Raw genomic sequence first — 72,089 nt, 5'->3', positions numbered from 1 at the left:
GAAAGTGATTTAACACTGGGTTATGAGGGTGGTTGTTTAATGCTTTGTATAAATGGTTTTTTTTTTTTTTTTTTTTTTGTCGCTGTCTCCCGTGTTTGCGAGGTAGCACAAGGAAATAAATGTTTTGTCATTGTTATATTTGCTGGGGATTGGGGACCTGTTAGGGTAAGTTGTTAAAGTGGAAAGCAGGGGTAAGAGTTTTGTCTCTACTTAGGGGATGGTGGTTGGTTATGGGGTGATTGTGATGGAAGGACTTTGATACTGTTGCATGGAATTAAGTTTTGAGCATGCTGAAGTGAGATTTTATTTAAAGAATTTTTGTTTTGTTGTGCAGGTGCTGAAATGAATGTTTGTAATGGCTAGGATGCTGATGATTGTCTTGAATTCCTTGTTTTGTGTGGTTTGCAGATTTTCTTCTTTAAAATGGATGGATGACTAGGCAAACAAGGGTTAGTTTAGGGTGGAAGGGATGAATTGTAATCCCTGTCCAACCTCAAGCTAGTAAGTGTCCTTATGGTGCTTAGTTTGTTTGTGGGCTTTGTGTTAATGTGTATGGTGTGAGGAGTAAGTGCCATGTTTATGTTGTATGTGATACCCATTCTGGTTGGAATGCAACCATTCAGTTATGGGACAGTGCAGTTAGATTCTTGTCTTCTGGGGCTAAGAGGGCATCGATGGACTTCATTGGGGATGCACACCGTCTGTTTTTAGTGAGTCAGTGTTCTAACTGCTTGATCCCATTTGCATGTTAAAAAGTAGTGTATAACTAGTGGATTTAAGCACTTTACATATTTCATCTGAATCACTCAGTTTAGTATTCATCAGCAGATAGCTTTTATCTTTGACTGTCCTTTTGACATGGAGCATTGGTGACAGGTTAGATGCTGTGATGAACCTTAGGTCTCCTTCACATACAGATTCCTATAGCTTATTTCTCTTTGTAAGACCTTCTCTTTCACTGCCATCCATCCTCATAACCTTGCAGCCAGATGAATTAATATCCATGTTATTTGTAAGACGAAGTTTATTGTATCTTGTATTTTTTATGTTTGATGTTTGTTACCCTTGCTACATGTTTATTTTTGTCAGCCATGAATCTTCAACCAGATCTCTGTAGTAGTTTACCTCTGTCCTTTAGGCTTTTCTTATTAACATTCTCAGATTTGACTTTCACACCAGTTTCCAGCACATGCTGTTGCTTATCAGTACATTCAGTGGCACATGTTTTGATTTGATGTAAAGATATATTGTAATATTTCATGTTTGTGAATGTTTTATCCTTTCTCCAGAGGATACATATTTTGGCGAAGTCCAATTGAGTGGGGTCAGAAAATATATGTTTGGGCTCAGTCCACCAGTCGCATCAGCAGTGTTTGTACCCTTTATGAGATCAACCAGGGTGATGATACTGTTAACCAAGGTAAATAGTTTCTGTTCTTTTTATAGAACATTTAAGTTAAAAACATAATATTTCTAACAAAGCTAAGATACTTGCCAATATGTTTGTTGTTGATTTTTTATATCTTATAGATTGAAGATATGCACTTTGTAATCAGATGAGTGAATTGGATAGTAATGCTGTATACATAACAATGCAAAAAAAATATAAACAGATAGAGAACAGTTCTTTTGATTCTGTGAATATCTAGGAAATTTACTTATGTAGTAACAAATGTGTACATTGGAAGGCTCATTCTAGGAGGATTGTTTCTATTTAAGTGAGTTAACCAGCATGAGCAACAAGATTGAATTTTGACTAATTAGCTGGAAAGTCAAGTGCATCCTATAGGTGACACTTCCGTCATTCAGAGTATCTCTTGTATGATTTATGTAAAGACAGATGTTATATATGTCTTTCAGGTATATTTGAAAAAAGAAAATTGTTTGACAACTAGGTTCCTTGTTAGAAATAGTTGTAACATCCTTATATTTTAGTAATAATGAGAATTAAGTGTTATGCCACCGTAAAAAGTTTATATATCTTTACAGAATTCCATGGTTTGGATGATGACGTCCTTCTTAAAGCCTTGAAGACATTAGAAGTGGCTGGCAAAGCTGAGCTGATGGATTTTGGAGACAACAAGGGAGTAAAATTTCTTTGAGGCTATGTTCGTATTACCAGATATTGAGCCTCACCACAACATTTTTACTCATTGCAGTAAGAGCTTTGTAATCTTTCTTTTTTAGTATTTGACATAATCATATTTACTTATTAATATTAGTGTACCCTAGTTTACAAGAGAATGTAAATAACTTATATTTTCTTCAGAGACAAAGCCTCCTTGATCATCCATATATTAATGATAATTGTATTCATATTTGCTTTTTAGAGGTAGTCCATGCCTTGCTGAAAAAAATAAAAGGAAATGATAAAAGTCATCAGTTTACAGCGTTTTGTCTTAGATTCAGCTGGAACACTTTAAATGTAGAAACAGTGAAATGCATTTTATTCATTCATTCAATCACAGTTGCCCCAGGACCTCTTTCTTGAAAGGGTCTTGGTGTTACATTAAGAGCTCCTGCACCTCAAAGACCAGGTACCTCCAGTAGCAGGAAAATGATGAACTCCTCTGGAGTGAGTTTTGTGATGAGACTGTACTTTTTTGTCAACAGTCGATAACACAGCCCTGCCGAATATGACTTTTCTTCATAGGATAACTACAGACAGGTGGAATCTATTAATGCTAATGTAGTTTTACTCTAAAATGTAGGTTTTCCATATGTGTATATCTTATGAGCCATTTCATGCATCTTAGAGCAGTATGACATGCACAGTTTTCTTAAAGACTATAGTACCAGTCTGTTCTGTATTTTATATCGTAGATTTAGTAGTCCCCATTGCATATGGAAGTTGTTGCCCACAGTAGGTTCTGATAAAATGAAGCAGAAAGGAAAATTAAAGAGGAAAGATTAGGAGAAAGAGATGGAGAATGAGGTTGTAGTAATGACATCTTATAAGAGAGAGTTCCTCTGCATATAACTTTTTTAAAAAAGGTTTGAGGAGAATATATGACAGTGATATGTTGACTGGTATTATTGATTTGGCAAAGGAAATATTTTTTTGTGGATTTAACACACTTTATTGATAAATAGAGAGAATTCTGCAGGAATGGATGTGTTTTTGATGCAACCATTGTAGGCAGAGTCCTAGAAAATAACATTACAATATGTATTGTACCTTAATTTTGCCATAAAGCAGTCATTTGAGATGGACAGTGAAAGTACTGGTAGATAGGAACATTTAGACAGGAGACTTATGTAGAAACAGTAGGTGGAAGTAGAGGGTAGGAGCATTAGGTAATAGTCAGTAGGAACACTAAATAGGAGCATTAAGCAGCAGTTGGTAGGAACACTATATAGGTAAGAGCCTTTGCAAACACTGTGTTAGAGTTGCCCTCTGGCATCGGCCTGTTAAGGGTACAGGGTGATCCACTAAAGGGGAAGAATGGGCACTGGATTTCATTAGTTATGGAGACACTATTGCCATGGTCATCCCCTTGAGGGAGTTCTGGTTGAGGACAGGCATCAGAAATATAGATAGTATAATGTACTGAAACCAGAACCTATCATCCTCAGCCAAGTCCGACAGATTATTTCATGGTTTTCCCATGTACACTTCTTTGTGCTAGTTGAGACCATTGAAAATACGTTTACCCATCAATCATATCAATCTGTGCCATTTCATCTCATGCATTTCTATCACCTACTCATGGATGTTCACACCTCAGTTCTCCAAAGGCCCCTTCACTCCATCCTTCTATCTCCCTTTTGGTCTCCCCTCACTTCTCTTCTGAGTTTTTTCTTTGCAAATGCTTTCAGTATGAGTAAGGTATTTCAGCACCTTGGTCATCTCTTTCAATGAGTGTGTGCACACTACCACACCTCTCAAACCAAAATTCCTTACATGATCAACATACCTCACACCACATATCCTGAGACATTTCATTTTCATGTCCTCTCCATTTGTATTGCATACAGAGCTCAAGACTCTGCCTGCAAGTGGTAACAGAGCAAATGATAAGTTACCCTCTTAGAGAGTGTCATTGTTAGCAAAAGCAAGGAACTGTAGCCCCATAGAGGACTTTTTAGCTCCAAAGTAACCCTTCATAATCCGATTTCTTGTGGAGCACAGGTTATAAGCTGTCGCCACCCAATAAAAGGGTTGTTTTTATATATTTAAACTGGATAAGTGTGGATATATCATGCACTGAGGTGTGTAATATTATTTTTTTCTTTCCCATACATGGTTAGTTAAGTAAAATAAACTTTTACAGTTATGCATAGATAAGATTCCTGGGCCATATATGATAAAATCTGTTTGCGTTTTAGGTTTCAGTAGTTTTTTGTCTTCATGAATGTTATACAGTAAACTTCAATATTGGGATACTTAGAACACTAACAATTTGATAATGCAGTATAAGGAATACTAAAACCAAAACTTCAGTTGAAAATATTTTTCTTAAAGATGGGATGTGATTCTAATATATAGCACCTTACAGATCATGTGTTCCCTGTAACAATATATATATATATATATTTATTGCAACAGTTTCAATCAAATTTAACTTGCAAACACTTAAAGAATAGCTCAGTATTACAAAAATAAAATGGTTTATAATGTGATTAAAACTTAAAAATAAACTTTTTATTTGTTAATCTAAGCATGCACTGTATGATGTAAGCCAATCTAACTCATAATAATAAGTGGGTGCTTGGAATGATAAATGTAAACACTAAACTTTCTGCAAATTTCAAATAGATACCGACATAATATTTCTATATGTTAAGAAAGGTTCACTTGATAGTTTGAGCTAAATATGTCCATCATAAGACTTGCATCATGCTATTCTCCTTGTAAGATAAACTTTCATGTGATCCCTCTCTATTTTCCAAAAGGCGGCGTTTGCACAAGCTGAGGGTATCGTTGGACTCCATATTTTCCTGAGAAAAAAATAATAGCTTTATTTAAATACAACTGAATTTTAACATTTCTGCAAATCACATCTACTGGAATAAATTGAGGTTTTATAATTCAGGTAGAATAGTGAAAACCCATAATTCACATGATCAAGCAATGATAAAGTTTTAGAATTTCAAATTTTAGAAACCGAGGGGGCCCTAGACTGTGATTTGAACAAACTGTCATCTTGACCAAGTGTTTTGTTTTTCATACTTGTCATTTTCCATGCAACAAGGTACTGCCAGGAACAGATGAAAGAATGATTTCATATGTTCACATCCACTCTGTAGCTGCCATGTATAATCACCTGTGAGTTAAGGGAAGTGAGTTTTACACATAAATACCACAGCCTAAGCTAGGTTCTGAAATGTACTGAAACCCAAGCCCTTCTTTCACAACCAAGCCCCAACAGCATATCATCCCCTGTATACCGCATCACTCGAAACCATACACACCTCACACTTCTACATATTCAGGCCTGGATCACTTTAAGTTTCTTTCACTCCATCCCTCCACCTCCTCCTTGGTTCCCCCTTCGCCTAGTTCTTTCTATTTGTCGTGTATATCCTCGATGTCAGCCTCTCCTCACTCCTCTCCATATGTCCAAACCATTTCATAACACCCTCTTCAGTTCTCTCATACATTCGTACAAACTCAAATTTCTCTTACCTTATCACTTCTCGAATATTTAATTCCCAACCCATTCGCCCTCATACACTTTCTATCTACAGCCCACAACCTGCATCCATACAACACTAATGGGACCATTATACCATCAAACATATCAGTCTTTGCTCTTAACAGATAGTAACCTCATTTCAGACACTCATCAATGTGCCTAGGACCTTTTGACCCTTCCCAGAAACTATGACTTCAGCACCCATGGTTTGATGCACTGCCATATCCACTTCCAGGTTCTCTCCATTCAAACTCACACTCCAACATACATTATCCCTGGCATTTATAACTATACATGGAAATATATAATAGTGTTAAGAGAAAATGTGAATAAAAGCAAGGTTATTAGGTTTAGCAAGATGGGATGTGAGTTTGAATGGAGACAAATGAGGGTAAGTGAAATGTTTTAGATATGTGTGAGTGGACACGACAGCAAATGGGACCATGAAAGTGGTAAGCGAGTTGTAGGGTAGGTGAGGAGGCAAAGGTTTTGTGAGCACTGAAGAATGTGAGGAATGAGTGGTCGTTTTCAAGCAGGGTGAAGATGGGTATGTTTGAATGTATATTCTAACAGTGTTATATGGATGCAAGGCATGGGCTTTAGATGAAGAAGTGTGGAGGAGGGTGGATGTGTTGAAAATTAAATGTTTGAGGACAATATGTAAGAGTAAGACAGATGTGTGATTATAAAAAGAGTGCGATTGAGAGAGATGAGTGTGAGCTGAAATGGTCTGGACATATGAAGAGAATGAGTAAGGAGAGGTTGACAAAGAGGATGTATGTGTCAGAAGTGGAGGGAACAAAGGAGATGGGGAGACCAAATTGGAGATGGAAGGATGGAGTGAAAAAGATTTTAAGTGATCAGGGCATTAGCGTGCAGGAAGGTGAACAGTGTGCACGAGGTAAGAGTGCATTGGAACAATGTGGTATGTAGGGGTTGATGTAATATGAAGTGGCTTTGGAAACCATGAAAAGGTCTGTGGGGCCTGTTGTAGATAAGGAGCTGTGGTTTTGGTGCATTACACAAGACACCTACAGAATGGTTGTGACCAAATGTAGCCTTTCTTCATCTGTTCCTGCCACTACCTCACAAACACAGGACAAAGCAATTAAGTATTAAGATGAATATATACATACTACTATATACATAACATTTAATGAAATTTATCAATTGGAAACATGCTCCAGTGTCAGTAATCTTGAATGCAATGGATGATGGATTCTGAGAGTTTATGGATTTTAGAATTAAGTAATTTCAATATTCTACCTGTCCTACCTGTCTTAGTATTATGTACATCTGAAATGAGATAGAGAATAAGAGGTTATAATAAAAATCAACTATGAAAATATAAAGTTTGGATGTTTAAAACTGGAAATCAAACAATATTTTGATGTGGCAAGACAGTGCTGGAATACAATGAGTAAAGGGAGGATAAAAAGTTTTGGGAATTAGTTTTTATGATGTAAACCAGTATCTCAACTTGTAAGGGGGTTCCACTCCTGGACAATCTGCTGCTAATCAAGCAATTGAAACCCATGTTATTGGGGGAGTTCATGTTCTTGAACAAGATCATTTCTAACCCTTTATGCCACACTCTGTCATTACATACTTTTGATATTTCTGTTGATCTATCTGTATCTCTGATGCCTGTTCCCACCTGGAACTCCCTCAAGGGGGTAGCCATGGCAATAGTCTCCCCATAACTAGTGAACTCCAGTGCTGCTTCTTAGCCTTTAGTGCCTCACCCTTAACAGGCCACTGGCAGAGGGCAACTCTAGAACAGAGTCTGCAGAGGCTCATACCTAATATTCCAACTGACTACTACTACCATATGTTTATATTTGATGAAAATGTATGGAGAAGGTCCTGAAAAAAGTAGTAATGAGACCTTGAGCTGCTGGAGTTGTATGGGCTAGTGGTGGTGGGAAAAAGAAATGAGAGGTGTATAGATGGTACCTGCAGGGGAGGATTTTATGACTGGAAGATGCACAAGAGAAAGCTGTAGGTCAAGAGAAAGGTAAGTGAATGCTTGAAGTAATAAGATGCTTGTCTGTTAACTGTATCCAGTTTAAGTGTATAGGAGTGTTAGCATGATAAAGCATCTGACTGGGGAGGAGAAATGTGGTTTCAGGAAAGACAGGATGTGTGGACTGGGAGTTTACTCTGAAGACTACAAGTGTGAAATACTTGAGAGTAAATTTCTGGGCATGGGGAAACTTAAGATCAGGTTGGAAGTGGCCTTGTGGAAAGTGCCATGAATATTTGGTGTACACAAAGTAATTACAAGCAAAATTTTAACTAAGAAATTAAGGGATGTGTGAAATTATGGAGGAAGGTGAATAATTCCCGGGGAAGGTGCATCTGTGTCAAGGATGTGCAGTATCACTTTGATTCTCTTAATTTTTTCATAGACATAGTAGTGCGAGAAGTGTAAGGGTGCTTGTGTGAGGGCAGGTCTCTGGTATGCTGGGGTGAAGCCATGGAAAGCAAATTCACATGCTGTTTGCAGATGACTAGGCCCTGGAGGCAGACTCCACAGAGAAACACCAAAAACTGGTGACAGAGCCTAGAAGAGCATGAAAGGATAAAAGCAAGATGAAATTTCATGGAAAGTAAAATAATGAAGTGCAACAAAGAATGAGACAGGATGGTTTGAGTATAACTTTAAATCGGAAGGACCTGAAGGAAATGGAGAGCTATAGTTATCTAGGAGTAAAAGTGGCAATAAATGGAACCACGGGGGCTGACATGAGTTATAAGATGGAAGATGGGGTGAGGTCTTGGATGCACTAAGGAGTGCAAGGAAGGATAGGCAAGTATCTTTTAGGTCAAATATGGTATGTTTAAAGGTGTAGTCTACTACCAAAGCTCTGTTGTTTGCGAGGAGGAGGTGGTTTATTTCCCAGCTGCACAGAAAATGAGTGATGGCTCATATGTTTGCTACAGTGAAAGGATTAGTCCTATAGTGCTAATACCCATGTATCTTATATTATCATCCACAATAAGTTCTTTTAAGTTATGCCCTCCATCACTTCAAAATTTCAACATGTCACAAGCAGTCTTCCAAAGCCTGTCTCAAAACCGTATCTTTCCACAAAGACCTCCCTTTTACACCTATATACCTCCCTTCTATGAAACTTTCATTTTCCTTTCTTTTTCTTTTCTTTTACAATTTTATCGACAACTTTATTGTACACTTTTTGCCCTCAATTCTCATACATAACCATCTCCCAAAAGATTCAGCTTCTACACTCTCCTATCTACTTCCTCATTTGCATTACATCTTGCTGTGCCCCTTTCCACAATGTATCCTTACTGTGCCACACGCCTTTGTGCAAGTCTTATTCATGGCTTTACATCATCTTAACCTTTGTGCTGTTTTCATGAAATTCTGGCTTTTCATTAAACTTCTTAATATTAAGTTTTACACTTTTATTTCTCAACTTATCTACTTTTATCCTCTTTGCATTATCATCAAGACTTACAGTACTTGACTACATAAGATACAAGAGAAAAAGGCACAGTATTATGTTGAAATCTACGGAAGAGGATGAGGCACCCATTTATGAATACATGAAAATACACATCTGGAAAAAAGAAAGAAACAGATACTGTAGCACTTTACCTGGATTGCTTTGAGCGGTAAATCATGTGATTGTTTCTGTGGGGTACCAAGGAAGTAGCATTTTCGACAAGCAGCTATGTATTTATCACAACCACCAATCACCTCAACCTGCAACACATGAGGGAATCTATTTTAAACTGTTACACCATAAGTAGCTGTTCAGTGAGGTACCATTAACTCAGATGAAGGAAAGGCCTCATTTTCTCGCATCCATTCTCTAGTTGTCATGTGTAATCCATTGAAACCACAGCCCCCTATCCACAACCAGGTCCCATGACCTTTCTGCGGTTTTTCCTGGCTGCTTCATTTGCCTCGATTAAATCCCCGACATTAAATAGGCTCATATAAATCATATTGCTCCAATTCACTCTCCTGCATGTTCAGGCCCTAAGCACTCAGAATATTACTCACTCAGTCCTTCCATCTCCAATTTGGATTCCCCCTTTCTACTTCTGACACATACATCCTCTTTGTCAATCTCTCCTCAGTCATTCTCTTCATAAGGACATATTCATTTGAGCACACCTTCTTCAACTTTTCCCACCATAATCTTCTATTACCACACCTCTCTCTCACCATATCATTACTTACTTGATCCACCCTTGTCACTCATAAACATATGCGATAATCATTATGATCTCCAATAGGGTTCACTAGTTTGTTGCCCAAGCATAAAAACTGGCTATACAATTAATATTTCTGAAACCTTCATCACATTTCACTTTCCTATCACCATATATTTGTAACAACTTCCAAAAATGTCTCTATCAGTTCTATTATATGCTTTCTTCTGATCCATAAATGCTACATTTAAATCATTCTGTCACTAAGCACTCTCTCACAAATTCTTCAAAGCAAATATATCGTCCACACATCCTCTACCACTCCTGAAATCACATTCTTCCTCCCCACTATGATGCTCTGTGCATGCCTCCGCCCTCTTAGTCATAATTCTCTCATGTAAGTTGCCAGGTAAACTTCAACAAATTTATACCTATGTAGTTTGATCTTTCACATTTGTGCCCCTTGCCATAACACAATAACACTAAACAGGCATTCCACCATTACTCTGGCCCCTCATAATAATCCATACATACATTGAAAATCCTAACAAAGCCATCAACAGACACAGTCACTTCTACTCTTACAAAATTCAACTACAGTACCATCCATTACTGCAGCCTTGTCACAGTACACCTTACAAAAGGCTTTCTTTTCACCACCTCTTTTTTTTACTTCAAACAACCCATATCTGCCACCCTATCATCAAGCACATTCAATAGTCCTTAAAAATACTCCATCACTTTACCTCATTTCTGCCTATTGTCACTCCCTCATTTGCTCCCTACACCAATGTTCCCTTTTGTTGTCTTTTTTCTCACAGTATCAACCTTCTTCAAAAACATTTTTTCATTTTCCCCGAAGGTTGTTAAAATTCACCAACTCTCCCTCTCATCTGCCTTCTTTTTCAACCACTGCACCTTCCTTTTGACCTCTGGTTGCTTTCTCTTGTATGTTCTCCAACCATTTGCAATCATTTCCAGCAAATAACACCCATACACCTCTCTTTTCTCTTTCAGTGGAATCTTAACTTTGTCATCTCACCACCCTTTCTCACCTGTCCAACTTACACCATTAACATCTCTTGCACATGTCAGCTTTGCCTCCCTAATTATGTCATTTCTCTTCCACTCTCCTAGTTTAATTTATTCTCATCTTTTGCCATTCTACCTACACTCGATCTCTCCTGGTATCTCTTCACGTAAGACACTTTTCCAAGCTCAGTAAAGTATGACTGCCCTCTTTCCACCCATACCATTTCCTAAAGCCTCTACATACTTTCACCCATGCTTCAGCTGGAGATAACAACAGCAGAGGCCACTTCTGATCATGAGCCATTTAGTTCTACACATAACTTTATCAATATATGGGATAATATGGCTGTAAAAGATTTCCTTTCATTACCAGAGTATATTAATCAAAACTGCCAATTATAATGCAAGGAAAACCTTACTAAATATAGATATCTAAAGCTTTGAGAGAGTTACCAGTAATTATGACCAACTCACAGCAGTTTCTGAAGATATGCGCTTGGTGTATGAAGCCTCTTCATAGCAACTCATACACACAGCAGTTAACTTCACAACAGACTCTGCAAGAGGGACCAACTGCAGAATATTACCAAAAGCTAATCTCTGGTAAGTTCCATCCAGTGCAGCTACAATTACAATCTTCCCAAGGTTAGCCATTTCTTCTGCAAACTCAACAGTATCTGGGAACTAAAAAAATAAAACCAGCTAAGACTTACAACTAATGGCACTCTGTAAGGGAAAACACAATTATAAAAAAATAACTTTAAAACCTTTCCCAAATTCCTCAGCTAAGTACCAATAAACTATTACACAAAAAGTCATCTATACATGTTATATATCTTTACATATATCTTTACACAAACTGAATTGAGTGCAAACTGTTTCTCACTTTCTGAAGGTCCAGTATGCTGAAGTAAATAAAGACTCCAATACTATGTAACACATTTTTTTTCACTTTAAACATGAAAGATAATTCACACTTCACTTGTACTGCACAGGAAACTCCATCACACATGGGAAAAAAAATGCATCCTTATACAAATTACCTGTAGCACTATTCAATCAAATCACTGATTACACTGCTTCATCTTTAAAGCAAGTTTATTCTTGTACCTTTAAATACAATTCCACAGACCTTCTTCACAAATATATCATCTCCCATAGGATCTTCTGAGGTTGCTGTCCACAACCTACTCCTACCATGTCATATATATATGTGGCAGCCTCTGTTTATATGAATTCTGCCAGCGCCACACGACCTCAACTTAACCTTGTAGTATCAATTCAGTATCTCTCACTTGACATTTAAACTTACTTTAAAATTCAGTTTTGGGGTCCTCCTTTAACCCTTTACTTTTCCTCTTTGCCTTTTCATCTGCCTCTAGAATAACATGCTAACTCTCAGATAAGTATCACATGGCATGATAAGTTTCAACTTAGCTCTCTCACAGCTTTTATGTCATGCACACACCAATTGCTTTTTTTCCTACCTAAACACAAAAACTATCTGAGATAAGTATGTATCTGAAACACTCCTACATCATGATGGGTATATTTCATGTACTGGTGGCCCACCAATGTTTTCAGTTAGGAACCTGAAACTATCTCCCCCGTGCTGTACTTCCAAAGCATCAACTAAAATCACACCTGAGTTGTCGAATATCCTAAGTCATGCATACTTGCAATAAAAATTTTTTTCAAACCGTTTATCTTGTATCCTTATTTCATACACATCCAAACAAGTGACCTAATCCCTCTAAACTGTGTCCTACATATGCCTTCAATACCTGTATTATCCTTCATTAAGATATGTACAACCTTCATCCACTTTTATACCTCCTTCTTCCTCTTTTAATCAATTTAGCTTTATGAATCAACATATAAAGCAACTGAGGTATATTGCTTACATCCAAGGCCACATGTAACTTTTTTCAAATTAATTTTGCTGATATTGAACCTTGCTCCTGTTCTGATAAGCAAACTGAGGGACATATTGATGCAAACTAAAAATTAATGGGTAAGTATATATGTACCAGCCCAGTATTAACAGACCAGGAAAAGATTATCATCCAATGACACATGGCAACAGCACGAATGGATCATGAAAAAGTTATCATACAATGAATACACTGTATAATGTGTAGAGAATTAAGAGGTTCAGCTTGATAAAGTATGCAATCAGGTGCAATAACTACAACTTAATATAGATTAAGGCCAAGCCCTATAGAACTGTGCTTTCACTCCAAAATAATGCCTGACTTGTTGCATCAATTTCACATACCCTTTCACCTTCTTTTATCTATTCAGCAGATTCATCAAAACCTGAAGACTTTTTGGTATTTTTCTACATCTATTACAAACATCTTGTACATGATGTCTGCATTCAAACAGCCTTTCCAAAATAATCTGGTTTATGACCAACTCCAGAAGAAAGACTGTTTATCACAATCCTTCACAAATTTCATTTCCCTTTTTATGTTCTAGACCCAAAATCTATTGCTCTATTAGCATTAGTAACGAGATTACTACGCTCACCTCTGTAATGTTAAACAAAGCCAACTCCTTTAGATGCATATGCTGACAGTACTGCTGATGCCAAAAGTATTAAAGCAGACTCCCCTAATTTGCAAAGGTGCCCAAAACTTGAAAGAAAGCATCCTTGCCCTTTGCTAGCTGGTGGGATTAAGAGGGTATCCCAATTTTGGACAAACGTTAATACCCACATGCACTTGATCCATCCCATGTAAATAAGAATGGTGTTACTAAAAATTAGACAAACCCTAAATTAGTAAATGTCTCTACTGCACTGTGTTTATTCAATATACAGATTATACAATATTTCAAGAAAAAATTCAGCTTTATGTGATGGTGTGTATGCTAGCTGGATGTCAAAAGAATACTGGGTAGAAAGATATGTTAGTGATAGCCTGCATGCATTTATATCCATACTTCAGCAAAAACTACTTACAAACTGTCCTTCATCTATTCCAATGACACTATATTTCTTGGCTGTTTCTTTTACTTCTTTCAAAGTTGTAGTAGCTACTGCAGGTAAAACTTGTTGATCATGAGTAGCAATACCATTCTTGTCATACCTGAAAAAGTTTGTTTTGAAATTTAAAAACTTAATTCTCTTCGAAGAAGTGTACTGCAAACAATTATCTCTGTATGTGTAAAAGTACATATTACAGTAATATACTACACCATTAAACTATAGTAAATCTGTGCAAAACAATATATTTATATGCAGAGAAAATGTCAAGTAAATACTATAAAGAAAAAATACACAGGTTATAAGCAACACTCATGTTCTTCTGATGCCCAGTGTCAGAGAAAGTTTGGGAACAAATGCACTATCCCATTACCTAACCATAAAAGCAAAAGTAAACAGACCATTTCATGCTGCCAAAATACAATACAACTAGCTACCAAAACTAGTGTACAGATACTTTGCAATACCTGAATATAGAGATTAAGCATAAAATAATAATCTCAAAAGAAATTAATGGCACTGCATCTCATATATAGCCTTGTCATATATTAACACAAAGTATACATTTACAATGAAAACGAGCATAATAGGTCTTTATTTTTTTTGTTACACTGAGCACTATCGATTTCAAAACGATTCCTGAATACTGTGAGCTTCCTCTACATGAAGTGTTCATGGAAAAATGTAACATCATTCGGGAAGAAAATCATCATTGTTTCAGCTTAATTTTTTCCTCCTAACACAACCTAAGTTTTCTTACACAATACAGGAAGTACATAACTCCAAAACACATGCATTCATATGGAAAGTTATACAGTACTGCACTTTATTAGATAAATACAACATTATCCATGAGGACTGAAAAAATAATAGTGTGTCACATAAGGTGACTAGTGGGCTGAAAATCTTTCCCTTGCACATCATTATAAAAAAGGAACACAGGAAGTAATCAAGTTATATTTCCTCTTAAGCAGTCATCTGTTCCTGGTGCTACTTTGCAATTCAGAAAATGAAAATAAAAAAAAAATAGACATGCATCTTCCTGAAAGTTCTTTTTAAGAAAACCACTGGTTTACACATTTTTACAAAACCTCCACCTCATCCAAGCGTAAAGTACCATACACTATTAATTGTGTGAATAAAAAGGATGCCCAGACTTACCTAATGTCATTTGCATACTTAATAGTAAGACACTTGTGAGTAGAAATTTGGTATCGTTTAAGCCGCCTCATCAGCTCGGTTGTTTTTCCAGAAAACATGGGTCCAAAGATAATCTGAAAAGTACCACAAACTCTTCTTTAAAATCTTTTACATAATGCTTGCTATCCAACATTATAAGAACTACAATAAAAAATTGGGTACATAATAAAGGTCTTTGAGAGGGTTAGGTTAGAAACTTATAAAAAGCTTAATATGTTAAGGAATGAAAAAGCAAAACTTGACAAGAAGTTAAATGAGAATCAATAAAATGGAACATCTGATCGTGATGATATATACTCATGGAAAGCATTAATCTACATTACCAGTGAGATAAGTTAGTAACATGACAGCAACAGCAAGATGGAACTGAGATTTCAGGAAAATGGCAACTGTACTTGTTAGCCTTAATAAGAGCTTATGATTAAAACGATATTCTAGTCAAATAGGAACCAAAAAGTATGTAAAGTCTGACACATTGCCATACATTGAAATGCAAGGGGGTAAACAAAATAGCAGAGCTACTACAGCAACTGTCAATGAGATCCTCGAGTAATCATGTAGCAATTATGGCTACAAGATTACTTCAAAATCATATTGGCTGGAATAATGGTTTCTCTACAAATAGCTAATAAAAAAAAGAATGCTGTAAACTTACACTATTATATATTCCTCACTTGCAGTAGTTTGGTGCAGATAGAACAATCTAGTGTGGCATAATTTTTCCAAAGAGCATCTCTACTATATGCCAGTGGCCCCTTTTCTCAGCTTCCTGAGCAGGTGTGTTGTCTGATAAATTTGAGATATCCTTCATTGCCTTCCAATCCAGCAGCAACTTCACACCTTGGTCAAATCCCTTCACACTACAGTGATGAAGGGCAGTGTTGCCACACACATCCTGTAGGTCCACTTGAGCACCATGAGTCACTAAGGACTCCATCAAATCAAAATTACAACTCTGGGCAGCTATGTGGAGGGGAGTCATGTTCTTGCTGCAGGTCTGAACATCAGGGTCCGCTCCTTGGTCTAACAATACTCTAGTAAGCTGAAGGTGGCCGTGTGTAACAGCAACATGCAGAGCAGTGAAGCCATCTCCATTGCAAGCATTGATGGAGGTTGTATTATAGGAGTCTGATGATTCTTGGTTACAGTGCATATGTGGAGCACATTTAGAGCACTGGCAGAGTGGGTGGCACAAAGTTCTGGGTGGTGACACTTCATTGTCAGTATTCCTGGTTCTATCCTCAATGCCAAGGTAAAAGCATGCTAGCTTAATATCACCAACTCTAACAGCTTTGAGCATTTTCTCTATTAGCTTCATGTGAACAGCATTTTTCCGGTAAAGAATATTCTTTGGCCTGCAGACTTCTGTATTTTCAGCACATTTTTCAAAGTCTAATGATTTTCGTTTCGGAGAATTTGAGCTATCTGTATATACTCTTAAAAAGCCATGAAGCTCCTCATCTTCCCTCATCTTTGCATCTAAAATCATTCTAGCAATATGACGATTGTGTGCACAATCTAAAGCGGTTAGCTTCCGATTATTATAAACAGTCAGGCTTGATCCCAAAGCAAGTAGTCTGTCCAACAGCAACTCAACAATAGCAGAGTAACCCCACCTACTAGCGATGTGGAGCGGAGTGTCAAGAACATTATTCTGGGCACTGATTGCAATTTCACAGCCAACAGACTCAGCATAAAAAAGTAATGCCTTAACACACGCAACATGTCCATTCAATGAGCTTAAGTGCAATGGTGTATTTGTATCACCATCACATTTATTTATATCGGCACCAGCATGAAGCAACAATAAAACAGCATTCTGATGTCCACGCTGTGCGGCATAGTGGAGTGGTGTAGCACCTCTGAAATCTGTTGCAAGCAAATCTGAACCACGTCCTATCAACATGTCAACGACTGTTGGACGTCCAAATATGCATGCAACATGTAAACCAGTATATCCTCTTTCCTCTCTTGTATGAACTGTAGGCATTACATCTTCCTTGGGTTTTAAAACCAACCTTTCACATCGATCACACGAACAAAGCGGATGACATAGCTGGGCATCTGCCTCTACAAGACTTGGTTCACTTTCCACTTTTTTCTCAAAGGGCTTGTATTTACCATCCAAAATATCTTTGACATCTTCCACTTTGCCAAGGCGAATACACTCAAAGTATCTTGCCACAGGGTCAACCCCACTACATGTGAGTGCTTCTTCCATGCTCTTTAAAACAGGACTTGTCGTATTGATACCCCCAGGATGCACCACACAATCTGCTTCAGGTGAGGTAGAACCAAAAAGTGACCCAGAACTAATATGTTCTACTGCTGCTTCAAGAGATGATATGTTAAAACTCTGTTCGCCACTATCACAACAAGATGCTGAAAATCGGAAATGCTTAAGAAATGATATGTTAGCAAACCAATTTGGTAAATTTGCTTTTAAAACTAAAAACAATAATATAGGTAAAAGTTCATCTGAAGATATCACAGTGCCACACGATGTGACTAAAGATATGGCTCTCTTAAGGCACCCCAGCTTACCAAGTGGTGTACTGTAGCCTTCAATATTGGCAAGCTCAAACTTAGCTTTTGTAAGGCTACACGAGAGTCTTGGATCAATATCTAGATCTCTCACTTGCAAGTCTGAGAGGTTCTTTATTACTCTGTTTAGCCTTGCATCCTCCTCAGCTTTACAGGCAGCAATACCTTTCATTAACTTTTTATATATGCCATGTAACACGTAGGTCTCAACAGCCAGTTTTACACCCTCAAGAAGATACAGATCCTTCTTTGTCTTCTGTCCCAGCCGTGGATCTGACAGTGTCACTTGTACAGCTTCAGAGAACAATTCACTCCCAAGGTCACGTAGTCTCTGTAAAGTCTCTTCTTCCAACAAAAGATTCTTTCTAAGAAATTGCTGAATGATAATATCAAGACGTTCTAAAGCTTTTTCGCCACCAGCTTCAGTCCAGAGAAGGTCAATACAGTCCCGTAATGAGTAAAGCTTTACAAGACCTGTGCAGCTTGAGGGAGCAAAAGCATGGGAAGCATAAAGTGGATCCTCCAGACACATTACCTTATATTTTCTCATATCATCATCATAAAACGTCTCGTCAAACAAAATGTGCACAGACAGAGGGTTGGATACATTATTCTCCAACACCAACACATTTTCATTCAACACCACACTCCTGTCAGTCAACGTCCTGAAATGTGTGTCCGGTAATTCTTCACTGGGGACTAATATATGCCCAAGGATATCATCCTGGGCCAGGGCATACTTTGGTAACGCCCCAGTCCGAGGGACACAAATTATCCAGCCAGACACCACGGCTCTGTCAAACACCTCCACGTAATCCTTCTGCAGCACCTGGAAGAAGCTGTTCTCGTTGAGATCCTCGTCGTACCTCTCCATCTTAAGCCTCGTTCGGCCACTAGCACATCTGACAACCGGATAAACCGGTATACAAAAGACACCCGAGCCTCGGAGAAGTAATATGAGCGGCCGTGAATCCTCGTGATCAGCTGCGGACTCCAGCCCACACTACTCCCGAACGAACCCAAACAAGTCATGGCCTGGCCGCCATCGTACACACATGACCATTGTCATCTTAATTATTGTTATACCTGATAACGATTGTATAACATTAAAGGTGACAGTATATATATATATATATATATATATATATATATATATATATATATATATATATATATATATATATATATATATAAGTAATTTTCGTCATCATTTATACATAAAATACATAATGCAATAGGGGTTACTACACATATATATATAAAAGTGAATTATCATTTAGGATGACCTATACTTAACATGACAGTAAAAACAACCAGATTAATCAATTTAAACGAAGAGAACAACGAAGGGCTATATAATGTTTCTCTGTTTTTTTGGTTAAGATGTAATTCATCCCACTAAAAGTCATTCCTAAAGTACAAACACATCAATACTTTTCCCTAATCTTACTTTACACGTCAACAAATTGTGCATAAACCTTTGAGCAGTTTATATCACCTAATTATCATAAGGTCAACAGCCAATTTCAGTTACATACAACATAAGGAGTATTTCAAAAGAAAAAAAAAATCATCAGGACTTATATAATGAAAAGACCAATTAAGTTATCGAACATTTGCCAACACAATCAAGCATCCCATTTCAGCAAAGACGACTTCTCGTTTTCCCTTCCCATTTATCTTTCATCTTCCCGTATGACAGTTGCAGATAGACCCCAAGATTATAAAATGCAATGCTTCATATAGAACTATTATCAACAGAGCAATAAAACCTTATAAATCCATCACTATCACGAATTATAATTACTCCCACGTGACCATCACTCTTTAAAATAGGTGATCTAATTTTTGGCATATATAATGAAGGCTTGAGTATAAGCATGAACACATATATCAACTATCATTATAAATTTATAGAATGGCTTATGAGGTTATTTTTCGAAATGTCTTCACTTCCGTTCCGTTGAAAGCTTTAGTTTTTGTTCGTCCTTATGGAACAATTTCGCGAAATATCAGGGGGATAAATTGTTCTACATTGAACGTCAACGTGATTTTTACCACTGATATGGACAACTTTCAAAACATTTCCTGTCATGAAATCTGAATACAGGTTAATGGACAAAATTTGGGAAATCACAGTTTAACTACTCCGACATAAAGAGTAGTTACGTGAGTTGACATAACGTGTTAATAATAAGTGTCAGATTTGAAAATTCATATATTTTGAAAAGGTCAACCCGAGTTCATCTGATCAACTCGGCTCATCAGCTGCAACATAAAACAACCCAATCTACTTCTTTTCTTGAGCTTGAAATGAGTTACTGCTTACCTGTATCTGTCCTTTGTGGCCAATGATGGGACGCGGAATGGACGTTAACTCAGCCATGGTTGGTTATGGACTGCGAAATTCGGGAGGTAATAGAGGCCAAGTTGGTGGACGACTCCCAAGATTCAACTTGTTCAAATGTGAAGACACGAGCGTGATAAAACCTTGAGAGTTGCCAAATAGTATACATGTTTATTGCCGTTATACCATCATCATTGTACAAGCCTTCAAATTAATGTTCATATTATGCTATGCTGGTCAGAAATAAAGCTTTTATTTTTTATGGTACTTGGACATTAGTGCTCTTTGCTTGTGGTGAGGGTAAAGAATATATTCTATTCAGAACCTGTGGTTAGGCACTACTGGACATGGCATACCACGCTTGGAACAGACTTTTGGCGCCAATAGTTTTAACTCTCATTTTCCACTTTGTGTCCATTACTCTCAATCATCTATTCACGCGTTATCTGCGTCACTGTAAATGTAAATTCGGTCCAGTGCAATATCATATTTTATCTAACGAAATATCTAATCAATACAATCGACTATCATTCGATCCGAGTAAGATTATATATGAGGTTATATGCATAAAAGAATAATCCAAAGTTCTGCCGATATATCTATACGAAATGCATCGGTGACAAAATAAAAGACAAAACAAAATTTAATGTTGCCTAATGCATGGGAGAGAAAAGGTCGAATAACGAGTACAGTATCTGGGGGTGAAAAATGATTAGACTTTTGATGTGACATTGAGCCACAGTATTCAACAGAATCTTAGCATTGGACCCAGAGATAACTGGGCCACTGGCAAACATATAGACCGACAACATAGGCTAACTAAAGGGTTTCCCTTAAGAAAGACCGAATCAACCACAATACTTGTGAAAAGCAGAGGTATTACAAATAACATGCCAAAACATGATTTCAGATTACACTCATATATCTATTTATTCATACTCTAAGCCAATGCCCTTATACATGATTTTAGATATGTACCGGCTTAACAATTGATGTTACGAATTAGATAACTGTAACACTTTCACAGAAATTAAACCATGAAAACTTACATGTAGAAAATTAACTACACATAAGTATATGTTTTTTCTTTTTATCCGGAGCTGACCCTGGATACCATGCGACAGCATATTTCCATGGGGTCCTATATACATTTGGGAGGATGAAACTCCTTCTTATTTCGAGCCCTGAAACTATATCAAAATTGTCTTCAGGTTCATGGAGACAGGTGAATACGACCCAGGCTGAACTATGCCTCATCAGTCTTGCCTCCCCACCAGAGGAACTGTTTGAGGTGTTGAGGAATGCACAGATTGTGCCTTGAAGTGAGTATTGCGAGTGGTGAAGGAAAACCCTCAACTTTCGTACACAAGGGGAGGAAATATGGTAATCAACTACAAATTCCTTAAAAAGAACCAGTTTTTTCAAGGTAAAATGGACTCCAGGATGCTTAATCATAGAGGGGGAAATAAGGCAAGCATGAAAAATGCCAGAAGTGTCAATGAGAGAATTTTCTCAATAATCAGTTGGTGAAGACAAGCCAGGCAGTGATGAAGGAAAAGTGAATGATGCAGGGAGATTCAACAAGACATGCAACATAAATATTGCATAAACTACGGCCCCATGATTATATACCATTAGACAATATAGAGAAATAACAGCGTTTTCTATTTTCGTTTTTCTACGGGAAAGCAAATTATGACATATTGATTAATTTGTATTGTACAGCTAATGGAGCTTCATTCATTGTACGTTCTTTGCTGTTATACAACAATCTATTATATCATATAGGCTGTTTGCATAATCATTTTACTACAGTCATACAGTATATAATATGTAGACCAGCTAAAATAATACCTACGTTTTTGGGAAACGATACAATGGAGCTTATGAACGCTGGGGGAAATGTTCGCCACAAATGTATCATATGAACCTACGTTGCCATAGCAACGCGAGGACGCTTCCAATGACTTGTTTACATTCTAAAATGCCACTCTAGTACTACTGCTAGCTGTACAGACTGCGGCTGTATTACCTTATCAGCGATCGGGAGACTAGTAACTGTATTATCTTAATATTCGATGGTGACTTTCTTTACTCTTGATATCGTCTGAAAGACAATATTCAAGAGTATCGTATTGTTTTACATACATACATTAAGCCCCAATTAGTGTATATTGATAGGGCACTTTATAATGCAACTACATATCTAAAATTTGTTTTGCTTACTTTTGGTTTTCTTCATCAACGGGGGGAAGGGGGCTTTATCCTCTTGAGGCTTTATTGTGCATATTTTCATTGTAGTACTATAAATTTCACGACAGCTGCTGACTTCATTAGTCATAACTAGTATCCCTGAGAATACTTAAGAGTTCTTCAGAGGTTATCAAGGGAACTCCATACTCTGGTGTAACCAGGCAATTTAAACCCTTACTCTGAGGGAATATTTTTGTTTTAGACTATGTGTTAGCAAAGTATTGCTTTTCTAGCATTTGACAAGGAAGCTTTACCTTGAGGTGAGGTGTGGCAGACAATCGGTTTGGAAACAAACGATAAACTTTGGGCATGTAGATGATCATCTTTCTTCTGTTAAGAAATTTGTCTCTTACCTCCACCTCCATGTTATTATGCTCTCATTAACTTGTGGTATAGTTTACTTTGGAGTGAAAAGTGAGTTTTGAAGAATGAAAAACTGTTTCTCTTTGGGTAACATCACATGAACAATTTTCTGTTATTACTCTCTGCTGTATCTTCCCATCTTTTGAAAAACTTTTCTCTTTACTCATTTGTATTTACTGTCAAGGAAACAATAGAGTGTACAGTCTCATCAAAGAACTTCTCACTCCAAAGGAGTTCAACATCTTCCTTCTGCTGGAAGAAGTGCAGCGTTGGAGCTATAGGAGCTCTTGGAAAAGGGTCCTGGAGTAACACCAGAACCCTTTCAAGAAAGGGATCCTGGGGTAGTTATAAATAAGTAAAGGCATTAGCATTCTCTGGCTGCAAGTGGTAATACTGTGAATAGTAAGTCACCTGCAATGAGGCTATATCATTGTCAGCTGATGAAAAAGGAACCTACTCGCCCATAAGGAGTTCACCTTACCATGTTCCTGCATGTTATGCAGTGTCAAAGCTGCTGAAACACTATACTAGAGGGTCCTAGGATTACATAATAATAATAATATATATCATTGATGAGACAATATAATTTCTGTGTAACACCAAAGTATCAACTTTGTATTAAGCTCTGGATACACATAAGTGAATCATAGACAGCTTCTCTCCCCTGGATCTTCAATCTTCAGATTGCGAGGGCAAAACATTCATTTATCCCACTATGTTGTTTGTCTTCATACACTGATCAGTCTTACACCATAGCAACACAAGATGGATGGGTTGCCATCACCTACCTCACCAACCAAGTTTACTTTCGACTCCTTTGACCTGGAGGGGGGCAGCGTCATAGCAAAAAGTGGAGAGGGGGATCCCACCCCTCCTGCGGCTGCAAGTGCATCCCCATCTCCTACACCACAAGGTAAGCCAACCTTGCAAGGCCTTGGCTTCCAATGTTTTGAAAATATATCTTCAACATTACATGTTTAAGACCTTCAGTACAGTGATTCCAAAAATGGTCTCTCCCATCACAATGAATATGTTGGTGTAATTCCAAAATACACCTCCTGCAACCCATAGTACTGTAATCATTTGTAAAATATTTGATGGGACTAGATTCCATAAATCTGTATCTTATCTATGTTTTAATATGACCCCTACACACTATATCATATCAGTAATATTCACCAAAACATAATACTGGTTTAACACACTGTACATAATCCATCCATTCGAATCCAACATAATTCATTTTAACGCAGAGTCATAAGCTATCATTAATCATCATTATATCTTGCTGCAAAAATCTCACACCGTAACTAACTACACTGCCTAAGTAATTAATTGTAAGATGGCCAAAAGTTATCACTACAAACTCTCATAACATGCGCCAAATTCTACAATCTTACCATGACTACACTACCATAACACTGAAATCTACAACATATTGCTATCAGAGCATATCATAATGCATCACTGTAAGAACTATAAATCACTATTACACACTCCCATGAGAACCCACTATAGATCTCCTCCATAACTTACTACAGAATTATCACACCCACCAAAATGCACCACTATAACTTTCAAATAAACCACCATAACCCATCATAACTCACTATCATAATCTATGACAACATACAAGGAACCACCATACCCTGCTCCTGATGACTCTACTTCTTGTCTCATCCTTGCTGGTGTCTTGGTCAGATGGAGAGGCTGAAAGGCTGGTGCAGGAGGTGACAAGGCTGTACCGTGAGAGGTACCGCTTGGCCAGAATGCACCGGAAGGCAGAGCTTCGAGTCCTGGCTAGCCTCAGGCGTAGACGACAGGTGAGACATCAAGAGAGAATGGAAAATGAGTTGAGCACTAAAAAACTGCCCACTGAAGAATGGAGCCTCAGTAAGAGTCGGGAGTGAATTTATGAACAGTAAGAGGATTAGGAAATATATGGGTCTTGGGAAGGGGAGGAAGCACAAGAGGCTAAAGAAGTGTAGGGATGAGTGGATGTAAAAGGAGAAAGACATAAGGAAGAATAGGAGTTATGAAAGGTTAGGATGGGATTGAAGATTACAGAGATGATGAAATGTTGTGGTCTCCTGATGAATGCTACTTACATTCTGTGCATCCCTTTACATATAATTGATTGACTTATGACAAATACAAACATTGTGATTGTCTTCATGATTTCCCCACTATGGGTTATTCCTACTGAAAACAATCTTATGAGTATAGCCTACTTCTGGCACTCAAATTCTATGTCAGGGGTGCACAGCTGGAGTTTGTAACATCATATAACACCAAAAAACATACATTGTATATGAGAAAATTACAGGATCTTACATAAGCACTAAGAGTATGGAAAACTCTGTAAAAATGAAGAGCAACAACATCTTGAAAATATGAAACTTTCTTTCTGATCCATTACCAGAAATGCGAAATGTTACAAGAAATAACATAAAAGTGTTGGACACATCTGTATCCTTCATTCTATCCCAGACAGCCTAAATAATCAACACTACATTACCTGCCTCCCAAAAGCTGGAGATGTTGTATACATGCCATATTCATTTTTCCTGTGAGCTGCTATTTCATACCTACAGGGTACTTATTCATCTTAGTGTGGGATTCTGCTCACATATTTTGGGGTGGCTCTTCTGCAACCTATTCATTGGCTGGAGTGAAATCAAAAGCCATACATCTCATTAATTCAGTGGACATCACACCTCTCCAATCATCCCTCTCCCTCTCCGTATGACACAATATTACTGCCCTCTCCCTTTTCTGCACCATTGGGCACCATTCTATGAGTAAGCTGTCTGCATGTGTTCCTACCGTGAAGGTTTATACCCAAGACATGTGTTTGGCTGCAGCTACCACAGTTTCTGTAAGGAGGCTAGCCACACAAAGATTAACCGTCATGATACATTTCTTTTCCTTGAAAAGCTATGATACCTTCTTCTTTTCTTGAACAGCTAGGCTGTGGAATTCTTTTCTCTATCATATTTCCCTCTTTCTATTATCTTTCTGTCTTTAAGAATCAGGTCTACAAACACTTGTAGAGTCATGACTAACTCTTATGTTCTTTTTCTCTTGCTCTTTTTTTCCTTTCCCCAAAGATGGACTTGTTTGGTGCATGTTTTGCCTGTGTCATGTGAGACGCAAAATATGATAAAAAAGTAATTTTTTTTGAACATGACTTCTAGCATGTCATATTCCATAAAGAGCAAAACAAATTTTGCTCTCATGTAAGATGAAATGTCAGTAAATTACTGGGTGAATCACATTTATGATATGAATCTCCCTTTCTATTTTCACAGAGAAAAAATGTATCTCTAGTCATGGATGATGTTTAATAAAGTACCATCAGTGATCATCTCTTACTGTACCAAATATCTTATTGTACCAAATATGAGCTCCTGCCTGCGAATTCTATGAAATTAATTTCCCTGAGTATGAATAACTGTAGCAATATTCACTTTATAACAGATGTCCTAATTTTTCTTTATGATACACTAGCTTCATACATACTGACACACAGGCATATTATTTCTACAGAACTAGTAAATGGGTCTGATCTAGGGAGAAAGTGGGCTGCTGCTGTCAGACTATTGTTTTTGCATTCCATAACCATATCATTTGCAACCATGTAATCATTATGCTTTCCTAGTTATGTTGTGTTCCTTGCCAATAACACAATCATGTGAAATCATATTACATCTCTGATAAATATTGTCATAATCACACATCTATTCATGTCACATTCCAAATCAGATCACTCATTTATTCACCTAATCACTTCAGATCATGTTACATCACTAAATCATGTCAGATCCTTGCATTACCACTGGTAATCCCTATGCATGTGATTACTAATCATATAACATTCACACTGAAGTTATATGGTGTATGTAGACACTATCAAAAGTAACATTGGATAGTGTAGAGCATTGTAGCCCTCCTCAAACAGAGAGAAGAGATAGAGGAAAATTTAATAAATCAATACAAATATGAAGTGCCTCTTGCTGGGGAAAAGGCACTCACTACTCACTACTATTCTGAAATCAGATGTACAAATGAAGGAAGTGTGTATGTGTTGTGGATCTGAAAATGGACTAGAATGCAAAATTGAACACAATTTAGTATTTGGTTGTGGTTCTTCATACACTTACCTTGTAGTAAAGTGTGAAATAGTAAACTGATGAGCATCTATCTTTGTAATATGGAGGGTGATGATGGGAGTGACGATATGGAAGATGATGATGAAGGTGGGCATGTGGACTGGTCGGGGCAAGCCACCAAAGCTCGTGAGGCACTCTTAGAAGCAGACCGGACAGTGTCAGCTAAGGAGCTACACTACCGTTTGCTACTGGAAAAAGATCGTACAAATGCTGCCAATACTGCCAACCAGGTCAGTCTTGAGCATATTTCTGTAGTTTATGAATAATGCTGAACTTCTTAGATTAACCCGCACCTCAGAGTTGCCTCATGTATCAAATACATCATTCAACATAAAAATATTTAAAAATCCTCAATGAATCAACAGGATTAGGATAATTTACATGTGTAATAGCTTTACAAGCAAAAATTTCACAGACTGTATAAATAAAAGCGTTATGTACAAAATGCCAATTCTTATCACTATGTGATCATCACTAATAGTGTTTGCCCTGTCCCTTCTATTTGAAATATACTCTCATACTTTCACTACCATCACAATATAATCAAAATGACCTTACTTTATTATAACTAAGTATAGGCTACTTATTTCACAGGCAACCACTACCCTTGAGAGGCTTATTGAGCAAGAGCGGCAACTGGTCAAACAGAGCTTTTCATCTTTACCACCAGAAAAGGATAGGAAACAGGCAAGCTATTTTTATAGAGTGTTTTGAATCCTTACTTGCCCAAACTGTGTTCTCTAAGATACACAGACAACCAATTGAAACAGGCAAGCTTCAGAGCACATGTGATATAGCTGCCATACTCATATAAACTCAAAAGCTCAGGTAACAGTTATGTTGTTTCCCAGGTATGCACACATCACATGCCCCAGGTGATATACAGACAAGTAACAAGTCTACCATTCCTTGTAAGATACAAAGATCCTGACCCTACAAACACTCATATTTGACATTCATCATACAATGACACTCCACTCATCTCTTACTAAAGACAGTGGTTACATACATTCTCGTATAATATATATTGACGCACTGTCAGTAATGAAACTCAGCTCATCTCTTACTAAAGACAGTGGTTACATACATTCTCATATAATATATATTGATGCACTGTCAGTTAATTGAAAAAGGGCATGTGAAATGTCTGGGTTAAACCATGGAAAGATCTGTGGGGCCTGGGGAGCTGTGATTTTGATGCATTACACATGACAGCTAGAGACTGAGTGTGAACGAATGTGGCCTTTTTTCTCTGCCTGGTACTACCTCACTGAAACAGGGGGTAGCGATGCTATTTCCTGTGTGGTGGGGTAGCCACAGGAATGGACGAAGGCAAGCAAGTATGAATATGTGCATGTGTATACATGTATATGTCTGTGTATGTGTATGTATCTGTTATGTATATGCATGTGCGTGTATGGGCATATATATATATATATATATATATATATATATATATATATATATATATATATATATATATATATATATATATATATATTTTTTTTTTCATACTATTCACCATTTCCCGCATTAGCAAGGTAGCGTTAAGAACAGAGGACTGGGCCTTAGAGGGAATATCCTCACCTGGCCCCCTTCTCTGTTCCTTCTTTTGGAAAATTGAAAAAAAAAAAAAAAAGAAAAAATATATATATATATATATATATATATATATATATACATATATATATATATATATATATATATATATATATATATATATATATATATATATATATATATATATATATATATATAATGTACATGAATGGATGGGCCATTCCTCGTCAGTTTCCTGGCGCTACCTCGCTGACACAGGAAATAGCGATTCAGTATAATGAAATAACATAAATAAGTATATTGCTTACTGCAACAGACAGTTGAGAACCTACTAAAGCGGCAACAGCAGGTAGAGGAGCAGCTAAAGCAAGCAAGAACCACCTACTTTAGTCTGGTTCTTAAGAAGCAGTGTCAAGAGGAGGAGCTACAAAGGAGACGAGATGCTGCAGAGGACCAGGTAATGAGTGAAACACAATGATTTTTAGTATACACTGGTAAAGTATCAGTCTTGCTGCTCACTAAAAGAATTCATCTTAACAAGATGATATGTCTACTATGACACCATTTTACACCACCAGCGCAAAAAAAGTTTTCTTTTGAAAGCTCCATTACCTTTACACTGAGAGGATCAAAAGGTTCACAATAACCCCAAATTTTTCTTAAGATCTCTTTATATTTCAGTTGTACAAAAGTCTCATGTCAGTGTTATGATTACAATTTTTTTTCATCCCATGAGCTTCTTAACTATGGTAATTTTCTTTAACATTTCATCTACACATGGTAACAAGTTTCCCTTACATGCTTTAACTCACACAATGCCATTTTCTTTACAACCAAGATGAAAGAAAAAGCTGTACTCTTATCCCACATAATCTACTCCTCATGATTGTCTTCACTCTTTGATAAAATTTTCCTCTGCAAACTTGTTTTTATCCTCATACCCTGACATCACTACATTTACCACCACACTGACATTTACCTTATTTCAGGATCTTTTCCTCACTGTGACACTAGTTTCATATGACAAAAAGGTCTTGTTTACAATAAAGACATATTCCTAATGATAAAAAATAATCTCAACAGGAGCCAGGTAACTTGAATATTCTTCTGGTTTCTAAAACTAGATACATTTTCAGTGACTGGGAATTCTTTGCATTGTATCCGAGTTTAAGGGAGTCTTTTAAATGTTACCTAAATGCCAGAATTCTAATTTGTCACCTGTGTAAAGAGTAAGTGATAGATGATATTTTTTCATTGCAGCTGAGTAAACCATAAACATTTGCTCAAATAAAAGCTAAATGTACTGTTCAGCTATGCCAATTGTCATCCTCCTGTGAAAGAAGGTAATTTGTAGTCAGGAACATTTGGAAGCCAGGTTAGCTCTCATAATACCTCAGTGATTGCCACTTACTCCATCTTCCAATGGTTTTGAGTCCTTAAACAATAAAAGTAGCTATAAATCATCCTACCATGGAGTATTCAGTGTGCAGAGATGGAGAAACAGGAATAAAGTGAACTTTGAAAGGTAGTGTGAGCTTAGGAACATGGTATTAGGGCATCAGTGATACTGTAATGTGACTATGGCAAAAGAAAGGAAACATCAATGGGAGAAAGGGTAAGCTCTTAACTTCCTCTGTAATAGTGCTTCTAGGCCATCAAGTCTGAGTTAATTCTCCAGAGATTTGTACCTTTATTCCCACTTCTAGCTTCATTGACAATTCACTTCCAGTGAGCACAATTGTTTATAGGAGGCATATGCTGACTTACCTTACAGAATTAACATATAATTCTCTGGGACTACCCACTTCTTGCAAGATATACTAAACTTCCTTCAACCCTCAACTGCTAAGATGAATCTTCAACTAATCATCTAATATGTAACATTTATTCATACCAACCCTTAAAGTATTTTCAACATAATTTCTGTAAAAACTTGCTTATACTCATTTTCTTATACATTCATTCTTTTACCTACCACATCATTTAATTCCTATTACAGTGTGTGCTTTAGAAAGGTCTACTGCACTCACTCTAATTTTTTCAAAGCTTTGAAAACCTAGAGGTTCACATCTATATAGAACTGCTACAACAAGTACTCCATGCTAATGAACTTCCTCACATTTGTCATATAACCAGTGAGGATGCCATGATTTGAAGCATTTTTGGTCTCTGCTATTCCCTTAATTATCATTAATTACAAATGCTGCTATGAATTATCACAAAGCCCAAGCTAACTGTACCATCCCCATTTGATAATAATTGCTATATATATTTGGGGCAGGAGCAAGAACCCTGCCTTGGTCTTAAGATCTTCCTCTTCTTGAAAACCTGGTTGTGCCTCCATGAGAAAGGCACTTAGGGCAACTTCAATTTGCCTTTCATGCCTAGCAAACAGTTATAAAATAATGATCTATAAATTTGTATAAAATGTGTGTGCACTAGGTGAGTGTGGCAGAGATGCTACGGCTAGTGGTGGAGACAGAGGCCTTCACAGAGGAAGCTGCCGCGCAGGTGAGTACAAGCAGACAAGTAGGTGTGTCTCATTACACACATTGTGAAAGGATATGTGGCCAGTGTAGCATAAGCATTTAGTTACTGTAATATCACCATCAGTATAAGTATCAAATGAGGTATAATCTGTAGTGATAAGAGTAACAACCTCCAAAACAGAATGATATTAGTTCCTTTGAATCTTGGGGTGGCTTTTGACGTTATGCTTACAATATGCTAATATACAGCATATTTCCTAAGCCATTTCAGCCCAGCTGAATGCTTTGGCCATTTGCTTACATGTAAATAACATTTTAGCTTAGATAACTTTAGAGTATTTAAGTACATGTATGTTTAAGAAATGTGTCATGATTAAGGCCAAAATTGACATTGTCATACATTTACCAAATCCTGGGCAAAACACTGATATATGGTGAATCTGTTTTTCCAATTTATGAGTTGACAGCATTACAAGCAAGGAATTTGGTAATCTAAGATCTTGTTCATGATCACAATATAATAATCTGCTACATAACAAATCTGAAATCTTTAAAATCAGTATATCTATTAGAACTACAATTTAAGAGCAGAAAATCCACAAAGATATATTTTGTTTTGCAGGAAAGCAGAATATTAACATACAAAGCATCTCTGAAAAATATGGCATCAGTGATTAACAAGCATACCCAACAGAAAAAAGATCTAGCAGAGCGTATAAAAAAAGAAGAGAAAAAAGTTGATCAGCTAAAGTTACAGCTAAGTGAGGTATGTACTAAGTTTGATACTCTATCTTTTCTTTTAAAATAAATAATACTAATGAATGATTAAAATTTTAAAAACTATGGTAATTTTTTGTTTTTTATGAAGGAAAAGCAGAAACTTAAAAAACTGTCCAAGAAGCAGGAAATATCGAAGAAAAAGTCAGCAAGTTTACAGCCGTCATCAAGACTTCTTCTGGACCCAGTCCTGGCAAAGGACCTGAAGGAAAAGCTGGCACTTAAAGTTAGTTTGGAGGATGAGGTGTGTCGTCTCAAACAAATCTGTAGAAAAGAGACCAAAACACTCCACAGAGCTACTTGTTCTAAGTAAAACATTGTCGAGCTTTCTATTAAACATGAGATTTAACTATAAAGGCACACTATGAATTTGATTTACAAAATATTAAACAATATGGACTTACCTAAACCCATGACAAAATGTCACTGTCATTTTATTAAATCTGTTGCATGATAAACAAATAAAATGCTGTTTGGTATAACAAATTCAAGGAGTCTGTGTCATACTGAAATGAAATTGTAACTTGCTATTTGTAAATAATATCTTTATAATCCAACTTGCCCTTTACACCTTAGTAAGATGTTTTTCTGTCTACTGACCAAACAAGAAAAACAGAAACTTATAGATATTATTGGCATAGGCAATCAGTAAGCAGAGATGTATAATGCTATTGCTAGCTGCTTGTAATGTCAATGAATCTGTCTTAATTGCTAATACTGATAACTTTAATCTAACCTTAGGAAACTTTAAAGCACATCTCACCGTCAACCAAATCATTGTGAATGAACTATCAAGAGAGAATATCATAAGAATACACACCTTGCCACCCAGATCAACCATTGCCCTCAAACACCATCCTGCCCCTCCTGACCACAAACTGGCACCCCCATCCCTCACTGCCCTTATCGGTCATCTCAGTCTCTGCTCTGACATGTGCTAGGTGTTGAAACTTTGTGAACTGTAAACACATGATGAGGCAAGCTTCTTGTCAAAAACTTAGTGTATTGTGCAGTTTCAGTACAACATTAGAACTCTTACTGATGTGTTCTTATCCCTACAGCTTAAATCAAAACATCACAGACTAGTATGATTGTCACACTAATACTTCATTTTTTTTTCCATATTTGTTCAAGAGGTAGCTCCACGAACAGACTAAGAAAGCATGGTGGTGGTGAGGGAGAGTGTGGTAGCCCTTTGCAGGAGTGAGAAGACAAGGGCCTTGAAAGTCTCAATCTGCTAGTGTTAATAAAACTGGCCTATGTATATATTATCAAGGGGTAGCATTCACTAAGGCAGCCTCAGCCTTTTCATGCTGAATTTACAAAAACATTGTCATTGTCCTTATATGACTTGGCTGGAGTAAACAACATATGAAAATGAGCTAATATTCCTCAGTGGACAATAATGAATTTAACCCAAACTTTATACTGTATAATAGTAAAATAATTTGTAATACAGGTTGTACCTCTTTAATCTGGCAAAATTGGTACCTGGCCATTGCTGGACCACAGAAAATGCCGGAAAACAGAAATTGACCCCTCATAGACAGGTGACAATCCAATCTCACAGAACTCACACAAAGTCTTTACAGAAGTTCCTTTATCTAATTTTTTCAGTACCTCCAGAGATAATGATTTATGCTTATGCTTATTAGCACTAGCACCATCCTCTGCACCTCTTGGTCTCTTGGATGACATCCTGAAAGGCTAAAATATAGCTGATTAGAAGAAATTAACAGGACCATTAATTAGTGCAGCTGCAGCATAAACAGATTTTGGTGCCTTAGACATGGTAACAGCGCCACCCAATGTGGCTGATCCATGAGCTAATAACTAATGGCGGCAGATTCAAAATATGCTGGACCTTGGAAGTTGCTGCACCACAGACCACCTGATTAGAGAGGTACAACCTATACTTTCATGAGACAACTGCCAAGCTAGATCTTCAAAGCTGTCAGATACATATCTGCTATTGTTTAAAAACACACACAGACAAACACAGAAACAAAAAGAGACACACACAAGAGATGGGGTCCAGAGGCACAGAATTCCCTTCCATTATGGTAAAATAATTTCGAATAGGTAATTACATACATACACACATGATACCTAATATGAAATGAATAAAAGGATATACAAGGGGACAAGATATGCATGAATGGTTGAAAAAAAGATCTGACAGCTAAAAGGTCACCCCTAGAATTCTATATAAATGTCTTCATTAAAGGTGGAAAAAAAGAAAACCAAACTAAAACAGATTGTTTTCATAACCGATCACTGTTCCCTGCATTAGTGAGGCAGTGTAAACCATGCCTGAACCTTTGAGGATGATGAGCATTCCCTGCTTGGCTCCTTCTTCTGATCCATCTTTTAGAAATTCAAATACAGGAAAGGGGGATTCCAGCTCCTGCTCCAGTCCCCTTTAGTCACCTTATGCGATACACAAGAAAAAAGGAGGTAGAATTCTTCCTCCCCATCCCAAATATATCATCATTTATGCAGGCAATTTCATTGAAAAAAACAGGGGGTGAGTTCTTTGAAATTATTTTACTTTTAAGAAATCATATAAAAGTGGTTAACATCCTGTAAGAGGTAAATAACCTCAGGTAGTTAGTCTCTGCTGTCTTCATCATCACATGATATTTTCATGCACTAATGATCCCTCACGAGTTAGGAAATTGATGATCGTACCTTCAATAGGTTCTGAACTGCGTAACATCAATTTCTTCATTCCCATCTTAAAATCATGCTTGAGGTCTCTATCTACACCACGTGTAGAAATTGTTCTCTGCTGTCTGAAAGATGACACATACATAATGAAGAAATTTTTGACTATGACAATGCTACCTCATTCTCTTATGACTTCTTGTAAATCAAATATAATCAGTCTAAATGATCTGTCTTAAAAACAAAAGTCAATGTACCTTCTGTTACGTGACTAGTTACATATTTCAGTTAAGTCCTGAAAGCTACTGTCTAGACATGAATATCATTAATTTGTAATGACAATAATTCATAAAAAAAATTCTACATACCTCTCTAATCTATCTCTACCTACTATCTTTATCCACAGTCCCATTTACATTGGGGTGGGTCATGCATATATAGGTAACTTTTGGGGAAATAATAATTTTGTAAAACTGCAGTCCCCAGCTCCAACGTTGCAGGGATGCCATATTATCTGAGGTAGATTTGTTACTTTTCTATTAAAATAATAAATTCATCTGCTTTATGTTCAATTTAGAGCTTATTAATCTGGAACTGTATTAATGTAAGCCTGTTTCTTTGTGCTGTTTAGATATTGTGAGAAACACCTATTACTGGTAGCCCTTTGTTATCTGTACTAATGTTGATCATCTCATTTACAGCATCAGAGTCTAAGTTATAATTAATGATATTAATGTAAATACAGTTCAACAACTGATTTGTTTATCTGAATTTTTCAGTCTGTTTACAGGAACGAGTTAGCTTTAATGTTTTAGCTGTTCCATCAGTAGTAAACATGTTTGTTTTAATGCTTTAACTATTCTATCTATCTATCTACTTATTTACTTGCATGCAACATGCTTGTCTCTCCCTATTCAGTACATGATCCTTAATAGATCCCTACTTTTCTATACTTCTAAACATTACTACATGCTTTGACCACTCTCAAGTGCATATTTGCTCTTGTCCGTCCACCCTTCTCTCAAATGTTATGTGATGATTTACTTAGTTCTGTATTGTCTCGATATCAATTATTAGTCATTCATTTTATCCATCTTATTATCAAGAAATCCTGCTGAACATCCTTATAATCAGCAAACATACATCTCTTGCAAACACTAGTGTCCTATTTCCAGCTATTAATCTTTTTACATCTCACTGTTTCTCCTGCCTTAGTGGCAGCATCAAGTACAAATGAACAACAGCCTCAACTGCATACAGCCACTCTTTGGCTGTCATGAATATGGTACCAAAACTAAACCTACCATCCATCCACTTGATATGCCCTGGTTCATCCCACTGATATGCTGTCCCCTATACACCATATTAATCCAATTCATTCTTCTTTTTGAATGCATCTCACCCTTCTGAATGTTCAGGCTCCGATATCTCAGACACACCTTCACCCCATCCTGTAATCTTCCTCTCTCCACTTCTGAGATGTAAATCCTCTTAGTCAGCTTTTCCTCTCTCTTCTCCATATGTCGAAACCATTCCAGCACACCCTGATTAGCTCTTTCACAATGCACTTGCTATCACACCTCTCTCTTACACTGTCAAGCCTTACATAATTAACCTGCTTCACATTTCCATGAAGTCCATCCTCTTCCTTTCTTTTGCATTTGAGGCCCAAAACTTACATTCATACAACACATCAATACTCATGTATCTATAGCAAGCCGCTATCCTCCAGTCCTCATCATTCAGACTTACACTCAACCATCCTGTTTCATTCCTCTGCTGCATCTGATTACCCTACTTTTGTTCACATTTACAAATTTTCAAAAGCAATTGCAAATTATAAATTACCTGATACCAAACTTGGCCACTTTAGAGACAGAATGTTACAGAAGTATGTTCCCACATACTTGCTTGTTGAAGATAACTTAAAAGGGTGGGACTCCAACACCGTAAAACAGAATCCATATTAAATGTGCAAAAAAATTTCACAAAGACATAAGAAAAGTCTTAATGGATTCAAACAATTCCCGAAAAAATCTTCACAACTTACTTGTTGTTGTGGTTTATAGGTATAATGTCCAACTGCAAATTTCCTCCCTCTTTGGTGGCCAAGTACATAAATTCTTCCAGGATGTCTGGTGTAGTGATGTAGTTGTAAAACAGAGGGTAAGAAAAGCCTCCTTGTTTTCTAATTATTTGAACAATTTCTTCAAAAGTGCTCATGTACTTTGGCCATTCATACTGTAAACAGTAAAACCCTCAATTATAAATTGAAATGTGTGAAATATTGCTACAGTCTGACATTCAAAGTAAATGGTTTTATACCTAATTGCCTTTCCCATCTTCACAAGGTAGCATTAAGAAATGATGAACAAAGTCTCATTTGCATGCATCCAGTAAAGCTATCATGTATACTGTAAACTTGCATAATGCAGCAGTAACAAACAAGTTGGGGAAACTTCTATATGCATTATCAGGAATTCCCTGACTTTAGTTATACCTATTAAATCATCTACCAAGTCATGTTAAAACAACTAAATTCATACTTGCCAGGATAACTCTCACTTATTCAGCTTACTTGTAACTAGTGAATATTTCTAAAGTGGCAACAAAGCACTGCACCAAATTGTTCAGTTTACAAAAAAGCAATATTCTTACTAAATTAAAACTGGGAGCGTACAGGTGGTTGGCATGAGAAACTTGGTATGGCGGGGAATGCAAAGGTAATGAATTTTGGAGTGGAGTGGGTGAAGTGCAATACTTTGAGGTGGTTTGGGCATGTGGAAAAATGCAAGACAGTTTACAAGGAGAGTGTATGATGGTATGACGATAGATGTTGATGTGAGAGGAAGACCACCTGTGACATGGGGAAATAGAGTGGAATAGTACTGGAGGAAGAGAAATGGTGGAAGGATATGTGGAATGGTGTATGCAAGGGAGGCATGTAAGAACAGGGATAAGTGGAGACTTTTGCTGTGGCCAACCCCTTAATGGGAGTTCTTGGAGGGAATGAGGGAATTAGAATAGATGGACAAATGGATATGTAGGTAGATAGTAAATACAAAAAGATACAGAAGAAAGAACTAATCATCTCTTCCTGGTGCTATCTGGCCGACAAGGGAAAAGACACTCAGGTAAAAAATATGTCCCTATGTTAAACTGTAAAACAATGAAGCACAACCTAATTCTCTCATATGTTCATACCTGTAAAAGTGTAATTAGATGGCCAATGCACAAATCATCCATGTGCCTATCCACAATTATCCGCTGTCTAAGTGCATGTATCAGAAGAGTGGTTGCAAACTGTAAACACTGTGGTCGTGTGAGTGCCAAGACATGGAGATGTCGGCGATTGGGAGGAGCTGATATGCACAAGTCCCCAGTCAGCCCTCCAACTCCAACCCAGCCTGGAAGCTGACCCACAACTTCTAGTACAGTTTCTGCTGCTCCCTGTCCAAAAGAAAGTGAATAATTTAAAATTAATGTCTCTTATTTATAATTTCTCCATGGCCAACTTTCATTAAATAGTTCTGGTGTTACCCAAAACCTTCCTAAAGGCTCCTGCAGCCCAGGGTTGTGCTATTTCCAGTAGCAGGGATATGTAGACTTCCTAGGAATGAGAAGTTCTTTGACAAGACTGTACTCCCAATGATACAACCTCATCAAAGGTGACTTTTCCCTCACAGAGTGACCTTGATCAGGCAGAGTCTGGTAACACCAATAATTCAGGGTGTAAGTATAAACAGAATTTTTTTGGGTAGATTCAGCTTCTCACATAGATTTTTTTCTCATCAACAAGTTTGCCTATAATTTCATTCCACCACAGTCTTCCTCTCCTTCTATAGCCTTTAATACCTCTGTGGCAACCTATGTTAGAAGATTTACTAGGCAATTTTTTCCCACTCTACTTTGTAGAATGGAAAGAGTGCAACTCCATCCAATTTAGTTCAAGAGTTCAAGCATAAGATGGAGACTTACTATATCTCTGAAACCTGTTCTAAATGGAACTCCCTCAAAATGGTGGCCACAGCAAGTGTCCATAACTAGACAACTTACTTTAAAATCATTTATAAATCAAACAGAACTAAGGGTTTCAGCAAAAAGTATGTAAAGGCCTTTCATAACAGAAAGTTATCACAAATATGTTGGTTACTATTTTGAAAAGGATATTAAATTCTTAAGTAAACTAACATGGAAGCTTCTGATACAGGTTCAAAGACTAACATATTAAAGACTATTATTTGGTGTGAAATAGGAATACAATTTATCTTGGAACTTGAAGCAGGTTACAAAAGAAAACAGTGAATACTTACAGACAGATTATTTAGAGCATATAATACTGAAGCTAATTTGAGGTTAGTACTGATGAAAGTGGTAGGAAGTTGATGGACTCGATGTGTGAGGGTATGACGAAGCTCTCGTGCTGCATCTTCTAGTCTTCCTTGATAAATCAAAACATCTACTGTGAAAACTCGCAACCACCACCAACGATCAGTGCCAAGACTCTCCAACAGTCGTACAAACTCTGTTAATATTGACAACAATTAATCATGAATACTTCCTGTCATAATTCAAGCATTAGAAGACTATTTCTAATTCCTAATTAATGAGAAAATCATGATCAGGGTAATTCTGCTTGAAATTCCTGACAAGGTATTCATTACAGATAAAAAATCACAAGAAAAAATGTATAGTTGCCATTCTGCTGCTGCAAAATGATGAGGGATGGTAGATTTTGATTAGCACTACATAAAAAACATTGAGCTGATGGGATTTTTTTTGTCTTTTACACTCATAGACCTGGCAGTCCAAGTTCTGGTTGACCATCTCAGAGAGCTTTTGTACAGAATAAAACGTCTGGGTGAAGTAGGAAATATAGGCAGTAGCACTCCTCCTCTAGCCCTGTCTACCTGGTGAATAACAGATGGAACTTGTTCAGGCAAATAAACTAAGGGTGGCTGATATTGTGAATGCATCCTCAGCTAAACTAAGTTTCTAATATATCAAAGTTAATTTTTTGAATCAACAGTAAGTAAGGACACCTGAGCTCATATGCAAATGGAATACTGGTCTATCTACAGTAAACCTTGTGAAGGCAACAGTATCTCTCATCTATAAGATGAGCATTCAAATATGACAATGACAATTACCAAGAAATGCTTACAAATATAAATAGAAGAGATATTATAAACATATCTTTCAAATCAGGGATACAAAAAATGGTGCAACAAAACATCTGAAATTCTGAAATTCATATTCTATAACTTCATGAACATGAACACCGATGATATATAATACAACCAGCTAATGACACTGGTTCTCTGACATTTCAGATTAAAGATCTGAAAACACAGATTTTGTATATGACAAATTGAATACTTCCTTTCTAAAGTATGCAGCTAGACAATCACAGGTCTAAAATACTTAGGATAAGGGATATGACTAAAACTGAGTTATAATTTGTAAAGCCATTATTAGCCTCACAAAACACAAAGACAGCACATTTTTATCTTCTTGTGGAACAGCAAATATCTCACAATGCAGTTGATAAATAATAGAGAATTATTTGAAATGTCTAAATATTTCCATATATTTTTTTTTTTTTAAACTATTCGCCATTTCCCGCGTTAACGAGGTAGCGTTAAGAACAGAGGACTGGGCTTTTTTGGAATATCCTCACCTGGCCCCCTCTGTTCCTTCTTTTGAAAAATTAAAAAAAAAAACGAGAGGGGAGGATTTCCAGCCCCCCGCTCCCTCCCCTTTTAGTCGCCTTCTACGACACGCAGGGAATACGTGGGAAGTATTCTTAATCCCCTATCCCCAGGGATAATTTCCATATATATAATAAGAATATAAATATACCAGTTATATATGAAAATAAACTCTTACCTCCTGACTGAAGGTGCAGAGTAAAACATGGGAAAAGGTATGAAAAAATGATTTTATCATATAAAAACAATAATATTATGAGACAGTACATGAAAGGGTAAGTCCTCGGAAATACTAACCAGCACGTAGTTGTTCGTAGGAGTTGAGAAGGTCCCAACACTTAATCGCTGTGGTAAGTGCTTGTGACAGTCCACCAGCAGCAATGCCTCCTGGTGTATTAACTGACATTCCTACTACTGTTCCATTGACTGGTGTGACATTCTGACCAACTGGAGTAGGTCTACTGACTGTAATAATGGGGATGGTTGGATCTTCATCCAACGAAGGACGTGATCGCTTTGGGGGTATGATGACTGACTCATCACGCTCACATTCAGGAAAAATAAATGCTTCCACTAAAGTTAAGGGAGGACTTGTTGAGGTGCTGTTTTCTGATAAGGAAAAAATGAAATTACTACTTCCATGCTAATGTAACTTTTCATAGTAGATAAACAATATGTGGTTAAAGAAACTTACAATAATCTATGCTTCCAGATATATATTACTTATATACTGAACATATCATTACTGCATAAGCACATACATTACCAGACAGCTAACCTTGGCTATCTACAAAATTTTTATGGGAGTCTGTGAGGATCTACCAATCTTGTCACATGTGGTTCCGTCCTTTTACAACATTCACATACCAACTCTTCTTGGAGGCCTGACAGAGATCTTCAAAATCTCCACCATCCTTCCAGAGTATTTTCTTCATGTTTTGCTTCTCTTCTTTCTAAATCTCTCTACCTTTTTCTGCTCCCTCACTTCTAATTTTATCTCTCTATTTACAAATCTGAAGGCAATTCTAACTCATCCATTCTTTCTTTCCATGGTGCATACAACTGGCACAAGCTTATTCATCAACTTGATAAACCATCAAACAATTTTCTTCAATTATCATTTCAACTCTTACTATCAAACTTAACATATTGACATGATTAAAGACCACTGTGAAAAGGAATGCACTCTATTTAAAAAATTAGTTCAACTCTCATAATTAACTAACTCTTAGATATAAACATGCAGGTGATTATCCATACACCATATCAACCTCCTTTGTAACAGACAAACAGCATTTGGTGTATGCATGATCTCAACCTAACCACTAAAGGGAAAGCTCTCCATGGAAAATTTCCATAAAGAAGATTTTGAGACTTTTCAGTAAAAGAAAGAATATTTTTCTACTCTCTCCATGTGCACAACGGCTAAAGATCATAGCTAATTATCCAAACTATCTTACGGTCTAATATAATCTATTCTTCTGCTTTTAAGTATCATCATTCTTTTTAAAGACTTACCTTGGTTGAAATCTGGGTACAGGCGTTTTGTGTAGTCCATAAGAGCATGAAGGAAAATGGTCAAAATTGTGTAGAGGACCTCACGGACATCCTCACCTCCCTCACCCTTCGGCCCACCCAAACGAGCACCACCTTCAACTAAGCTTTGGATTCTTTGTAGGATAACTTCTCTGTTGCTAATAAGGAAAGATCATAACCTTGGATGAATGTTATCAATGATATACAGGTAGAATGATAAATAGAGAGATGAGTGGATGAATAGATGGTTAACTGATGGATCAACAGGCAAATCAGTGATGGACAAATGTACGAAGAGGAGGACAGACAGACTGGGAGACATATTAAAAAATAATAGAACTGATAATTGGTCAATGAAAATAACTGACTCATTAAAGTGGTAACCAAGGCCATATTGCACTGGAGCAGGGATGGTGTAGTAGTTAAGTACTATTTGTTTTCTTGTGACTGACAAAATGAGAGAAGCATCAAGTGTTTCCAAATCCTCATGATTACTAGTAATTTCATATTATTTTCTAGGCTTATACTACCTGGTAGGAAGTTCCTTGTATGGATAGCTTTCAGGAGAGGGTCAACAGATGTAGAACTAGCAAGATAATGTAAACTGCAGATTAAATCAAAGGATGAGGTGCTATTGTTAAGGAGTTGAGCTTTACAGATTTTATCTTAAACATCAATTCCTCCTTACTTTCAAAATAAAGAGAAAAGAAATGACTATAGGAAAACATTTAAGGTCTAAAAGATATTGAAAATAAATCTCTTTGGTAGGAAGTTCCTGATACAAATGGCTTTCAGGATAAGGTCAGCAGATGTATAAGTAGCAAAAGAATGCATACAGCAAATTAAATCATTGGATGAGGTACTATTGTCAAGAACTTGAGATTTACAAATTTTATCTAGAATTCTAATTCCTTCTTACCTTGAAAATAAATGAAAGGAAATGACTACATGAAACTATTCAAGGTCTAAAAGATAATGAAAAAATCTTTATGCCATAGCATACACAAATAAATCTCAATCCATAACATATACAAATAAATCTCATTGCCATAACATATACAAATAAATCTCAATGCCATACCTAGTACTGTGGAAGCCACTTGCTAAGTCCCAGCCAAGATTCCAGCCAATTAATTGCACTACAGTGAAGAGCTGTTGCCATGGATCATCAATTTTTCCATCACCATCAAGGATACCCTAATAAAAAAAAACCATAAATATATAAGTAGATTACTAGTTTCTGTACCTAATTGTTTCTACCATCTTGATGTGGTAGCTTCAGGAACAAACAAATAATGGCCTTATCTTCACATATCCACTCCATATATCTTGCATAATGTAACAAAACCAATGTATACTGTCCAGAGCCATCCCCACTGACTACTTCATGGTTTATCTGGTAAAACTTGACTGCTTCAAATGACCTGGTTCATTACACTGGCAGTCCATTGCTCCCATACACCATAGTGATCTGATTCATTCTATTTCATACATGCCTCTCACTGTCCTGACTGTTCAGTCCTTGATATCCCATAGCCACCTTCACAGCATCCTTCTGTCTCCAATTTTTCTAAAACCTAGTCATCTTTCCTGCTTGAACAAGGCAGGAGAAGATATCTGAGCCTTCAAGAAAATTTCATTGTTTGACTCCTTCAGTTTCTAATTATAGAAAATAGTATTACAAGAGGGGGATTTTCCAGCCCCTTACTCATGCCACTCTCAGTTGCCTTCAGGTCACATAGATTATTTTTGTTAAATGGAAAACTGTGAAACAAATTTTAGTACAAGGAGTTCTGAGTTCTTACCATACTATCATTTTAAAAGAAATCTGTTAATTTACACACCTGCATAACTTTGGATGGAGTAGTAACATAAGTGACATAAAACTCAATGGCTCTGGAAAGAAGGCTATACAGAGTCTTGGGGCGTACTTCCAGCCCATGAGTTTGTAACAGTCTTGGCAACAGCTCACACACTGGAGGAACAAAGATGTGTAAAGGTAATATGAAGATGATAATATATAAACATACAGATGAACTGACAAGTAACTGGTGAAAAGATAGGTCACTGTGTTCTATATGAGTGCCCAAAGCAATTCATATTGTTAGTTAAAACACAAGAGGAGTTGACACCCAGAAAGAAACACAAATACTTCAGTGAAGAAAAATGGTATGATAATTCTTTTTTTTTACATGACAAGATTATGCAGTAAATTCTACGGATTTTGTTCATGAGTCAAGCACATTAAGATATGAAATATGAATTCTGAGACTGAAAAAGAGATGAAGTCAATAATGTGGGTATATGGCAAGTGTTTAAGAAAGGGGTTGATAGTATACTGATAATGACAATCATGTAAAAAAATCTTTCTTAGAAATCTGCAATACTGAACTAATTGCCTAATGTGCCTTCCTGACAGGTACTTACACTAACAGATGATCCAATCCATGTAATCCACAAGTCCCTAATACACAAAACCCTAGTTTCCTATCACTACTGTCTATTTCACCTAGCACCTTCTACTTACTCTTCACTCCTTCCTCTACTTATCTCCCAGCCATCCATTAAAAACATAAATTACACATTGTTTTGGCACTGGATCCAATCACTGATTATCTTTCTAGTTTGTCCAGAAAATATCCTTGACCTCCTCTTCTCTACTATTACACAGTGCATATCCTATGATCATAGAAGTCTCAAAATCAATTTCACCTTAATTTCATGATAAACTAAAGTTTACATACTGTATTTATACTCAAATATCTTTGTAAACCAGCCATCTTTTATCAAAATCCCTACAATATCCTTTGCATAATCATCTTTATTAATTAAGAAGCTTACTCTCACATTCCTTACAGCATTCCATTTAAATGCTCCAGAAGACCTTAACTTTTTATATACTATTAATGGATTTAATGAATATGTGCAATAATGCAGCTGGACTAGATGGTCTCCTTATCATGCCAAAAGGAGTGTAAAATGAATGTCAGAATGTACCCAGTATTTAGAGCTGTAGTGATATTCCAGCTGGAGTTGTGCATCCAGCATGTTAAGCTCCTCTGGTGCTTAAGGATGCTGACATTTGAGCAGGACACCTCTTCTACCATATCTTGCCAATTCCTGTGCTGCCCTCTTGTGAATGTTAAAGGGGCTGCATAATTTCAACTAAACACTAAATGACACCTAAGTTAAATCTATATAGAATAATCCCATCATTAGCAAGGTCAATCAAACTGATCAGTTTCAGAAAAAGTTGACAATGGCACCTAGAAAAGAGTTGTATGAGCAGCTCCTCGTACTCCATGGTGTTAACATGATTTTGTTTTGAACTTTCCTGGCAAGTTTTAAGGTACATCTTACATAAAACTTATTCTACGCATCTTTTGAGGCTGACAGATTTTCTGAGTCAGAAAAAAAAAAGCTTGTCTATTTTCAAAAGGATGGCACTGCCTGTTGGTCCAACATCTCAATATTTCTTCAGTTTGAGCACAACAAAAAATGGTATGTGTGCTAAGATGACAGAAGTTTGACATAAGCCTGGTAGATTAATAACTTACATAATGACTAGAGGAGCAAAGAAAATTTTTGCAATGACAGGTGGATTGTCATTTGCATCTAGAACATGACATGTCCATTACAACTGCAACCCCTTTGAAAGGTTGACTGCATCCACAGAAAAACATAAAAAATGTTTCTTTTGGTATAAATCAGTATAATACAAAGGAACATGACAAAATGACTCACCCAGCATCCGCCTGAAGGGGTTGAGTGGCCCAGGGCAATGCTTTTCAGCTGCAAGTAGACTCTCCACCAATTGTAACTGTAAAACAATGTTCAGTTTTCATCTAAAGCCAACTCTCCACCAATTGTAACTGTAAAACAACGTTCAGTTTTCATTGACAGCCAATCTAATTATCTACATTCTAAAACAAGAAAGCCAATACAGGGTTTACAACCCTTATAGCTATCCATCTTTTTGTTCCACATGAGTAATTTGCCACATTCCAAGCAAACTATGTGGAAAACCTTGTAACCTCAAACTTCTGTAAAGTTGTGGTGCATGCTGGTTCAGATGTCCTAAAATGCATTATAAAATATGAAGGTATGGATTCATAAGATATTCATTACCAAGAATACTTATCTAGTCAACAACTAAGGCCAACCTCAACCTTGCACAATGTGTAAAACTTTCCAAAACCAGCATCCAATACCTGAGGTCCAATTTACACTGAGTCACTTTGCAAATCAATATCACTATTTCTCCTTCCTAACACTGGGGGTAGAAAATGAGAAATTTAGATGTACAGTGTATGTAGCTATATGTAGTAGCTTTACTGAGGGATCTCTGAAGGCTTCTGGTACAAATCATACTTTACATCTGAAAAAACTATAGACATAGCTCAATGTAACCTAAAAACAAGTGTGAAACCTTGTTATGGATATCCTACATTCTGAAGCAATGCAATTATATCATCTCTACATACATATTCAAAGTTCAATTGTAACAATGAAACCCCTGATTGGACCTCAATGGTAACAGAGAAGTGTTGGACTGAGAGCAATTCTGAATACCTGTGAGGACATTTCTAAGAGACTAAAAAGTGCTGGACGGGAGAAAACCATGTTGATATTAAGACATCATGAATTTGCCAAGACAGAAGCCTGCAAACAACTAAATGGGAATTTGTTACTGAAGAAAAGAACTTCCAAAACATACCCCATGGTGAGAAGTGGTCTCAGGGAAGGTGGTGGTCAACAAAAGCATGAGACGACATCGTGTCATGGTGTCTTGAGAACGCTCAGCTGCTGATAACACCATTCCCAGCTGGATATCTACAAGAAAATGGCTGGCTAAATCATACTTGGAAGAATTCAATTATCATTATTTACACTCTAGAAATTCATACTATTTCGCCAAAAATGTGAATTTGAATAAAATATGTCATAAGATTTGCAGGTGCTATGGGTGCACTGGCAGAGATATGCGGGATAAGAAAATTAATTGTAAGTGGTTAGACTAATTACAATTGTTACATTCAAGGGTAAGGTGGAGGGAAGGAAGAGGATACATGTGCAGGGGCCTATAGCAAAAAGGGAGGTAAGAAGGGCAATAATGAGGCTGAAGGTAGGAAAGGTACCTAGAGTGGATGAAATTATGGCTGAAATGTTGAAGTATGGAGGAGAAAGTGTGATAGAGTGGATGCATCTGATATGTAACTTAGCATGGAAACAAAAGGTTGTGCCTGAGGACTGGGTGAAAGCTATTACTGTAGCAATTGAAGGGGAATAAGTCTTTTACATATACAAGAAAAAAATGTATGCAAGAATAATGACTGACAAAGTGATGGAAGAGACTGAATGCAGATAAGTGAAGAGCAAGGGGGTTTCAGGAAAAGTAGGATATGTAATGATCAGATTTTCATAATAAAGATGACCATGAAAAAGTATCTAACAAAAGATAAGAAGGTGTATGCAGCTTTTATAGATCTGGAGAAAGCTTATGACAGAGTCGAGTGGAATGCTTTGTGGGCTGTGTTAAGGATATATGGTATAGGGGGACAACTGTTGGATGGTGTAAAAGTCTTCTACAGAGGAGAAGATGCGTGTGTAAGAGTGGATGAGGAACTGAGCAAAAGTTTTGGGATACATGTAGGTGTGAGGCAGGGCTGTGTAATGTCACCGTGGCTTTTCAATAGTGATCAGAGAGATGGAAGCAAAACTAGGGAAAAGGGGTGCAGAGACGGAGTGAACGGAGTGTGGTGGTGAGATATGGTAGCTAGTGGTAAGCCTATTTAAGGGTGATACCATGTTGTTTGCAGAGAATGAAGAGGAGTTGCAGATGGTTGTGAGTGTGTTTTATAATGTATGTAAGCATAGGAGACTGAAGGTAAATGCAAGTAAAAGTAAAGAAATGGTGTTTGAAAGGAAACACAGGGAAAGTATAGATTTTGTAAAACCATATAGAGTGAAAGAAGAGTGTACTAAATTGTGCTGAGGATATGGGGGGAAAAACACTGGAAGAATTGAGGGAATCTTAGTATCTCGGAGCTGTCATGGGTAAGTGTGGTGATGTGGGAGGAGAGATAAGGGAGAGCAGTAAAGGGTAGAAAAGTCATTTTGGTCCTTTAATAGAACAATGAAGGGTAGAGGTGTAAGTATGGAAGTGAAGAGAGGATTACGGGACAGCATAGTCCTCCCAACCCTGACATATGCAGCTGAAACATGGATGTGGAATGAGGTACAGAGCTCAAGAATCCAGGCTGTGAAAATGAGCTATTTGAGAAGAGCATGTGGTGTGACTTGGTGGAATGAAAAAAAAATGAAAGGGTGTACATGAGATCTGGTATGGCAAGGAATGCAGAGGGAGTGAATTGTAGAGTAGCAGAATGGGTGAAATGTAATACTCTGAGGTGGTTTGGGCATGTGGAAAGAATGCAAGACTGGGAGTTTACAATGGAAGTGTATGATGGTACAATTAAAGGGGATGGTGTGAGTGGCAGACCACCTGTGACACGAGCAAATAGGGTGGAGGAATACTGAGGGAGAGTTACAGGAAGAATACATGGAATGATGTATGTGAGGGAGGCATGTAAGGACAGGGATAAATGGAGACTCTCATCCCATGGCCACCCCTTGATGGGAGCTCCTGGAGGGAATGGGCAACAGAGATATATATAGTTAGGTAGATAGATAGACTAATTACTGCACCCTAAGAGATGAAGTTTGAAGGACACATGTTAAATGGTTCTGTCCAGTCAAATAAGATGAACCCTGATTTTGAAAGCCGATACAGACATTTGATGAGGTGAACTTACATAGCAAAGCCAGTGCCATGAAATGGTACAATCAAAATTTGGGTATACAAATATCATTGGCCAAAAAACAAGGCAAGCTTTATAATTTCAATTCATGGGACACAAAGTCACTGCATTACATGGAGGTATTTAGCAAATACCATGATTATGTAGGGCAAAGAAAGAAGACTCATTACTGGCACTAAATGTTTTTCACATAAGACAAAAAATATGGAATACAACTCTGACAACCTTAGGGTTGTAGAGCAATATAATTATACTCTGATGCACTGTCATTGCAACTTGCCTATATTTCTCTCCTTTGCTAAAAGGTCTGTCAACTGATATCTTGCTGGAATTGGATGCAATAACTGTATGATGCAGAAAATATTTAGAGCTAAAGATAGCTACTGTAATAAGAGTGATAAGGTTGCACTGGTGAACAGCAAATGCAGTTTGGCAGGGAAAACTACACAAAGCTGCAATGCATTGGTACTTGAAACAACTATGGTGGCGCACACTTTCAGCAGGAACTGGGAGTAGGTTGAAACATGCCAGATACAATCACACAGATACCATTTAATAAACTGTCTTTGTAATTGGAGATAGTGGATATTCCAGACAGTTCTTTCCAATTAGTTGAATGCAGTATAATAATGTTTTCTTATTTAAAAAGTTAAAGGGGGTTTAAAACGTGTTAATACAGAAAATAAAGAATCTTTTGAATCTTTTCTGGACCTCTAATTCTTTTTTGTTTACTCCAAAGTCTAATATCACCTAAATTTGAGCCTTAAATATCAGTGTTGGCACATAAAAGTTTGCTGTACTAACAGCAGTTCAGGCTATTTTTGACCATATGAAGGATTTCATGCAAAAATTGCATTTACAACAAAGAAATGAAGTATCTAATTATGCCAACAAAAGACTCTGTGAAATAAACTTTAGCCAAAATATAATATAGTGTGATAAAGAAAAACAGTCCTCATTAATTTTGCCATTCAAAAATTCAAACACCCACATAGCAACATCATTGGGAAAAGCAGCAGATTCTGCAATTTTACAAACACATGTGGTTTAATCTAAGGGGCTCACTTATGCTGCAATAATAGAAACAGAAAATAATAAGCATTTTACTTACTGTTTGGCTGTCTAATTAAGTATGAATCTCTACAGCCACAACAAATCCCTGCCTACACAAAGAGTAAGTTCACATCTGAGTATGTAGTTAGTACATTCTAAATGGTTCCAAAAGTTCATCACCAGTCTCTTCATACATGATCTGCATATCTTACCAAAGACAAAAAGATCAGAAGATTCTTGAACTATAGAAACCTAACGCAACGCATCATAATTCAAACCACAATCACTGTATCTAAACCACATCATACAAAACTTTAAGAGCCAAAGATGAAAGAAACTACATTTATCATTTACAAAGTTTCTCCAGACCATCAAAAATATGATGGACTCTCTGTTTGTAAACAATGGCTCAACACAATCAGACTTTGCAAACTCTTCTTTCAAACATAAAAATCAGGAAATGCAATGCACACCCTGATAATTCAGTAATGTCTCTGTAAATCACCCTTTTCCATGATAATTTCACTATGTGCATCATCACAAAGCCCCATCTTTATTCTACCCAATATGAGATGGTTCCATCAACTGTACACACAACCTCTCTAGTGGCTAGCTAGCAATCAGCCTTGTTATTGGCCCAAGAAAAAACAACTAGACAATTGTTTTATTTGCATTTAGGACCATGATGCCTGAAGCACGGAATACAAGTTAATAAGAATGGTAAAAAAATATGGATAACTAGGCCTTCTATGTCAGAAGTCCAGCAGCCTTGCCTACACAAGAGTTTCTAGTATGCATCCTTCAAGTTATGCTGAATGTCCATGAAACAGGCAATAAAGAAAAGAAGAGTATAACGAAATTACAAAGTAAAAAGAGCAATTTAGAAAAATGATAATTCATAATAGTTGTGAGTGCTGTCTTGGAGTCATTAAGGACAGCAAGAACAGATGACAGTGAAATATTTTAAGGAAACCAATATATTATCAATGTTCTTTAACTTTTGAAATAAAAATCTTCATATCTTAAATCTATCACCCACAACAAGTGCAATAATCAAAACAATGGGTGCATGAGGTGCCTGTTCATGCTTTAACACAATGATGAAGTAATACTGAGGATTTGTTATCTCTGCCAAATTAAACTGTGAGTCACATTCAAAGCTTTCAAAACAGGTTGTACATAGACTTCTCAATAATTTTTCTTATTAACTTTCTCCACAACTTTTTATATAAAAGGCAAAGTAAGCACATCCCCTACTTTTGCTTTGTACTTATATTACACATTTTTTTCTCACTCTAAAATGAAATACCACTACAAACATACCCTCATCATTTCCAAAAATATTGTGGATCTCACCTTTAGGAAGCATATTGAAGAGGTAAGTGAGAAATGACGTTTGTGAGTCAGGAGTGTTTTCTCGTAATGCTGACATGATGTTGTCTACTTCTCGCCAAAGCAGTGGCTCGTGGGCAAATTCTCGTAACCTATAAACAAGTGAAAAATTATCAACAAGTTAGGCAACAATGAAGCCAATCCCACTGTTGGAGTTCCCTGGCTCAAAAACAAGAAAATATTCAAGCACCTGTTCTACGTCACGGAAACTATCATCACATCAAATGCCCCTTTTCATCCACGAGGTGACCTGCAAGACCTCATGTACTGATATAATCAAGGAATCAGGGTAGTAGCCCCTAGCAACAAGGACTAATAACCATTTAAGGCTAGTGCACTAGTTTTATTGCTATTACTCTTCCCATCACTTTTGAAGTGCATGGTCATGCTAGCCTCCTTTTGGATGAAAAGAAGTTTTGGTCATGATCCCAGTAAATGGAGAAGCAAAGTTAACACTGGAAGTATTGAAGCACAAGAGATACAGAGTATCTAAATAAAAAGAACTGGTTATCTGGCCTAATGTTAAGTTTTCAAAAACCATTAGTGTCACTTGAACTGTTCAAAGAATCATAATCCTTGCAGTTAGTATTGGTATGCTAATGCAGAATGGTTTCGTCTTATAACTATACTGTATGTAGATACAAAAAATAAAACAAAATACATGATTTGGAAATGAATAAAAGATATCAAAAGATAATAAGAAATTATTTGTTATTCTTTTTAACATGGTATCAAAGCAACAAATATTCAATAAAGAAAAACATAGTTATATGCAAGTGACTTTACTCTCATAGATAAAAGCCACAAAACTAAGACAACAAAAAAAAGTAAAAAAAGGACTTTTATATGCTATGAAATGTTTGGCCTAGCATATTTATAAAACTTTAAAAAAGGATTTCTAGAAGCTATGAAATGTTTGACCGAACAGAAATCATAGCCTCTATCATGTACTCTAAAAACTTATACAAAAATCATAAATGAAACTTACAACACTCCAAGACATTTTGCTGCTTCCTTGACATTCTTGGCAGCCTTCTCAATCTGGTAAACCTCAAACTGTAAAAGAAATACAATTAGAGGTCACCACGAAATCAAACTTAAAAAAAATTCCACACACACATACACACACACACACACACACACACACACACACACTCACATCTTCGTTGTATATCAACTGACTTATATTTCTCTCTTGCGCCTCCATTTTCCCCGTGGACTCAAAGGAACTTATAAATGAATAAATAAATAAATATATATCTTTCTTTCTTTCTTTCAAACTATTCGCCATTTCCTGCGTTAGCAAGGTAGCGTTAAGAACAGAGGACTGGGCCTCTGAGGGAATATCCTCGCCTGGCCCCCTTCTCTGTTCCTTCTTTTGGAAAATTAAAAAAAAACAAAAAAACAAGAGGGGAGGATTTCCAGCCCCCCCGCTCCCTCCCCTTTTAGTCGCCTTCTACGACACGCAGGGAATATGTGGGGTAAACCATGGAAAGTTCTGTGGGGCCTGGATGTGGAAAGGGAGCTGTGGTTTTGGTGCATTATTACATGACAGCTAGAAACTGAGTGTGAACGAATGGGGCCTTTGTTGTCTTTTCCTAGCGCTACCTCACACACATGAGGGGGGAGGGGGTTGTTATTCCATGTGTGGCGAGGTGGCGATGGGAATAAATAAAGGCAGACAGTATGAATTATGTACATGTGTATATATGTATATGTCTGTGTGTGTATATATATGTGTACATTGAGATGTATAGGCATGTATATTTGTGTGTGTGGACGTGTATGTATATACATGTGTATGTGGGTGGGTTGGGCCTTTCTTTGGTCTGTTTCCTTGCGCTACCTCGCTAACGCGAGAGACAGCGACAAAGCAAAATAAATGAATAAATATATATAAATAAATAAATATATATATATATATATATATTTGAATGGAGAAAAACTGGAGGAAGTAAAGTGTTTTAGATATCTGGGAGTGGATCTGGCAGCGGATGGAACCATGGAAGCAGAAGTGAATCATAGGGTGGGGAGGGGGCGAAAATCCTGGGAGCCTTGAAGAATGTGTGGAAGTCGAGAACATTATCTCGGAAAGCAAAAATGGGTATGTTTGAAGGAACAGCAGTTCCAACAATGTTGTATGGTTGCGAGGCGTGGGCTATGGACAGAGTTGTGCGCAGGAGGGTGGATGTGCTGGAAATGAGATGTTTGAGGACAATGTGTGGTGTGAGGTGGTTTGATCAAGTAAGTTATGTAAGGGTAAGAGAGATGTGTGGAAATAAAAAGAGCATGGTTGAGAGAGCAGAAGAGGGTGTTTTGAAATGGTTTGGGCACATGAAGAGAATGAGTGAGGAAAGATTGACCAAGAGGATATATGTGTCGGAGGTGGAGGGAAAGAGGAGAAGTGGGAGACCAAATTGGAGGTGGAAAGATGGAGTGAAAAAGATTTTGTGTGATCGGGGCCTGAACATGCAGGAGGGTGAAAGGAGGGCAAGGTATAGAGTGAATTGGATCGATGTGGTATACCGGGGTTGACGTGCTGTCAGTGGATTGAATCAGGGCATGTGAAGCGTCTGGGGTAAACCATGGAAAGTTGTGTGGGGCCTGGATGTGGAAAGGGAGCTGTGGTTTCGGGCATTATTGCGTCGCAGCTAGAGACTGAGTGTGAACGAATGGGGCCTTTATTGTCTTTTCCTAGTGATACCTCGCACACATGAGGGGGGAGGGGGAAGGTATTCCATGTGTGGCGAGGTGGCGATGGGAGTGAATGGGGGCAGACAGTGTGAATTGTGTGCATGGGTATATATGTATGTGTCTGTGTATGTATATATATGTGTACATTGAGATGTATAGGTATGTATATTTGCGTGTGTGGACGTGTATGTGTATACATTGTGCATGGGGGTGGGATGGGCCATTTCTTTTGTCTGTTTCCTTGCGCTACCTCGCAAACGCAGGAGACAGCGACAAAGCAAAAAAAAAAAAAATATATGTATATATATATATATATATATATATATATATATATATATATATATATATATATATATATATATATATATATATATATATATATATGAGTGAATGTTGGGGTGAAGAGGGTGGTGAGAGTAAGTGAGCTTGGGAAGGAGACCTGTGTGAGGAAGTACCAGGAGAGACTGAGTACAGAATGGAAAAAGGTGAGAAAAATGGAAGTAAGGGGAGTGGGGGAGGAATGGGATGTATTTAGGGAATCAGTGATGGATTGCGCAAAAGATGCTTGTGGCATGAGAAGAGTGGGAGGTGGGTTGATTAGAAAGGGTAGTGAGTGGTGGGATGAAGAAGTAAGAGTATTAGTGAAAGAGAAGAGAGAGGCATTTGGACGATTTTTGCAGGGAAAAAATGCAATTGAGTGGGAGATGTATAAAAGAAAGAGACAGGAGGTCAAGAGAAAGGTGCAAGAGGTGAAAAAAAGGGCAAATGAGAGTTGGGGTGAGAGAGTATCATTAAATTTTAGGGAGAATAAAAAGATGTTCTGGAAGGAGGTAAATAAAGTGCGTAAGACAAGGGAGCAAATGGGAACTTCAGTGAAGGGCGCAAATGGGGAGGTGATAACAAGTAGTGGTGATGTGAGAAGGAGATGGAGTGAGTATTTTGAAGGTCTGTTGAATGTGTTTGATGATAGAGTGGCAGATATAGGGTGTTTTGGTCGGGGTGGTGTGCAAAGTGAGAGGGTTAGGGAAAATGATTTGGTAAACAGAGAAGAGGTAGTGAAAGCTTTGCGGAAGATGAAAGCCGGCAAGGCAGCAGGTTTGGATGGTATTGCAGTGGAATTTATTAAAAAAGGGGGTGACTGTATTGTTGACTGGTTGGTAAGGTTATTTAATGTATGTATGACTCATGGTGAGGTGCCTGAGGATTGGCGGAATGCGTGCATAGTGCCATTGTACAAAGGCAAAGGGGATAAGAGTGAGTGCTCAAATTACAGAGGTATAAGTTTGTTGAGTATTCCTGGTAAATTATATGGGAGGGTATTGATCGAGAGGGTGAAGGCATGTACAGAGCATCAGATTGGGGAAGAGCAGTGTGGTTTCAGAAGTGGTAGAGGATGTGTGGATCAGGTGTTTGCTTTGAAGAATGTATGTGAGAAATACTTAGAAAAGCAAATGGATTTGTATGTAGCATTTATGGATCTGGAGAAGGCATATGATAGAGTTGATAGAGATGCTCTGTGGAAGGTATTAAGAATATATGGTGTGGGAGGAAAGTTGTTAGAAGCAGTGAAAAGTTTTTATCGAGGATGTAAGGCATGTGTACGTGTAGGAAGAGAGGAAAGTGATTGGTTCTCAGTGAATGTAGGTTTGCAGCAGGGGTGTGTGATGTCTCCATGGTTGTTTAATTTGTTTATGGATAGGGTTGTTAGGGAGGTAAATGCAAGAGTTTTGGAAAGAGGGGCAAGTATGAAGTCTGTTGGGGATGAGAGAGCTTGGGAAGTGAGTCAGTTGTTGTTCGCTGAAGATACAGCGCTGGTGGCTGATTCATGTGAGAAACTGCAGAAGCTGGTGACTGAGTTTGGTAAAGTGTGTGGAAGAAGAAAGTTAAGAGTAAATGTGAATAAGAGCAAGGTTATTAGGTACAGTAGGGTTGAGGGTCAAGTCAATTGGGAGGTGAGTTTGAATGGAGAAAAACTGGAGGAAGTGAAGTGTTTTAGATATCTGGGAGTGGATCTGGCAGCGGATGGAACCATGGAAGCGGAAGTGGATCATAGGGTGGGGGAGGGGGCAAAAATTCTGGGGGCCTTGAAGAATGTGTGGAAGTCGAGAACATTATCTCGGAAAGCAAAAATGGGTATGTTTGAAGGAATAGTGGTTCCAACAATGTTGTATGGTTGCGAGGCGTGGGCTATGGATAGAGTTGTGCGCAGGAGGATGGATGTGCTGGAAATGAGATGTTTGAGGACAATGTGTGGTGTGAGGTGGTTTGATCGAGTGAGTAACGTAAGGGTAAGAGAGATGTGTGGAAATAAAAAGAGCGTGGTTGAGAGAGCAGAAGAGGGTGTTTTGAAGTGGTTTGGGCACATGGAGAGAATGGGTGAGGAAAGATTGACCAAGAGGATATATGTGTCGGAGGTGGAGGGAATGAGGAGAAGAGGGAGACCAAATTGGAGGTGGAAAGATGGAGTGAAAAAGATTTTGTGTGATCGGGGCCTGAACATGCAGGAGGGTGAAAGGAGGGCAAGGAATAGAGTGAATTGGAGCGATGTGGTATACCGGGGTTGACGTGCTGTCAGTGGATTGAATCAAGGCATGTGAAGCGTCTGGGGTAAACCATGGAAAGCTGTGTAGGTATGTATATTTGCGTGTGTGGACGTATGTATATACATGTGTATGGGGGGGGGTTGGGCCATTTCTTTCGTCTGTTTCCTTGCGCTACCTCGCAAACGCGGGAGACAGCGACAAAGTATAATAAAAAAAAAAATATAAAATATATATATATATACACATATATATATATGCAGGAGGGTGAAAGGAGGGCAAGGAATAGAGTGAATTGGAGCGATGTGGTATACAGGGGTTGACGTGCTGTCAGTGGATTGAATCAAGGCATGTGAAGCGTCCGGGGTAAACCATGGAAAGCTGTGTAGGTATGTATATTTCCGTGTGTGGACGTGTGTGTGTACATGTGTATGGGGGGGGTTGGGCCATTTCTTTCGTCTGTTTCCTTGCGCTACCTCGCAAACGCGGGAGACAGCGACAAAGTATAAAAAAAAAAAAAAAAAAAAAAAAAAATAATTGGTATGCATGGGGTGTTCAGTGTTGTAAATGGAAATGGTGAAGAGCTTGTAGATTTATGTGCTGAAAAAGGACTGATGATTGGGAATACCTGGTTTAAAAAGCGAGATATACATAAGTATACTTATGTAAGTAGGAGAGATGGCCAGAGAGCGTTATTGGATTACGTGTTAATTGACAGGCGTGCGAAAGAGAGACTTTTGGATGTCAATGTGCTGAGAGGTGCAACTGGAGGGATGTCTGATCATTATCTTGTGGAGGCTAAGGTGAAGATTAGTATGGGTTTTCAGAAAAGAAGAGTGAATGTTGGGGTGAAGAAGGTGGTGAGAGTAAGTGAGCTTGGGAAGGAGACCTGTGTGAGGAAGTATCAGGAGAGACTGTGTACAGAATGGAAAAAGGTGAGAACAATGGAAGTAAGGGGAGTGGGGGAGGAATGGGATGTATTTAGGGAATCAGTGATGGATTGCGCAAAAGATGCTTGTGGCATGAGAAGAGTGGGAGGTGGGCTGTTTAGAAAGGGTAGTGAGTGGTGGGATGAAGAAGTAAGAGTATTAGTGAAAGAGAAGAGGGAGGCATTTGGACGATTTTTGCAGGGAAAAAATGCAATTGAGTGGGAGAAGTATAAAAGAAAGAGACAAGAGGTCAAGAGAAAGGTGCAAGAGGTGAAAAAAAGGGCAAATGAGAGTTGGGGTGAGAGACTATCAGTAAATTTTAGGGAGAATAAAAAGATGTTCTGGAAGGAGGTAAATAGGGTGCGTAAGACAAGGGAGCAAATGGGAACTTCAGTGAAGGGCGTAAATGGGGAGGTGATAACAAGTAGTGGTGATGTGAGAAGGAGATGGAATGAGTATTTTGAAGGTTTGTTGAATGTGTCTGATGACAGAGTGGCAGATATAGGGTGTTTTGGTCGAGGTGGTGTGCAAAGTGAGAGGGTTAGGGAAAATGATTTGGTAAACAGAGAAGAGGTAGTAAAAGCTTTGCGGAAGATGAAAGCCGGCAAGGCAGCAGGTTTGGATGGTATTGCAGTGGAATTTATAAAAAAAGGGGGTGACTGTATTGTTGACTGGTTGGTAAGGTTATTTAATGTATGTATGACTCATGGTTTGGTGCCTGAGGATTGGCGGAATGCGTGCATAGTGCCATTGTACAAAGGCAAAGGGGATAAGAGTGAGTGCTCAAATTACAGAGGTATAAGTTTGTTGAGTATTCCTGGTAAATTATATGGGAGGGTATTGATTGAGAGGGTGAAGGCATGTACAGAGCATCAGATTGGGGAAGAGCAGTGTGGTTTCAGAAGTGGTAGAGGATGTGTGGATCAGGTGTTTGCTTTGAAGAATGTATGTGAGAAATACTTAGAAAAGCAAATGGATTTGTATGTAGCATTTATGGATCTGGAGAAGGCATATGACAGAGTTGATAGAGATGCTCTGTGGAAGGTATTAAGAATATATGGTGTGGGAGGAAAGTTGTTAGAAGCAGTGAAAAGTTTTTATCGAGGATGTAAGGCATGTGTACGTGTAGGAAGAGAGGAAAGTGATTGGTTCTCAGTGAATGTAGGTTTGCGACAGGGGTGTGTGATGTCTCCATGGTTGTTTAATTTGTTTATGGATGGGGTTGTTAGGGAGGTAAATGCAAGAGTTTTGGAAAGAGGGGCAAGTATGAAGTCTGTTGGGGATGAGAGAGCTTGGGAAGTGAGTCAGTTGTTGTTCGCTGATGATACAGCGCTGGTGGCTGATTCATGTGAGAAACTGCAGAAGCTGGTGACTGAGTTTGGTAAAGTGTGTGGAAGAAGAAAGTTAAGAGTAAATGTGAATAAGAGCAAGGTTATTAGGTACAGTAGGGTTGAGGGTCAAGTCAATTGGGAGGTGAGTTTGAATGGAGAAAAACTGGAGGAAGTGAAGTGTTTTAGATATCTGGGAGTGGATCTGGCAGCGGATGGAACCATGGAAGCGGAAGTGGATCATAGGGTGGGGGAGGGGGCGAAAATCCTGGGGGCCTTGAAAAATGTGTGGAAGTCGAGAACATTATCTCGGAAAGCAAAAATGGGTATGTTTGAAGGAATAGTGGTTCCAACAATGTTGTATGGTTGCGAGGCGTGGGCTATGGATAGAGTTGTGCGCAGGAGGATGGATGTGCTGGAAATGAGATGTTTGAGGACAATGTGTGGTGTGAGGTGGTTTGATCGAGTGAGTAACGTAAGGGTAAGAGAGATGTGTGGAAATAAAAAGAGCGTGGTTGAGAGAGCAGAAGAGGGTGTTTTGAAGTGGTTTGGGCACATGGAGAGGATGAGTGGGGAAAGATTGACCAAGAGGATATATGTGTCGGAGGTGGAGGGAACAAGGAGAAGAGGGAGACCAAATTGGAGGTGGAAAGATGGAGTGAAGAAGATTTTGTGTGATCGGGGCCTGAACATGCAGGAGGGTGAAAGGAGGGCAAGGAATAGAGTGAATTGGAGCGATGTGGTATACCGGGGTTGACGTGCTGTCGGTGGATTGAAGCAGGGCATGTGAAGCGTCTGGGGTAAACCATGGAAAGCTGTGTAGGTATGTATATTTGCGTGTGTGGACGTATGTATATACATGTGTATGGGGGGGGGTTGGGCCATTTCTTTCGTCTGTTTCCTTGCGCTACCTCGCAAACGCGGGAGACAGCGACAAAGTATAATGAATATAAAAAATATAATATATATATATATATATATATATATATATATATATATATATGCATATATACACGTACTTGATCGACATTTCCTGTATTAATAAGGAAGTGCTAGAAACAGACAAAGAAAGGTCACATCCACTCATCCATTTTCAAGCTCCCTATCATAATGCTACAAAAGTCTTGTTGGTTCTATTATTCAATGGTGAATTACATTCTTATGAAACATGTGCTCAACTGTACTAAGGATCGTTTAGTTTGGATGGTAAACTATGAGACAGATCTCATAAGCTCTTATTCATCTTCTGTATCTTTAAAGACAACTGAACTCACCCAACATATCTGCAAAATTCAGATACAGTCAAATTCAAACATTACGATGCATGGTGGCATTTTATGGTATGCCTCAACAAATAATGACAATCATGCATTTTTAGACCTTACAGGCAAGTTTTTGTAAAGTTTTACATTTTCATTTGGTTAGTATATCAACTTACAATCTGAATGAAATTACAGACTGAACAATTGCCAGGGTAATGTTTGATGTCAGCTACCCAGAGAATGGTCTTTTTTTTTAAGCCCTCACATATAATACAAGAACATTTGACAGACTTCAAGAAGCCATAGGCATTTCTCCTGTTCATTAACAGTTTAGAAATTTTGAAGGAAGTGTTACACTCAACTGTTGATATAATATGTTTTTACCCCACACTTTCCTTACAATTAAAAGCCCTACTCAGTTTAGGGGACTTTGAAATTGATGGACTTGGAGGTACTAATCTTAAAATCCCACTCTTTACATCAACTCTAAACAGTGCAAGGAATTCACTAATACCACTTTCATCTGTATATCATCTACAATATGTGTATCCATAAACTGCAAAATTGACCTTAAAAAAATCTATAATCCACGATATTTTTTGGTATCAACACCACAATCGAAAATTTCACAATTCCTTTAATATCTTGCATGAAGTATAAACAATCTTTTTTTTTATAATGGTTAGTCTTATAGGATTATGATACATGGTTTATTGTCATTCCCTTCCTTCAGTATCATCATCAGTTATACAACACAGGTTTTGTCCAATACATGTAAAGTAACTCGATTAGTATGAAAACACAAAACTCGCCTGAATCCCAAAGTTCTTGGGAAATAGAGCTTGAGCAGTAATCATCCAACATTTAGCCGCACACGGGTCTTTCTTCTGCTGTTCTTTCGCTCGAAATATAAGGTATTCCTCGTCTGATAAATGACTAAGTTCTTCGTCGGGAGACATCTTTCTTCTTTGTCAAAGTAGAGTACACGACATGCATCAAAACACTTCCTTCCCCTCTCTTTGGGGGTGATTTAAGAGTAGCTTCGTCCCAACCAAAATTAGAATTCCGATGATTCAATCGGGGTTCAACTTTCCGGTACCTAGAGAATATGAATTATAAGAATTCTGCTGTCTTTACTGGATGATATAGCATCAAAATTCTCCCCTATATCATATAGAATATCACATGTGAATTAGGCGTCTTATGAGCTTCATGTAAGGGAAAGGTACGAAATAGAATTCAGATTTTACTCTGAATACATTTATTTCACCGTATCAGACTTTTTATGTAGAATGCACCCTAAGACTGTTTACATTTTTTATCATATTCGCTGGAAATGCTCGCTGCCAGGTCTACTCGCTGGACGTGTTCGCTGCCTGGACTATCAGCAGGATCTGTTCCCTGACATGATTCATCGCTGGATTTGTTTACTGACATGACAACAAGTTATACAGTACTCTGAGGAACTCCAAACTATTTATATATACATACACTACGATCGAAAAGAAGGTAAGAACTGTAAGGATATATAAAAGGAAACAGAAGCAATTGTTCTAGAGCTGACTGCAGTATTTTGCTTTTCAAAATTTACCAGAAGTGTTGTCTCTAATAAAAGGACTGTACCTTATAGGTAAAATTATCGTCTCGGACATACACGTTTGGAAGTTGAAATTATGTTTTCCTGGTCGTTTTTGATGTATTTTAGTAGAGTTGCTTGCAATTTATATTCAGATTTCATCTAGATGGGCAGTAATGACATATTATGACTACTGTAACGATGTTAAATTAGACGTCGGTAGGAAAGACCATGAAGGTTAGGAAAAATGGGTCACTTCTAAGTTTAGGATTGCAGGGATTTGATTGAAATGTACAGTTAGCTCAGCCACACCATTTCTCTTTTGAGCGGGATAAAACTTGCTGTAATACATTCTTTACACTATGTAGATGTGATTTAGACAATTCTGCTTTCAGAGTATTTTCTTTATCCTCCACCAATAAATGTGAAACTGGGGAAAAAGTTGGAAATTATGTTTTAGTACACTGTGACATGAAAGAATGTAGCACTGCTAAGGATTATGATAAGGTATATATTAGGTTGATTACGTAAGAGTAGGTTCAACATGTAAATTATAAACAGAAGTTATGAAAACTTCACCTAAGCTGCCATAATAGCCAAAATTAATAGGAGAAATATATGATCATTAATCCTTATTCTCCTGGCTACCCATTCTTCCCTTCAGATTTTCCTAGGAGTCTGAGTATAATCATGATGTGGTATACAGGAAGTGACATGTTGTCATTGTATTGAACCAGGGCATGTGAATAGATAATACAAAAACTAGATATAAAGATAAGTCATGCTTGTTACTTTGTAATGTAGGAACCTTATTTATATTTAAGATTTATTACATGAAGATAGTGCAAAAATATTTTTGATGCTGATGGATTTTACTCATTAGAGGGCATATCGTATTATGTTAGGATTGACAGTAGCCCTTTAATTTTTGAAACTCAGGTTTGCTTATGGACTCCCAAGTGCAGTTAGATGGTCGTCTCTTAGCTTTGGTGGATTCAGGATGGCGTACGGATCGCTTACCAAGTGATGACATTGCTGTACCTGTACTAGAACTACCTGACCCAGAACCAGATGCCACTACACCAAATCAAACTCTACGACAACAAGAAAATAAGTGGACTGATCTGATGCTCTCCAATCTTACAGACACCCAAGCCCAAAATATTACTAATTAACGTTTCATATTTAATTTATCTTCTGTTTTGCGTGTCTAATAATTCATTAGTTGATTTTTAACTTTAATTATAAAACGTATTTAGAATATTGAAATATACAAGATCTCCCAAAGATAAGACCATGGAAATACCAAACTTGGGTAAACAATGTCAAGAGTTGTCCTGCAAACAGCTGGATTTTCTTCCCATTGTGTGCCAGTTTTGTAGTAGGAGTTTCTGTAAGGATCACTTCTTGCCCCAACAACATCAATGCACTGGAGAGTATAACAAAATCAAACAACAGGTATGTAGAATTCGCGTGTGTTCAAAATTTGAGCTAGGAAGCTTTATTAGAACTTTTCTGTTAACTGTCAGTTAGCTCATATCTCAATCTACCAATCCATATATCTGTCAGTACGTCAGATTTTTTTTTTTTTTTAGGTAAATTACCTGCTGCTGTCTAATCCAGGGATGCATAGTACATTACACTTATCAACATATTTGAATAGAGATTGCATGTTATTGCATAGTGTTTTCATGTATTTTTATTCATGATTCCCCCATCACTTGGTGTTACCCAGGACCTCTTTCCAGAGGCTCCAGCAGCCGAAGGCTTCCCTACAGAAAAGCAGGGATATGTGGATTATTTCAGAGAGAGAAGTTCTTTGATGAGACTGTACTCCATTCTCCCAGTGATAATTTTCATGAAAAGTGACTTCCCACCCATGGTGCAACCTCACAATGCTGTTTCCTGTGGGGTGGGGTAGCACCAGGAATGGATGAAGGCAAGCATGAATATGTACATGTGTATATATGTATATGTCTATATATGTGTATGTATATGTTTATATGTTGATATGTATATGTGCGTGTATGGGTGTTTATGTATATATATGTGCATATGTGTTACTGCTGACTTGCACTATGGAAAGCTGCTAAGAAAATAGTTTATTTTGTATCATTCTGATCTTGCATCAGTCAAAACTGGTTAGACTTTCATCCTTTGTGACTTGTGTTCTAATATTTTGAGTTTATTGTAACAGGTTTCAGAGGATGCAGATTACAGGTACCCATGCCAACACCAGGGCTGCAAAGGTGGAGAACTAGCACCAGTGATATGTCCAGGTTGCTCCAACAACTTCTGCCTCACTCACAGACATCAGGTATAGTGAGAACTTCATGATCTTCTTGGTTGAAAGGAAGCTGAATTTGAAATTTTACATGGCGTACATGTCAATATATTATATGTTTGAAGTTGTAATTAAGTGAATTTTTCATTGTAAAGACGAAACTAAAAAGAGCTTGATTTTCTACTGTTTATACTTGTTTAACTAAAGGTCAGTGTGCATAGTACATTTTGCAAGCTAAAGGAGATGGGAGTAACCTGTTTACTGATATATCTGACATATCTCTTAACATCTACTCTAACACATGAAATAGATGGAAACAATATACCACAGGGCACCCAAGGACTTGAACCCAGGCCTGCTGCAGGGCAAGCCAATTTGGTACCATTGCACTACATGATGATGTAAGCTTTCCATCTCAGACCAACCAGTTGTCCATGAGATCCCCCATTACCCTGTCAAGTCAGGAGATGTGATGGGGAATTTCATTGACCATTGTGTGGTCTGAGATGCAAAGATTTTGTCACCTCATACTGCAGTGGCACCCAGGCTTACAGAGGTATATTGTTTTTGTATTTCAATGCTCATTTCGTATTTAGATTTTTTCTTAAAACCTTTGACAGTAAAATTCAGATTTATCTCATGGTTTTAGATGATATTGCAACATTCACTGTCTTTCTAGCTAACTTAGAATGAATTATGCTATATGATGTCTACTTCTCTTGTAGGTGTTTACACCACAAGTGAAAAGTCACCTTTAGGAGGCTGTGTTTTAAGCAGTGGATAGAAAGAAATAATCTCATTGAGGGCCTTTTTCTCCAAAGAAGTTCCTCATTTCCGCTGTCCCTGCATGGAGTGCAGCCTTGAAGTTGCAGAAACCTTATAAAAGGGGTCTTAGGGTTGTATGATTAGGATACTTTTTGTTTTCTGCTTGTGGGTTGCATAACTGTATTACTTCATTTTAATTGGAGTTTGCAATATAAACAGAATAGATAATGTACTTTTTAAATCATTGTTCAGTTGTGCAATTTTTACTGATTATTGCAGTTTCCATGGTTTTATATCATGTCATTGCATGACATGATGAATGAAATTTAAGAGGTTCTTTTCGGCTTCAGCAATCAACATTAAGCATATACCCTAAGCTCTCTGTAAAAGTAGTAAAGACTGTTGTCATCATGATTGTATCTTTCATGGTCTTTTAAAATCTTGCTTGTGAATGTAGAAAGGGTCTGATGTGGAATTATGAAACTGAATATTGATCTAAGATTACATTCGATGAGTGGTTGTCAGTGGAATATATTCTAAAGGACAATGTTATAAATGCCCAGTTGTGTGTGGAATCAAAGTGACTGAAAGGGAAGAAAGAGAGAAATGTAAAGTATACTGTGGCTGCAGAGCTTAGATGAGATTCCCTTTGGTCTCGCAGTTAACACAGGAAATAATGTAGTGAATGTAGGTAGGTAGGTTTAATGTATGTATTTTTTATTTAAGTTTTATTTTCTTTTTTACCTAGGTTGATCATGGATGTCCAACTTACAAGCCCCCTGAAAACACAATGGCTGATGCAGCTGCCAAAATCCAGAAAATCACTGACTGCATGGACTCAGGTCATTCGAAGAAAGGGCAAGGCAGGAAGTCTGATAAGCTGTCAGCTAAGGTAAATTCTTATCATTACTTTTATAAATATAAGCACTTTTCTTGTTTTTTTACCAACCATTGAAATGAGTAATGTAACCATATGAATATCTTCATTAGACAAAACAGTGGTGTACATTTTATAACATTTTAGATATACTTAAGTTATGCTTATGGATTTTTCTGGATGAAAATGGCTAACAGAGAACTTCTGCGCCAAAACCAGTGGCTTTATATTTACTGTAGTAAACTGCATCCTGCTCTAGTATCTAATCCAGAATTTGTACATTACAGATGAAGACTTTCATATGCATTTAGGTGGTAGGAAGACGCTCGCAATAAAAGTGATTAATGTACTGAAAAATTTTGCATGCGCCATCTTTCCATGTTTATTAGAAATAGTTTGCAAGCTAGTTAATAAGATTTTAACTTTAATAATTGTACCTCGTTTTATATGAAGGAAATGACATTTGGTAGGAATCCATATGTGAAAGGGATCTCATTGGAAAAGTCTGCAGAAACCTGCAGAGACCATAGTTAGTGGAGGAGGTTTTATTAAACCCTTATTCTTTATACAAGAAGATATAGATGATTAAGCTGGCCAGTGAATTTGATGAAAAAAAAAAATTGGATTAGTGTAATAAGGTAATAAGGTCAGGGGCAGGTCTTTTAGAAAAAAACTTAAGGATTGTCACCCACTCTTGTGATGATAGGCTTTTTTTTTTTATAAAAGGGGATAGATTTAAGAATCAAGATAAGCATAATTGGGGAAAGAGTTCCACAGTTACCTGTAGAAGGAGGTTTAGACTGAATTAGTTGTCTTTTGAAAGTTAAGGTTGAATTAGTTGTTTTAAGTTTCAACTTTCACACACTGTTGGTGGAAAGTAGTAACCTGTTTAGTGCACTGTGACCAAGCTGGAGGAGGAGGCAAAGCCAAAATAACAGCTTTGTGAAAGATTGAGAGAGAGAAGACCAACATTGTGGCAGAGAATGACATTCAGGAAGAGAAGTGAGAGAAGACCTGATAAAGTAAATTATTTTTTACTGAAGTCTTTCAAGTAGTCCCCTGATTCTTTGTGAACATTATTTAAGTCAAAATATTTTCTGGGAAAGTAGTAAGACCTTTTGAGTGCATACTGAGGTTTTCAAAATAATATTAGCTATATGCTGCAGGTACAGTTGATGAAGCTGAAGCAGAAGTCATGTGGTGAGCAGAGCCTACCACAGGAAGAGAGGTTGTATCTCTTGGTTCTCCTCCCAAAGACTAGTCAAGTTTCATCACAACCGGTGTTTGTCTCTCATAATTGGTCACTTGGTAAAGCTATTGATGCTACTGCCAACATTGCCAAGGTATGAGTGCAGTGATGTTTAGTAAATATATTTCTATGTGTGTGTGTGTAAACTTTGCTTTCGGTTTGCCATGGTTCACTTGTCATGCTCTGTATGATTCTCTTGTTCTTATCACATTTGTTTTCTATTTTACTCTTGATGCTTCAATGTACATTTTTTTTTCTGCTCAGGTTTTCCCATCGGAGTAATGCTTCCATTTAAATTCTGTGGATGCATTTTGTCAGTAGTCCTTATTCCCACCTCAGGAAATCTTTTCGAGTTGCTCATCCTCTGCTTAGTCTCTTCAGTTATGTTTGTATTTTGCATCCATACATCTAACTAATTAGCATGACTACTTTAAGTAACCCTTACCACCTCTGGCCACTAATCACATCAAAATCACCCTGAAATATGGATATACTTTTCAGAGGGATTTCATCATTTCCCACATGCTTGTATTATGAGGTTCCTTGTATATTTATTATGAATTTCCTCTTCATACTCTTAACACAACATCTCATCATTTCTTGTATAGAGCTGGTGTCCAGTTTCCTAGATCTGACCATTTGTTTGTGTTATTTAGCATAGTTGGATATGGAGGATACTCTTAAACTTTCATTCGTAAAGCAACATGCTAAAAGAAATTGATAGTTATCTTGAGAATGGGTTGGAGCAAAACTGGAGTGGATGAGCTCGGGATGCAACAGATGTGATTAAGATTTTATTTTTTCATATTTGTTTGCTGTATCTCACATTGACAAGGTCATTCCAGGAACAGAGAAGTAGTCTCATTTGCTCACATACATTGTGGCAAATAATATTTATGCATTTGCTTAAGTTCATGATAAGTATACTTATTCTTAATATCTGAGTGTATCATAGTATTGCTTGGGCAGCTTTCTTGTCAGGTATTTATTAAACTCTTTTTTTCATACTTTCAGATCACAAATCGCAACAACATCCTGGATGCAGATAAGCTGATTTTCTTTAGAGCAAGTGATGGATCTCTTCTTGGCTCAATGGATCAGACCCTCAAATCACTTATGAATAACCAGCTGTTGTTTAATGGACAAACTGTTATTTTAGAGTATGTGCCAAAAGATACAGAAATACTTAATACTTATAAAGACTATAAAGCATCATGAAATATCTTTTGTAGCAGAGCAGCCTGTTGTTATATAATGCAAAATCAAAACCAAAAGTGTGCATTAGTGGCTTAAAGATGTGGATCATCATGATTGATAGGGTGCAAGAAGCAAGAATGTTATAAATAGAATTGATTTTTGAGTTGGGAGAGCAGACAGCAATGAGCAAAAAACTGTTGTGACTTGGGAGTAAAGAAGTTCATGGTAATGATATGAGAGAATACTCATATGGTTTAGATGAAAATATATATGAAGAAAGAGTGATTGATGAATGTACAGGATATATTTTGATACAAGAGGAATACATAGGAAAATATGGTGGAATATGTAATGACCTTTCTGTGAAAACTTTATTTTCCATGACAAAAACATGCTGAATGAGTGGAATACCATGAAATGTATGTGTGTGAAGTAAGTGCAAGTAGGTTCCAAATGAGCAGAGCTGAAAGATTAAACCCTGGACAGCAACAAACTTGCAAGAATGGATGAATCTATTGAAATACTGGTGATCAAGGGACAGCTGCTCTTAAAGAAAATTTTAAAGAGAGCAGTGTGTATCAGATGGAATACAGTGCAGTTCATCTTTTTAAGCCAGAGATATACTATTGCACTGGTTGCAGTAATGATAGTTTTGAATTTCATATGAGGTTAATCTTTTGTAACAGCTGTTACAAAATTTTTTTATGAAATTTTTTCCCTAGTCTGTTGACAAAGACATTAGAATAGCTATCAAAGTGTCCCACTTAAGACTGAAATGACTGGTGTATGATTCTCCTTAATGTTTAGTTCATTACCATAAAAGATGAAGAAATTAGTCAATTAATAAATTTACCCCAAGGAATTGGGTGTTTCATTTTATCTTTACTAGTCTGTGGCTTGGAGATGCCTTTTCTGCAAAACTAATACCCACCATAGGTACATGTCATATGAACTTTATTTACTTCACAGAAAGGAAATTAATGATAACAGGTAAACTGTACCTAAATTATCATTAATTATTTTCATACAACCCCAGGACCCTTGTATTTTTAAGGCTGCTGTTCATGCAGGAGCTGGAATATAATGAACTCTTTTAGCCTCATTTCCCATGATGCCATGCTCTTTTCTTCCTGCAAGTGTGAGGTGTTACTGAGGAGGCAAATGGTTTTGTAATCATCCTGTGTCCTCAATAAAAAGGCTTCAGTTTGATATTGTAGGGTTGTTAGTCTTGCAGGCTTTATTTAGTGTTTGCAGAGTTTTTCTACTAGTTCCATTAAACTTGTTAAGAAATCATGGGTTAGTAAATAAGTGCACAATTGAAAAAGAAGGATGGCAAGTTTCTATAAGCAGTATCTACAGTTGGATACAGATGGTGTTACTACACATCATTTGTGAACTTGGTTAAGAAGTTAAATGAATTTACTGGTATTGCTGTTGATGATAAAATGTGTATTTTTTTCGTTCTTTTGCTTTACTGTACAACTGTTACTATGACATTGTACAACAAAAATATTTTTTCATACTTTATTACTGTTTCCTGCATGAGCAACATTATCCTGTCTTGGAAAACAAAGTAAGGCAAGACAAAATGACAATTTCTTTTTATGGTGAATCATGATCAATAAAAGATGAGCAAAGGCCAGTGTAGATGTATGCATAACTATTCTGAAGACCATTCTCCCTTGAGTATCAAAATATAAAAAGGGTAATTTTTCAGTTAACAATTTGGTTTTTGCATCATTCTTGGATTGAAATAAGAATCATGAGCATGATGTTCTCTGCAAGTTTGCCATTAATGTTAACAGCATTTTCTGATACCTTTGAACCTAGCTTGGGTACTTTTGGAGTTTGAGTTAAAAGACCATTTTCAGTACCACCCTATCTTCACTGCACATGTCTCTTTACTACACAGTTATATTCAAATCATCTTTATCATACCCTTGTGTTTCCCTCAAATTTATTTTCATTACACTTCCTTTCACCATCATCTTCATTATCCCAGTACTTTCTTTACTACTTATCTTCACAATACCCATATCTTCAAGACTGGTCAGTGGTCTCTAACATAACTTGGATCACTTTGTGTTTGCTACAGTACACTCTCATCTTTACACCAAGTATACGCTTATCAAGGCTTGGCCAAAATACTTTCCACAGATATCCTTCATAGTTGTCCCCAAATTATATGAGCTAGTTGGCAGGGTATCAGTTGAAGGTCAGACTAGAATGCACCAACCTGCAAGAAGTAAAGGAATTTCCCTAACAGTAATGGCCCAAGTTTTTAAGCCACATTTACATTACAGCTCCTCTTTTATTTTTGTTCATTATCAAATTCTTCCTAAATCACTGACTGCATTATTCCATTATTCTTCCCTTTACTGACTCCTCTACATATACCTTCTTCTTTGTGCATTCTTTTTTAACCAACTCTCATTCTTTTCATGTCTCATTTATCTGTTATGTCAACCAGGCCTTCCCCCCCCCAAAAGAAAAAACATTATCCCTCTTCCTGCATCTTATATGGTGTTTGGGTAGTTTTCTCTAGACTCTTTACCTCTCTGATGTATATGGGAATCATTTGCATTTAGTGGAGTTTGTCAATGGCAGAATATTACTAGCAATGAATTTGGGACTACAGGAAGAATGAATTAAGTGTACCACAATACTAAATGTTCGAGTACATCAAAAGTACATGTGAAGTACAGTGGTAAACGGGGAAGTACATAAGAATTACACCAGAATCATAACACCACTAGTGATTAGAGTGGATGGAAATATGATGTATGAGAACATGGATCAACACCAATAGTAAATATGGACACAGAGAAGTTTAATTAAACATACAGTCGACATAAACTTAGGAGGTACAGACACTAATCACGGGACTACTCAAACGCAATGAGGGCCTCAGCAGTAGTGACTGTGATTCTGCAGTACATACAAACAGGTTCAAAAGCAGCGATGGTAGGGAACCACTGATAAATGATGAGGTACATCAACAAGGGATCATTTACTAGGCTTTTAAAAGGAAGCAATTACATATGGGAAAGGCTTTGAAAATGAGGCAGGGAATTACACAAGAGGCAGGACATAAAAGATGGGGAGAAGCAGTTACACAAGAGACAGACTTTGAAACTGGGTAAGCAATTACACAAGAAGGCAGACTTTGAGAATGGGGAAGAAATGAAAGAAGGCAGGCTTTGAAAACGGGGAAGCTATTACCCAAGAAGGTAAGCTCTGAAAATAGGGGAAGAAACGCATTGAAAGCAAAGTAGTTACGCAAGAGACAGACTTTGAAAAGGGAGCAAGCAATCATGCAAGAGGCACGCTCTGAAAGTGGGGGATACAATTACATTAGTGTTGATGTGATTTTATATATATATATATATATATATATATATATATATATATATATATATATATATATATTCTTTTCTTTTAAACTATTCGCCATTTCCCGCATTAGCGAGGTAGCGTTAAGAACAGAGGACTGAGCCTTTTTTGGAATATCCTCACCTGGCCCCCTCTGTTCCTTCTTTTTTTTTTTTTCCCCAAAAGAAGGAACAGAAGGATATATATATATATATATATATATATATATATATATATATATATATATATATATATATATATATATATATATATATATATATATATATATATCATTACTGGCGATAGGGGAGAGGGACAAAGAATACTTCCCACGAATTCCCTGTGTGTCGGAGAAGGCTACTAAAAGGGAAGGAAGCAGAGGTCTGGAAATCCTCCCCCCCCCCCCCCGTTTTTAATTTTTCAAAAGAAGGAACAGAGAAGGGGGCCAAGTGGGGATATTTCTTCTGAGGCTCAGTCCTCAGTTCTTAGCGCTATTTCGCTATCGCGGGAAATGGTAAATATGTGTATACAAGAATATATATATATATATATATATATATATATATATATATATATATATATATATATATATATATATATATATATATATATATATATATATATATATATATATATAATCCCTGGGATAGAAGAGAAAGAATACTTCTCACACGTATTCCCTGCATGTCGTAGAAAGCGACTAAAAGGGGAGGGAGCGGGGGGCTGGAAATCCTCCCCTCTCGTTTCAAATTTTCCTGAAGGAACAGAGAAGGGGACCAAGTGAGGATTTTCTTTTGAGAGTGCAGCCTCGTCAAAGAACAAGTCACTCCATTGGAGTCTACATTTCCCTGATTCTGTAAGAAGCGCAGTCTTGGGCTGCAGGAGCCTTTAGAAAGAACCTTGGTAACACCGATATATATATATATATATATATATATATATATATATATATATATATATATATATATATATATATATATATATATATATATATTACTATGCAGATAAGGATGATTTCTTAATCTTTAAGGATAACCGTGTGAAGAATGTTTAATTGTTATCATCAGATTATGACAGTTGAACCAGAATCCGCACCATCCGTGAAAAACAAAACCCTAAGAATAGATTAACATACATTTAAACCAAAATATGAGGCCAAGGGGGAGGGCGGAGTTACAAAACCGATGGGAGGAGCCAAAGCGTGAGGGAGGAGCTAGCACGCCACGGGGGGAGATGGAGTCAGGAGTCGCTCGGGCGCTGGAACTTTATTAAGGATATATGAC

The 72,089-nt window shown here is 37.3% G+C and overlaps 5 protein-coding genes across 9 annotated transcripts in view; 3 read left to right on the top strand and 2 right to left on the bottom strand.

The window, feature by feature from the left end:
- Vps25 (vacuolar protein sorting 25) overlaps positions 1–2,440 on the top strand; it is a 6,501-nt gene extending 4,061 nt beyond the window's left edge. The window contains exons 4-5 of the mRNA XM_071658048.1: positions 1,290–1,420; positions 1,990–2,440. Coding sequence (XP_071514149.1) covers positions 1,290–1,420; positions 1,990–2,102 — 244 coding nt within the window. The 3' untranslated portion in view covers positions 2,103–2,440. The remainder of the gene's footprint in view (positions 1–1,289; positions 1,421–1,989) is intronic.
- A 1,999-nt stretch (positions 2,441–4,439) lies between these two features.
- Positions 4,440–20,079, bottom strand: LOC139746629 (thymidine kinase, cytosolic-like). 3 transcript variants are annotated; one of them, XM_071658047.1, is made up of 6 exons: positions 15,704–18,602; positions 15,010–15,122; positions 13,825–13,951; positions 11,334–11,543; positions 9,265–9,372; positions 4,440–4,941 (listed from the first exon to the last, which is right to left on the bottom strand). In XM_071658047.1, exons 2-6 carry the CDS (start codon positions 15,105–15,107, stop codon positions 4,825–4,827), a joined length of 660 nt encoding a protein of 219 aa, XP_071514148.1. In that variant the 5' UTR covers positions 15,108–15,122; positions 15,704–18,602; the 3' UTR covers positions 4,440–4,824. The 3 variants fall into 3 exon arrangements, 2 of the variants coding, with proteins under 2 accessions (XP_071514148.1, XP_071514147.1); XM_071658046.1 differs by lacking the exon at positions 15,704–18,602 and adding an exon at positions 19,922–20,079 and having other exon boundaries at positions 4,679–4,941; XR_011712185.1 differs by lacking the exons at positions 4,440–4,941; positions 9,265–9,372; positions 11,334–11,543 and having other exon boundaries at positions 13,925–13,951; positions 15,704–18,609.
- A 1,839-nt stretch (positions 20,080–21,918) lies between these two features.
- Positions 21,919–32,110, top strand: LOC139746663 (uncharacterized). Of its 3 annotated transcripts, none has more exons than XM_071658106.1 (9): positions 21,919–22,020; positions 23,312–23,468; positions 24,257–24,378; positions 26,775–26,957; positions 27,322–27,414; positions 28,604–28,744; positions 30,730–30,798; positions 31,399–31,542; positions 31,645–32,110. In XM_071658106.1, the coding sequence occupies exons 1-9, from the start codon at positions 22,018–22,020 to the stop codon at positions 31,864–31,866; spliced, it is 1,134 nt and encodes a 377-aa protein (XP_071514207.1). In that variant the 5' UTR covers positions 21,919–22,017; the 3' UTR covers positions 31,867–32,110. The 3 variants fall into 3 exon arrangements, with proteins under 3 accessions (XP_071514207.1, XP_071514209.1, XP_071514208.1); XM_071658108.1 differs by having other exon boundaries at positions 21,925–21,993; XM_071658107.1 differs by having other exon boundaries at positions 21,925–21,999.
- Positions 32,111–34,081: 1,971 nt separating this feature from the next.
- Positions 34,082–60,522, bottom strand: IntS10 (integrator complex subunit 10). The gene is made up of 13 exons (XM_071658105.1): positions 60,299–60,522; positions 51,722–51,789; positions 50,698–50,825; positions 46,185–46,300; positions 45,212–45,287; positions 43,312–43,442; positions 42,549–42,664; positions 41,450–41,625; positions 40,229–40,540; positions 38,534–38,745; positions 37,425–37,670; positions 36,271–36,461; positions 34,082–34,348 (listed from the first exon to the last, which is right to left on the bottom strand). The coding sequence occupies exons 1-13, from the start codon at positions 60,443–60,445 to the stop codon at positions 34,186–34,188; spliced, it is 2,082 nt and encodes a 693-aa protein (XP_071514206.1). The 5' UTR covers positions 60,446–60,522; the 3' UTR covers positions 34,082–34,185.
- A 367-nt stretch (positions 60,523–60,889) lies between these two features.
- LOC139746664 (AN1-type zinc finger protein 1-like) lies at positions 60,890–68,296 on the top strand. Its single transcript, XM_071658109.1, has 6 exons — positions 60,890–60,995; positions 62,002–62,520; positions 63,260–63,379; positions 64,860–65,003; positions 66,155–66,331; positions 67,252–68,296. Exons 2-6 carry the CDS (start codon positions 62,359–62,361, stop codon positions 67,453–67,455), a joined length of 807 nt encoding a protein of 268 aa, XP_071514210.1. The 5' UTR covers positions 60,890–60,995; positions 62,002–62,358; the 3' UTR covers positions 67,456–68,296.
- Positions 68,297–72,089: the final 3,793 nt, after the last annotated feature.

This window comes from Panulirus ornatus, chromosome 65 (genome assembly GCF_036320965.1).
Source record: "Panulirus ornatus isolate Po-2019 chromosome 65, ASM3632096v1, whole genome shotgun sequence".
NCBI lineage: Eukaryota > Metazoa > Arthropoda > Malacostraca > Decapoda > Palinuridae > Panulirus > Panulirus ornatus.
The sequence above is the reverse complement of the archived record's forward strand: the minus strand, read 5'-3'. Positions and strand labels throughout refer to the sequence as shown.

Coding starts and splice junctions, on each gene's coding strand:
- LOC139746629 (XM_071658046.1), bottom strand. CDS start 19,978: ATGGCTGAGTTAACGTCCATTCCGCGTCCCATCATTGGCCACAAAGGA. Junction 13,952..15,009: donor AAGTATGCAAATGACATTAG/GTAAGTCTGGGC, acceptor AAACTTTTTCAG/GTATGACAAGAATGGTATTG. Junction 11,544..13,824: donor GAATAGATGAAGGACAGTTT/GTAAGTAGTTTT, acceptor TTATTTTTTTAG/TTCCCAGATACTGTTGAGTT.
- LOC139746663 (XM_071658106.1), top strand. Junction 27,415..28,603: donor CAGAAAAGGATAGGAAACAG/GCAAGCTATTTT, acceptor TTACTGCAACAG/ACAGTTGAGAACCTACTAAA. Junction 30,799..31,398: donor CAGAGGAAGCTGCCGCGCAG/GTGAGTACAAGC, acceptor TTTGTTTTGCAG/GAAAGCAGAATATTAACATA.
- IntS10 (XM_071658105.1), bottom strand. CDS start 60,445: ATGTCTCCCGACGAAGAACTTAGTCATTTATCAGACGAGGAATACCTT. Junction 40,541..41,449: donor GTACCCAGATTTCAACCAAG/GTAAGTCTTTAA, acceptor TTTCCTTATCAG/AAAACAGCACCTCAACAAGT. Junction 37,671..38,533: donor ATGCTCTAAATAATCTGTCT/GTAAGTATTCAC, acceptor TCTTTTGGACAG/GGAGCAGCAGAAACTGTACT.
- LOC139746664 (XM_071658109.1), top strand. CDS start 62,359: ATGGAAATACCAAACTTGGGTAAACAATGTCAAGAGTTGTCCTGCAAA. Junction 62,521..63,259: donor ATAACAAAATCAAACAACAG/GTATGTAGAATT, acceptor TTATTGTAACAG/GTTTCAGAGGATGCAGATTA. Junction 63,380..64,859: donor GCCTCACTCACAGACATCAG/GTATAGTGAGAA, acceptor TTTTTTACCTAG/GTTGATCATGGATGTCCAAC.